At 43.0% G+C, this 62402-nt stretch overlaps 2 protein-coding genes across 2 annotated transcripts; both read left to right on the forward strand.

Annotated features, from left to right (window-relative positions):
- Positions 1-23901: 23901 nt before the first annotated feature.
- Positions 23902-31254, forward strand: LOC134467212 (high affinity choline transporter 1-like). Its single transcript, XM_063221119.1, has 8 exons — positions 23902-24175; positions 26917-27030; positions 27709-27864; positions 28543-28691; positions 28861-29004; positions 29782-29935; positions 30154-30368; positions 30497-31254. Exons 1-8 carry the CDS (start codon positions 23998-24000, stop codon positions 31061-31063), a joined length of 1677 nt encoding a protein of 558 aa, XP_063077189.1. The 5' UTR covers positions 23902-23997; the 3' UTR covers positions 31064-31254.
- Positions 31255-44983: 13729 nt separating this feature from the next.
- LOC134467213 (high affinity choline transporter 1-like) lies at positions 44984-57810 on the forward strand. The gene is made up of 8 exons (XM_063221120.1): positions 44984-45161; positions 47601-47714; positions 48920-49075; positions 53687-53835; positions 55079-55222; positions 55642-55795; positions 56043-56257; positions 56393-57810. Exons 1-8 carry the CDS (start codon positions 44984-44986, stop codon positions 56957-56959), a joined length of 1677 nt encoding a protein of 558 aa, XP_063077190.1. The 3' UTR covers positions 56960-57810.
- The last annotated feature ends 4592 nt before the right edge of the window (positions 57811-62402 follow it).

Raw genomic sequence — 62402 nt, forward strand, 5'->3', positions numbered from 1 at the left:
CTATGTGACATATCATATGTATCCGGGTGAATGCGGATGGAGACGGAACCATTGTGAGTGGTGAAGCGTTCCACCCGGTCCTATTTAAACACCGGACTTCGGGCTTGTTTCGAGCTAGTAGTAGCCAGCTGCATTGGATCTGTTGGGCTCTGAAGAGTTGGCTGTGTCTCTGTGCTATCCGCTTCTGCTCGTTGTGAGCTGCGCTGCGTCGTCGCCTTTACAGTGTTGGGTTGCAGTCGCTTCATGCGGTTATGCCAGATCGGTGCATTGCTTAAAGCAAAACGTCAGAAAGTTTCAAATTTACTATATTTTCCTTGGTACATGTTCCCCAAAATCGATTTCTCACCTTGTGTACATGTGTCAGCCCGAAATAGTAACACACACGAATTTGAAATTCAAGTTACCGCTCTGGCTCTCCCTCCCCGGGCGCCGCCATGTTCACTCAGGCAACAGGGCCATGACGTAAGAAAGAAAACGCGGAAGTGAAGGTTCACTCACTGGTGGTCACATGTTCTATTGCAGCTAGATGGCGCGCGCAGCCAAATGAATGGGTGTCAATGGGGCTGTATTCGCTTTTCACTTCCCCGCATTCTCCCCCCGGTGGGCACCCTTCAGGAACTGCAGAGCTTATTGGCTACAGGGAATGACGCTTCTCATCATGTAATTTCTCTGGTGACCCCCACTTGACCCCATGGATTTGACCGCTCGTGCGGAAGACCCCTTCACTTGACAGCTTGTTTATTTACAGAAATGGAAAGCAGCGACTTTATAGCAAATAGCGAACTTTATTGTTCTGACTCGGACCCGGAGATAGTTGACTGAGGATATGTATTAAACAAGACAGGATCCTCGTACGCTATGGACAGTTTGGACGTTCCCCTTGGATGAGATAAGGTAGGCAACTTTGGTTGTTTACCGTTTACTGTGAAGGAATCAGACTGATCACTGTGACTGTGGACCTTCAAAATAGCACTCGCTGGGAAAACTCTTGTGCCTACGTTACGTTCAAAAATGAAAAATTATCAAACGTATTGTCAGTCTGTAATAATCTGACATATCGTGTGCAGTAGATGGGCTTTGGCTAGCTTGTTAGCGAAACTCCGGTGATGGTTTTGCATGCTCTCAAATAATGACAACGCTTGTGGGGAGCAGGATATTTTTTTTCCTCGAAAGAAAATGTTGCAAACTTGCATGTTGTGATGTGTTGCAAACTTACGATGGCACTGTAACGTGCTCCTGAAATGTCGGTGACTGGCAAATTATAGGCGAGTTGCCTACAGCCAAAACGAAGTCACTGGTCACAGACAAGTATTTTAAAAATACTATTATTAATATTATTTAATTATGATTATTTATTATTATTATTATTATTCATTTATTTATTATTTAATTATTATTAAATTACTATATTATTTGTGAAATTGGGCTCTGGAAGTCGTGTCATTAATTATCTGAGCGTGACACGTTGATGCAATGCCGTCCGTGCATTTAGTCATGAGGACAAAGCATCATCTTACCATCAGAGTTGGCTAACCTAGGCTATGCCATAATTCATAGACTAGCCTAATTATGCTCTAGTAGTTGCTAGAGGATGGGATCGGCGTTAACCACTGGAGAGCATATTTATAATGGTAACTGAACGTTGTTCTTTTCCCTAATAACAACCCTCGTGAAATAGTTCATTTCTTCCCAAAAACCCTCCATTGAAGCTTGCCGACACGGCACGTTTTTGTGTAAGCTTAGTTGTTAGAATTTGTGTACTTTTGGAAACAGTCTTGGATCCGCTCATGAGACCAGAGGTTGCGGTAAATAAATTGGTAACAGAACAAAGTTTGCCTTGTGCTTGTCATGAGCTTTTCGTGTGCGTCTAAAAGAATGAAGTGGGGTAGTTTACGCTTCGTTGGACAACGCAGCATCTGTAAATGATGCGCCACAACGTCCATATTTTCAGACTGTACGAGTACCCAGACTTCTGCAGTGGGTTGCACCAGCTGGTCATAATTTCCAACATGAGCGTAAAGTGTGCCTATGTTAGAGCATACAGACGAGTAAAAAATAGTTGCACTTTGCATATAGTTTTAAAACTGAATGAGATGGCTGTCAGGAAGATTTAAAACATAGGCTATGGGTCATAAAACAGGGATGGTGATGATCCCATCTCGGAATGGCATTGTAAATCGCCCGTATCTTGGTTAGAAAGAGACCGTATATTTTCATTAGCCTACGAAATACAGTATAACCCCCCTTTTTAGCGACAGGATAAGCACAAGGAAACGCGTTGGTAGACTGCTGCAAATCGTGTAATGTAGGCTAGTGTGTTGAGATGTTGCTGGTTAGCCAGCAGACTTGACAGACGGCGTGAAGCCAAATTGTTGGACATGTTTCACAAACATAACTCCAGAATTGTCACGACTGCTTTATTCGGACTGCCGTCCGATTCATCCCTTTGTGTCGCTAAATATTTCACTGCTTACTGCCGTGACAACAAGGCCTACCAGCGTGCAGAAGTTAGGGGGGGAAGTCACAACATTCATAGCATAGCAATTTATTATAAAGTTGATATTAGGATTCATATCAGAGGATACATTATGTTGGACTGTTTCGTTGCCCTCTCATTTGGGTTTTGCTGTGAACAAATGAATGACCGCTGTCCTTGGTGCTAGCGCGTTGTGACAGCGCTGCGTCTTCACCCAAATCATTCCCTCGCCTTCCGCCACTGTTCTAGAACTAAGTAGAATGATCCGCTGCACAAATACAATTTTCTTTCTGACGTAATATTCTGCTGAAAATGGCTGCGCCCATGGCTAGTTGTAAAAAAAATATGGGAGCGCAATGCTAGGGGTTAAAAATGTAAAAAAGATGAGAAATCGATTTTTGGGGACATGTGTCATCAAAAATAGGAAAATTGAAAATTTCCGACGTTTTCCTTTAAGCTCCTTTCAGTCATTCGGAGCGTGGAGGCTGTGCTGTCGCTTCACTGTCGCTTCACTTGCCGTTTTGGCAGTTGTTTACCTCTGCCACCTTACTTTGTGGAAATGCGGAAACGTGTGTGCTTATGCCAGAAACGGAGTAGATAGAGATCCCTGTGATTTTAGTAAATTGTCATTGTCATTGGTACCTGATAAACTATTTAAAAAGAAATTAAATTAAACTTTTCTATTGATCTATTTATGAAATAAATATTGAGAATTGCCTTGTGACTCCATTTTCATAATTGTTGAATTGAGAAGAAAAATAAAGAGACATTGTATTTGTACACTTTTTGTCCTCATTCTTACAAACTTTTGCACATTCGAACCTGTGAAGCCTTTTGGGTCTGTGTTGTTGTCTTGGGGTAGCGCCCCCAAGTGGCGTAGTCGAGAAAAACAAGCAGCTTATCTGCCACTGGTTACATTTGGCGTTTTAGCCGGCAGGATTGTGCAAAATGGAGTTTTCACAAGGCTGTTAGCTTGTTTGCTTGTTGTTTTGTTTTGTTGTTTTGTTGTTGGATTTGTCCTTGCTTGTATTGTCTATTGGTCTGTCTGCTTGCAATTGTTTTGTGTCCCCACCTGTTCATTTACTGGGTTGCTTGCTTCGGTCATTTTTGTATTATATCTGTGCAGCACCTTTGCTCTGTTTTTTTTTTTTTTGCTTTCACTGCAGAGGCAAAACAGCAGTGGTGCAACCGGGTTGGAAAACCTCAGAAGTTGGTCTCAATACAAGTAAGTAGTTTTGACTTCATTTTCTATTGAACATGGCAACAGAGTTACAGGATCTTCAGGAGCAGGTTGGACAATTACAACTGGACAATAACTGTTTGCGTCGGGAACAGGCAGAAGCTCAGGCTGCGTTGTCTAACCCGACAGGTGAATCGGGTGGTAGTGAAGGTAATCCTGCTTCCTCTTCCTCTTCCTCTCAGCCTGCAGCACCATATGATCGTGTGCTTTATTTACCCAGAGAGCAGAAGTGCCCCATGTTCCGTGGCCCTGGTGGCATTGGGGTGGTCGAGTGGATCGAAGAGGTGCGTGCCAGCATACGTGCCAGGCATTTGAAGTCGGTCGACCAAGCCTATTTCATCTACGACCATTTGGAAGGTGAGGCTAAGAACGAGATTAAATATAGGCCTGTTTCTGAGCGTGAAGACCCAGAGAAAATTCTGTCCATTCTGAAAGACCTATATGGTGGTTCCGAGTCTTATGTTTCATTGCAGGAGGCTTTCTTCTCCCGCCGGCAAGGTGAAGGAGAATCCCTGCAGGAATACTCGCACGCTCTATTTCGCCTCATGGATCGAGTCGTAACTAGTGCTCCTGACCGCGTCCCGAACTCGAGTGTCTTGTTAAGGGATCAATTTGTTGAGAATGTGCTTGACCCTTCTCTTCGTAGAACTCTGAAACAAAGCGTCCGCGCTAACCCTGTGATGACTCTTCTGGAGGCTCGCAACGAAGCTCTAACGTGGGAACGAGAAGGTAGAGTGAATGAAGGTAGGCCAAGGAGTTATTCTGTTCCTTCATTGTGTGCTGCCACGGCGTCTAGGGGACCCCCCCTACCTTCACCACTACTGAGACTCGCGAGCAACCGTCTTCAGAGATGTCAGAGATCAAAGAAATACTAAAGCGACAGCAAGAGCAGCTTAATCAACTCTCCCAACAGGTCATGCAGAGCCAGAGTGCCACCCGGCCGCGTTCGCGAAGTCGCAATAACCCTATCATCTGTAGGCGTTGTAAGCAGGCTGGCCATTATGCTAGCCACTGCGATAATGAACGTGTCCCCGACACCTTTCAGGCTCATCCCTCCTTCAGGCCATCCACTGCTAGCCGGCCAGCGGAAAACTAACACCCTCTGGAGTGCAGAGCCACATTTCAGATGGGCTCGAATAACGCTCGTGCTACCCCGTCCACCGTTTCGCAGGTTGTGGGGGCCTGTCCCTATGTCCCAGTGCGCATTGGTGGCGTGGAATTACAGTGCTTGTTGGACACTGGCTCAATGGTTTCTACCATACCAGAGTCCTTTTTCTTTCAAAACTTCAAAGAGTAGCTTCAGAACTGTAACTGGTAGCAGTTGAAGGCGGCTAACGGACTTGACATTCCTTACCTCGGCTATGCTGAATTTGATGTTTCTGTCTTTGGTAAGGTCATTCCCAGACGAGGCATATTGGTGGTGAAGGACAGCCCGACGGCCATTCTGCGTCCCGGTGTGCATGGTGTCTTAGGGATGAACATTATTGCCCAATGCTACGAAGAACTGTTCAAACAACATGGGCCTGCTCTTTTGGACTCTTCTGGAAGTCCACCGGTTGCTGAAGTGTGGCGGCAAGCATTCCAAGCTTGCCATACCTCGCCACCAGAAGAATGCCGAGCAGGTGTAGTGAAGATCAGAGGAAGATATCCTATTTACATACCAGGGGGGACAGTGCGGCTAGTGCCAGCTACCTGTGCCCAGCAGTTTTCTGCTCAACCCTGCACAGTGCTCCTCGAGCCATCCAATAGAGTGGATAGCCAACCAGTCGATGTGGTAGTACCACCCACCATGGTACGGGTCGTCGGCGGTACTGCTTATGTTCCCATTGCCAATGTCGGCACGCAGGCCGTCAAACTGTACCCTAGGTCGGTGTTAGGGTGTCTGAGCACTGCCCAGGTGGTTAGCCTACCTCCTGGAGTTTGTGAAGTGGTAGAACCGGCAGCTGGGCCATCTGCGGTTGTGGCAATGGTTCAGGCCCAGACACCCCAGCCAGATAAAGTGGAAGCTTTGATCCAGGCGTTGGACTTATCAGCCCTCTCGGAGACTGAGCGAGAGAAGGCCCAGGCGTTATTACGGAAACATAAGGCTGTGTTTTCGGCCCATGAGGGGGACTTGGGCTGCACGAATCTGATTCAGCATGAAATTCCACTCCTTGACGATGCACCTATTCGCCAGCGCTATCGGTGGATTCCCCCCTCAGACTATGATGCGGTGAAATCCCATATCCACCAACTTTTGGAGGCTCGGGTGATAAGGGAAAGCTGTAGTCCCTATGCCTCCCCGATAGTGCTGGTAAGGAAGAAGGACGGCAGCCTAAGACTCTGTGTGGACTATCGTCAGCTTAATGACTCGCCGGGATTCTTTTCCGTTGCCTCGCATTGAAGAATCGCTGGACGCACTTAGCGGGGCCCGCTGGTTTTCGACCATGGATTTGGCCAGTGGGTACAATCAGGTGCCTGTGGCCGAGCCTGACCGGATGAAGACAGCGTTTTGCACCCCATTCGGCCTCTTCGAATTCAATCGAATGCCGTTTGGGTTGTGTAACGCCCCAAGCACTTTTCAGCGACTTATGGAGCGCATGTTTGGTGCCCAACACTTTGAGACCCTCCTACTTTACCTTGATGACATCATTGTGTTTTCTGCATCTGTCGACGAACACCTGGAGCGGTTAGATTCTGTGCTCACACGTCTTCACCGAGAAGGCCTCAAGGTGAAACTGGAGAAGTGTTGCTTTTTCCAAGCCGAAGTGCGCTACCTTGGACATGTCATCTCCAAGGAGGGTGTGTCTACTGACCCCGATAAAGTGGCTGCGGTGGCCAATTGGGCGCCTCCTAAAAATGTAGCTGAGTTAAAGGGGCATTCCACTGGTGGAGACATGAATATGTTACTGAAAGTGGGTCATATGTATAGTAGAATAGTAACATACATTTCTAATTTGGTGCCTTCTTGGCCAAGAAAAGGCAGAAAATGACTTTTTAGTGCTTGTGGATTTGTGACAACAATCCCCATAATGCACGGCAATGCTCAAGTTCCACAGGCCACACCCAGTTATTTGGGACTCTATGCATCATCCCTCCCTCAGCTTGCAGGCAGTGTTGCCAGATTGGGCTGTTTCCTGCCCAATTGGGCTGCTTAGGATGGTCGTGTGCGGGTAAAAATGGCATTTAGCAGAAAAACCCGCCCAATTTTAGCCATAGAAATCAATAGAATTGGGTGGGATTTTGAGCTTCTAAGCTGGTTTTGAGCAGTTTTTGGGCTGGAAATCATCAGCCTCATCTGGCAACCCTGCTTGCAGGTGCATCACAGTGGGACAGACATCACTGGAAAGGAGAAGCTGGAGCACACGGCAGCTTAGTTTTCAAGACTTTATTTTGTGCACACACGCGACCAACGTTTCTGTGTTGCTACACCTTCTTCAGAGTCAAATGATAGCAAGAGAGAGACACACATTTCAAGACTTGACATTCACAGGTGATCCTACTTGGTTTGGCTAAATTGGTCTGATCTCATTGCAGATAATTGACCCCACCCCCCAACACAAGGACAAGATTGTAGACAATTAGATAGCTTGCCAACTTCCCAAAGCAAAATAAAAAAGTGAAAAAAACAATAATACACAAAGAACATTGTCAATAAAACCACAGCTACAATTATTAGAAGACCACAGCCGCGATGCTGGAACAATTTGTTACAGAGAGCAAGACATATTGTGTTCCTCATTTATGCCCTGAGGCTCCACTGAATTTAGAGTATGAATCCAAAATGCCTTTCCACAAAGCCTCTCTGTCTAATTGTCTGCAATCTTGTCCTGGTTTTGGGCGGTGGGGTCAATTACCTGCAATGAGATGAGACCAATTTAGCCAAACCAAGTGGGATCACCTGTGAATGTCAAGTCCTGAAATGTGTGTCTCTCTCTTGCTATCATTTGACTCTGAAGAAGGTGTAGCAACACCGAAACGTTGGTCGGGTGTGTGCACAAAATAAAGTCATGAAAACTAAGCTGCAGTGTGCTCCAGCTTCTCCTTTCCAGCTATGCCAGTGACTTACTGGCAGTGTTGCCAGATGAGGCTGATGATTTCCAGCCCAAAAAATGCTCAAAACCCGCCTGGAAGCACTAAATCCCGCCCAATTCTATTGATGTCGATGGGAATTGGGCAAGTTTTCCTGTAAAATGCCATTTTTACCCGCAGACGGCCATCCCAAGCAGCCCAATTGGGTGGGAAACAGCCCAATCTGGCAACACTGCTTACTGGAGCCTCAATGCCAGTGATTTCAAAAGCACTGGGACACTGATCTGTGATAGGTCTGTTAAAGCATTAGGTCCAACCCCCTATGGGCGGGGTTGAAAAGGTGGGAAAAAGGCTTGTAGTCTCAACAGAAATCCACCTCTCTTACACTTCCTATGTCGATGATGCAAAATGACCATTTTTACATCATTGACATAGGAAGTGTTAAGAGATGAATGTGGATTTCTCCAATCTCAGGGGGAATTGAGAGATTTTTGAAAGACCATTCAAAAGTATGACTGGGTGTCTATCAATGGAAAGCCTAATGCAAAATGGGTGGAGTGTCCCTTTAAGGTCGTTCTTAGGCTTTGCCAGTTACTATCGACGCTTTGTAAAGGGGTTTGCCAAGGTGGCCGCCCCCCTTCATCGACTTGTGGCATAAGATGGTAAGGGCAGTCAGGGCTGCCGCACTCCCCTGCAAGGTGCCTGGTCTGAGCAATGTTCTCAAAGCTTCGAGGAACTTAAGCGCTGCCTGGTGAGCGCACCCGTATTGGCGTATGCGGACTTCTCGCGCCCCTTCATCCTTGAAGTGGATGCAAGCCTTAGTGGCTTGGGGGCAGTACTATCCCAAGAGAAGGAGGGTCAGGTGTGACCAATTGCATATGCCAGCCGTGCCCTTAGTCGCTCTGAACGGAAGATGCCAAACTATAGCTCTATGAAGCTAGAATTCCTCGGCCTTAAATGGGCAATGGCAGACAAATTCAGGGAATACCTTTTGGGTCACAAGTGCGTGGTGTGGACCGATAATAACCCCCTCAGTCACCTTTGAACCGCCAAGCTCGGGGCTACGGAACAGCGTTGGGCTGCTCAGTTAGAGGTATTCGATTACTCCATCAAGTATCGGTCCGGACGGATTAACAGGAACTGTGATGCCCTTTCAAGGCAAACCTCCCGGGGCTCTTCTCCGCCTCCTGTACCCAGCGCTGGTACTTCCCTCCCGGTCGCCTTGCAACAGTCCATCAGTATGGTGCGTCCTACACCAGTGTTGCAGAACACTGTCTCCGCCCTGCCAGTTGCCTCTGTTTGCGATGTAGCTGCCTTGCAGAATGCTGACCCGGTCATCGGCACCTTTTCCCCCTTCTGGAGACGTGGGAAACGACCTAGTTGCGAAGAGCGTAGTGCACTGAATAAACCCGTCCTCGAAATGCTGCGTCAGTGGAAGCGGATAGTGGAACGCGATTCTGTTCTTCATCGTCGGGTGCGGCGACCTGACGGGGGCGAGGATATTTTGCAGGTGTCCTTCCAGTCGCGTTGAAGAATGAAGTCTTGCAACAGTTGCACCAAGGTCATGGACACCAGGGGGTGGAAAGAACCTGGGAGCTGGTTCGGGCCCGGTGTTATTGGCCTGGGATGTACGAAGACATCAAAGAGTGGTATTGGCGGTGCGAGCGCTGCATTCTTACCAGGCCTGATCAGTCCGGGAAGGCACCCATGGGTCACTTGGTGGCCGCCAAACCCAATCAGGTCCTGGCCATTGATTTCACCTTGTTGGAGATGGCCCGTGATGGGAAGGAAAACGTGTTGGTCATGACGGACGTGTTCTCAAAGTTCACCCAAGCCGTGCCCACTTCAGACCAGAGAGTCTCCACTGTTGCTGGTATTTTGGTACGGGAGTGGTTTTACAAATTTGGTGTCCCGGCCCGCATACACTCGGACCAGGGCCGGAACTTTGAGAGTGCGCTGGTGCACCAATTGTGTCAACTGTATGGAATAACCAAAACCCGTACCACGCCGTACCACCCCCAAGGGAATGCCCAATGTGAGCGTTTCAATCGAACCTTACATTGCCTTCTCTGTGCACTGCCAGCTTCAAGTAAAGCTGAGTGGCCTCGTTACTTGCCACAAGTCATCTTCTGTTACAACACAACTGTACATCAGACCACCGGAGAGTCCCCGCACTTGCTAATGTTCGGCCAGGAGCCAAATTTGCCGGTCGACTTCCTGTTGGGGAGGGTTCCTCCTCAGACCGAAGGAACAGTTAGCGATTGGGTTCTAGAGCACAGAAACCGCTTGCAGGGGGCCAGAGACCGAATTGAACTGGCCGCACGTCTCCGTAAGGAGAGACATGACCAGAAGATTTCTGATCATCCGCTGGAAGAAGGCCAGGTGGTGTTATTGCGCAACACCAGTGTACGCGGTAGGAATAAAATACAAGACGCTTGGGCCCCCATTAAGTATGTGGTGCTGAAAGCACCGGCCCACGGGGGATGCGTCTACTCCATCGCCCCGCAGGACCAGCCGGATGGTGTTAGGCATGTCCATCGATCCATGCTGAAGGCAGTTCGGCCCTTGGCTGTGATGGAACCGACAGCACCTGCACCACCTATTCCGAACGGTTTGCAAACTGAAGACACCGAGGAGGAGTCTGGACGGTGGGTGGAATTGCAGCCTCCTAGCGAACGTGTTCCATCACATCCGACGGAACTTGCGGTACCACCCGAGCCACTACCACCTGGGGGAGCGGACAGCGAGGAAGCTGCATCACCAGCTGGAAGCCCGGAAGTGATTGTTCCAGATAACTCGGATCAGCCCACCCAGCAGGAACCCTCGGGTGCTGAACAACCACCGGTTGAGGGGGTGCGCCGCAGTAATCGAGGGACAGCCAGGAAGCATACGAATATCCATCACCTTCCCCGGCCTGCGACGCTTCCTGGCCCAAGCCCCTTACCTCCTTGAGCCTTCTTGGGGAGGGGGATACTGTTCTGCATTCCTGTCCTGCATTTCTTCTCCTGGGTTTTCCTTGGGTGCGTCGTCGGGGCGACGACACAGAAGCGGGGGGGGGGCAGATTGTAACCGGGTGAATGCGGATGGAGACGGAACCATTGTGAGTGGTGAAGCGTTCCACCCGGTCCTATTTAAACACCGGACTTCGGGCTTGTTTCGAGCTAGTAGTAGCCAGCTGCGTTGGATCTGTTGGGCTCCGAAGAGTTGGCTGTGCCTCTGTGCTATCCGCTTCTGGTAAGTATCTGAAACTTTGATATGGGGTTTATTGTGTTTGGGCCGTATGTGACCACATTCCCTTCTCCTTGCAGCTCGTTGCGAGCTGCGCTGCGTTGTCGCCTTTACAGTGTTGGACTGCAGTCGCTTCATGCGGTTATGCCAGGTGCGTGTTCTACTTTTCCCTCTTCCACTGCTTCTCTTGGGCATTTCAGTTAATAGTAGTTTCTCATTCGATCTCATTCTCGACAGATCGGTGCATTGCTTAAGCTCCTTTCGGTCATTCGGAGCGTGGAGGCTGTGCTGTCGCTTCACTGTCGCTTCACTTGCCGTTGTTTACCTCTGCCACCTTACTTTGTGGAAACACGGTAAGTTTCCAATGTTTCACGCTTGTCGGCTACGATAGCGCTAGCAGTGAGCCTAATGCCTGTTTGTACCCGTGCAGGAAACGTGTGTGCTTATGCCAGAAACGGACGTAGGCCTACGGTGTATCCAATATATAGTCGGCAAGCAACGCGACCAGCTCCGAACCGGTAAGTTTGTATGCCATGTTCACTATAGCCAAGTATCCCTGTAACACGCTATTAACATGCTGCCTTTGCTTTTAGAGGTCTAACCCCAACCGCTACTGCTGTTTTGCCTGGAGTGGGTGATTGCTGTCGCTGCCCTTTTATTATTTTCCCAATACTGTCGCTGTTTGTATGTCCCAGCTCCCAGTTGGCGTGAGAGGCCTGTATTACTGGAGCTGCCTTAAGTGTGTGTGTTTGTGTGAGCGTGCATGTGGGTGTGACATCATTACTGTGTGTGTGTGGATGTGTTTGTCATTCTGCATTGTGCTGCTTCGCTTTTGCTGCTTTTGTTTGTTTTGTTTGTTTGGTTTTATGTTCTTCCCCAATTGTCCTTGTTGACTTTGGGTTTATTTCAGCAAGCAATCCAGCTCCAGTGATTACCATGTGACGTACCACGTAAGTACCGAAAGGGCGTCAAACTAGTGGGTCCCGACTTCCTATAGTGCGTTGGATTCGGCTTGGCCCTAGGATTCTAGTGATAGTAATATTTTAAAAATCCGGCGTATGGTTGAAAAGCTACAGGCAAAAATGTAGCTAGAATTTTGACCTGTTGGTGGCGCTAGAGAGTTTGAGCTGGGGATCTGGATTTTTTGAGGGAGGTTATTGGATGGACTAGAATGTGTGTAAAAAATCCTAAAAGAATCTGACAAACGGTTGCTGAGATATGACCTCACTTCCTGGTATCTGAGGTATGTAAAATTCTTCAGTCTGAAGATGATGTGTACCTTTTTGCAGGTCATTCTGACAAAAAATGTGGGACAAATTGCATTTTATTGAATTTTACAAAATTCAAAATGTCGGAATTTCTCTTCCTACTTGACATGACGTCATATAGTGCGTTGGATTTGGCTTGGCTCAAGGATTCTAGTGATAGTAATACCATAGCCTTTCTACCTATAGCCGTCCCACATGCTATTCGCCCCATTATACAAAATTTGGCCGCAGTTCAATGGATTTGCATTAGGGGCGCTGTTCAGACAGAGCAGATTGGGGTTCCCCTATTGGGCTGGGGCTAATCGCCCACAATAAGTCCTCCCTAGCAGCTGAAACCTGAACATATTACGGTCGTCTCTGACTGCAAATTAAACATTAAAATTTAAAACACAGTAACCTAGGAGTTATATCCGTCTAGTTTCTTACAGCTTCGACATTTGTGAGTCAGTCTTCACTAGCTTCTAGCTAAGGAAATGACGACATCCAATTGGTGAATGGGGAACTAAACCGGATGCTAACGTCGGCGAGACGTAGCCTAGCCACAAGCTAACTGACAAACGTGAGGCCAACAACTCAGCCGATCGTGATGTACGCCACAAATAGACCAATCGACCTCATATTTAGACACTACAATGTTGATTTCTGCCTTCGATTTTCATCAGTTAAGAAATCTAGCGTCGGATTAACACATGTTTAAGGTAGTAAAGCGAGTTGCCGCCATGTTTGTTTTCCAGAATCACCCGGGTAGAGAGCTCACGTGCAGCATTCTGGGTAATTGAGTTTCACGTTATTCATGCACAAAATGCGTGTTGTTAAAAAATGCAATGAGTTTAAAAAATCAAACCAAATGCCATTTGGAAGGGCAATTTACACTTCCTTTAGGAAAAATAAAATGAAAACCGGTGACCTTCCATATCCGACACATCAGTTGCGTCTATTGTGGAGCTTCATAGGACCCCCATTCATTCTCACGGCTCTCCTCTGCTTGAACATCGCCGCCCCGTGGACAGTACCACCCGGAAGAAGCTGCCAGTTTGGCCTCTCCTCTATAAATCCTCTCTGGTAATATATTTTACATAGAGCAAATGGTTTAAAAGCTACAAGCAAAAATGCAGCTAAAATCTTGACCTGTTGGTGGCGCTACAGAGCTAGAGCTGGGGGTCTGATTTTTGTTGTGGGAGGGCAAGGGATGGACTACTATGTGCAGGGTGCGATTTGTCAAAAAACCAGAGGGGGGGATGTTTTTTTTTCATGAAACGTGACGTCACAAAATGAAGTTAACACGACTAACAGCTCAATATTGGATGATATCAAATGAATAACACTTAATTCAGTCAAAAACAAGGGGGCAGGGTGTTTTTTTCCCAACACGGATACGGACACTAAGACAATGCGTCTTCATTGGGAGGGTTTTTTTGTAATGCAGTTGGACATCTCTTGCGCAAAAATGTTACACTGAAGGGGGAATTCTGTAGCCTACATTTCGTGTGCCAAAGACACTTCAGTCACTCACAATCCTAAGCGCACTAACCCTAGAAATACCCACCGAGTGTAGGCAGAGGGGGCTACTTCAACGTGTCGTCCTCATGCGTTGCAACTTTCTACAAACTTTTAGTCGGGTCATACAAATTCATTGCATGTTCAGGCGCTACTCCACCCATTCCGTCTGCCTTGACAGTAGCCTAGATTTACGATTAAGGCACAACGGTTTCATAGCCTAACGTGCAGACAGAAATACTTAAAGGGCAATTCCGGCCAGTTTGGATTCATATCCCATCTTGGGTGGACCCAGGGAAAAGGATGAAAGGGGAAACCGCGAGAAATTTTCATGCGTGCTGCGCAAAGTTGTTCAATTGCGCTGTTTTCGGTTAAACCCTGGCCCGTCGGGCACGTATTTTACCTGTTTTAAAGCTCCTAGCGTGCATTAAAACCCTTTTGAACACTTTGGCAGTGGTGTGTGGGTCCATACAAGTCGATCTAGTGGTTCACAGTTCCATTAGGTAGCATAGGTGCGATACAACAGGAGTTTTCAAAAGTGGCGCACCTACCTCTTTCAGCTTCCGCCTTCCAACTACGTCCGCAAAATGGTTCGCCAAAGTGATACTTCATAGTAATCCATTTTATTTTTGTCCACCAAAGACGAGCCACAAGAAACATATTCACACGTCTCCATGTCCTGTGTTGTTATTGTCTCGCAGATTCACTTCTCTGTCACTGAACGCAGTTTAGTGACGTCACGGTGTCACATGACTCCTGGAAGGAACGCACATTCGCTCATCCAGTTATTATACAGAAGCGAGAGAGAGAGGCGCTGTCGTAATATACTGTTTGATATTTTGAGATGGATCCTTCGTTGGGGAGTTTGGTTTGGTGGCCATGGTTATCTTTTTCGAACCAGAATATTTGTTACAGATAAAGAATTGTGGCAATGTGGAATTGCACATGAATTGAATTGAATTGAATTGAAGAATTTCACATGTGGCAATAATTATTTATCCACGCCCGAATGTGTGTGCCGATTTACAACATTTTCCTATGTACGGTTCTATGGGCTGCCATAGACTTGCTAAGGAGAGGAAAGAGGTGACAAAATAATAAGAATACCAGCTAATACATTAGGGGCCTTCGCCAGCTTTGCTGCTTGGTCCCTAACAAGTTTGTACAAGATAAAATGCAGTGGCCAGCTACCATTTAATATGTGGACTCTTTACAGCCAAACTTACATGCTAGACACTCCTGCCTACCACACACACGCGCGCGCACGCACGCACGCACGCACGCACGCACGCACGCACACACACACACACACAATTAAATGGGCCTATTTGGAATGAAACATTTAACTTTGTATTCTTTGGAGGTTTGTGTCCCTTCACTGAATTAAAAACAAATAGGCTGTAGGGGGTGTTCCCTGCTCTTTCGCCATTTCCCCCCACGCCTCTAGAGGGCACTGAACCCAAAGAGACTGTTTGCAATGTACTACTGAAGTATGTTGTTTCCTGTTGTTTCCTGTTGTTTTCCTATAAAGAGTTTTGCACAGAGACCTTAAGCTCTCTCTTAAGAAAACCACCGCTGAGGTCAAACCAGGCGCGGAGTGGCCATCGGGAGATCGGTGCCGCGGCTGCGAAATGTATTATAGCGGTCGCATTATGTTCTCAGCCGGCCCCAAATTGTTACAGGTATTATAGCAATGGCTAACTGACTGCGTCACACCTCTAATCATTGCATGGAATTTGACTCACCAGTATGGGGCACCTAGGTCACGCCCTCTACTTCCTGGTTCATGGGGCAGAGGGAGTCAAAAAATAATTTCTGGGCTTGAAAATGAGTGTTTTTTTTTTTACACCAATTCAAACCTTGGACCTCCACCTATGCACCACAAATCCAAAAATCACAAATTTTCAAGCCCAGCAATCATTTTTTGACTCCCTCTGCCCCATGAACCAGGAAGTAGAGGGCGTGACTTAGGTGCCCGATATATATCGTCTACCCGACCGCAATACTTCAGTGACGTGTCAAACAGTCAATTGGCCACACCCCTTCTCTACTGATATTGTTCATACACCGTAGATCGCGGAAGTTTACTAGATCTCTTAGTAACAGTTTCGTTTTCAGTATTTCAAGAACCTGTGATATTTAGATTGGTTACCAAGGCATGGAAATATTAGTAAGTTATGATTTATTTTTCCGATTTCCACATGACTGTTACAGTTTACAGTCTGCCACTCCAGATTCACTTGTTCTGTGGTTATTGACTTGGGTTACGAACAGACTCCACCAAGTGGTAAGGAAGTGAACTGCAGTTAAGCAGGAAAACACGTTGTACATGTTTTGATGGCATTGGTTTGTTAGAACTAGCGGTATATCTCCTTACAGTCGAAATAATGTTATTATCATACATATATTTACATGTGGCACATTTGGGATGTAGTCTATGTAATGTCTGAAGAAATGGAACAAAATAATTAGGCTACCACACAAGATTCTGATGTGAGCAGTGCTTAATTTGAGGGGGAGCAAGGGGGAGCTAGCTCCGGAACCTCAGACGAGAGCTCCGGAACCTTGGATGGAACCTCATGGAAATATATCGCAGATCCCCCTCGGGCGGGGAGCCACCCATCCTCTGCGCTCCAGGACCTCCCACTTGACAAATTAAGCACTGGATGTGAGCAGTGCTGGGTGTGTGTAGCCTAAACTGTGGATTAAAATGTAATTGCAAGAAACAAAGACATTTGCTGCGACGAAGACAGCGCAATGTAGACAGACTTTTTGTAAGCTATAGCCTACTCTTCTAAAAATCCCCACACTCAAAACTTTGTGCCCGTGCTCATCCTGTCTTCCTTAAACGATATTTCAATAGGCCTACAAACTGTCAAAATGACAGTGGAACAGTAGCGTGATGTAGCCTAACCTGCAATGTTCTATGGTGAATGCTTTGGACTGTGATGATGGCTGTGTATTTCATCAAGTGTAGGCTACAATTCTCCACTTCAGGTTGATATTTTGACAACACTAATGTCCACATGTAGTAGGCCTACGACTGCAGAATTCGTGGTTTCTGTCTTTTTGGTTAGGGAACCATGTTGTTCGCGTTGTTTTTTTTTTTTGGTGGTGGTTGGGGGGGGTAAAAAGGGCCGCAAAGGGAAAATTGTCCCGGTGGGAAAAGTCCTTCCACTCCGCCCATGGGTCAAACCTCTCTAAGATTGTACCTATCCCGGATAAGATAAAGATTCAACTGCGCGCACCCAACTTTCCCTCCTAGGACAAAGACTTTCACTCCACGTTTAGTTTGGCCAACTGAAACTCGTGAAAGACCCCCTTAGTCCGCTCACAGCTGTAACTATCCCGCCTTGCAAGCAACACTGTATTAAACAGTGTTTTTCCATGTTCGAGACCTGAGCGCCTCTATCTTGGACATTTTTCCGTCGGACCGAGCCTGCCGGCTCTTGAGGACAAAAGAAGCAGACGACTTCAAGAATCCCCCCTGATCCAACCCAGACAGGAGTCTGTGTTGCAAAAGAAACGAAGTATCCAAGGCACTCTTCCCAAAAAAGTTAAAATAGCTTTATTAAATGGCTAAATCATTGTAGAAAAGTTAAAAACGCCAACATGTTTCGGCCAAGGAGTGGCCTTCATCAGGGCAGAGTCAATACTGAAGCGTCACTGGCGCAGGTAACAAAAGAAAAGTTTGACAGGGGTTTGACGGGTGATTGACAGGTAGGCGGAAATTGGTCATGACGCACCGCCTCCTCGTCGTCCTAAAAACACACACAACTAGGAGAAAAGAAATGAAAGAATGAAAATGAAACAATAATCCATACAGTACTCATGAAGGATAAAAAGGGGGGTTCCCCTATACCTAGTCCAAATTGCAACGCAGTGTACTATAGAAAAGGCATCATCTCAAATGAATCATTCAGTCCAGGAGTTGACGTCGCATTTAATTTATATATCCACCTATTCTCTTTCTGATTCAATATTTTTTGTCTGTCCCCTCTCCTAGGTAGAAGGGACACAGTTTTTCTTTCCAAGTCAAAACCCGTTGACAATATCAAACTTAAACACAACCCATACTGTAATAATGCAATAAAGTGTTTTCCTTAACCAGTATTTCCTAAACCAATATTTGGCAATGCGTAAATGTTGCAAACTCTGGGGTTCTAAACGCCTACAACAGCTCAGCACTGAACATCGCGCGGAAGAAGTAGAGGTTGATATGTGCAGCCAGCAGGACCTAGGATACCCTGTGAGTAAAATTCATTTTAAAAGTACACCTTTTATTTAGTGGATTACCACGAAAGTTATTTGTCATCTTCCAACCTCCATCAATGTAAGGGGCAGCATACGTGAGTCATGCTGATGTGATTATCAAACACTTGGATTTGGTTCTTGTAGTGTTGTTGGCTGTTTGGACATTTACAGTAAAATCATCCTGGCAACGTGATGTATCCGCATTCTCTCTCTCTCTCTCTCTCTCTCTCTCTCTCTCTCTCTCTCTCTCATACACACGTGCGCGCGCCCAGCTTCAATAAAACAAGCAAGCATATTCCGTCCGTCTTTTCAGTGCCTTGTCCGGCGAAAGATACAGCATTAAGCCGGACAAAAATGCACTAAAATGCGGCAAATTGTTTGGGGGGATTGAATGTTTAACTTACTGTTGTCCATTTTAAAACATATCGTAACGGTGCAACCGACTGTATAAGTTTTAAAGGTTATGAGTTGGGCGCCAGGCAGCAATAAGACTGCCGTTGGTTTAGCCTACCTTTCCAAATATGAATAAAAACCACTGACCAACACATAAGAAATAACTTAAGCTGGGCTTACACTGTGCGACTTTTGCCCCGATTTGGCACTCGCACGACCTCTTGGGAGTCGGGCCGATTTCTTGCTCAATCGCAGGTCAATCGTGAGTCTCGCATCGTGCAGTGTACATGGGGTAACGACAAGCGATTTCGCCTCACGATCGTGCAATCGCAGGGTCGCAAGAAAATCAAAACGGTTTGAAATCCTGGTCGTGGCTCGTGCGTAAATCGCACAGTTAAAGCAGTGCTACGACCCGATTTGACACTTCACATGCACAAATTAATAGGGTCGTGCGATTCGCTGGTGAGCGCGACCTCATCTCCACCTCAGGTGCGCATGTTCCCTCCTTTGCAGACCGGGGAAACAACCCTGTCGCGTCGCACAGTGGAAGCATTTGGCTCGCATCCGACTGTCGGCTCGTATAGTGTGAGGACATGAGTCGTGAGATGTGAACTTTTAAATAGTGAAATTCCATCGTGCAGTGTGAGCAGGAGCTTAATACCCACGAGTGAAAATATCGCACAGTGTATGCCCGGCTTTAGATAACTTGGTGCACTTTTGCAAACCCTTGTTTGCAGACTTGCGCGCTCGGTCTCAATTTGGAACAGCGTGTCTGGCTTTAGCGATTCAGAAATGGTGATCTTCTCGGCGTGCACACTTCATGGTTTCTTCTCGCTTGCTCACTCGGCTCGTATCCACATTGCTGTTGCAGATATGATGAACTGAGTTGCATTTTAATTACTGAATTGTAGCCTATATGCATAGCCTATACTAACTGGCTAAGCGTTGCCAACATTGCTTCTACTTAATGTTATGCTTCAAAAGGCAATAAAAGTGTAGGGTTTTCCCATCTTAACAAACAAAAGTTAGTCTTGTGAACAGCATATGCAAAACAGCCCTGAAGCGAATAGAGAGAGAGAGGAGAGATTCAAGCCTTTCGCCCACTTGGAAGTGTTTTGGATTCTCAGTCCGCAACTGTGTTAACGCATTCTGCCTGCTTTCGACCTTCCTCATTCAACTGTGCCTGACCCGTTAGCCACCTACTGTATATTATCAATGGAAAATGCAGCTTAAATATCACAATGAAACAAAAACTAGACTGCCTGTGCAGTCGCCTTCGACTGCTTAAGGTATATCCCCGAAACGCGACGCTTCCAGTCCCCAATCATTCCTACCACTCCCGTCCACCTTTTCATGAACGTTTATGATAAATACAAAATATAAAATAAATATATTTAATATCTATACATAGATCAATGACGTGCATAGGCTTAAAACCAAATGACTATTGTGAAAATGAAGGAAAAAATGGGGCAAATGGTAACACTGTTTTAATGGTTCACTATTACAGTGGATATACCACATTAGGTACAGTGTAATAACCAGTGTAACAATATTTAATACCACGTCATACCAGTGTGACACCATGTACCAATTTTGTACTTATATCATGTAGGCTATTTGTGTGTAAGTGGTATTACATAGTATTGCATATTTGTACACTGGTATTACACTAGTATTACATGGTATTACATATTGTTACACTGGTTATTACACTGTACCTGGTATTGCCTATTTTTACACTGGTATTACACTAGTATTACGTGGCATTAAATATTGTTACACTGGTTATTACACTGTAGGCCTACCTGATATGGTAGATTCACTGAAATGGTGAACCATTAAATTAAGGAGTTACTGGGCAAATCAATCCACCCAGTCAGAAGTTATGGGCCAAATAAAAATTCCACCATTTTGAAAGTGTTGACCTCCAAACTCGAATCAGTTCATGAACCTACCCTGCAGCATTCACACACCAAATCTGGGACAAATCCATCCACCCGGTCAGAAGTAATGGGCCAAACAAAAATTCGGCCATCTTGAATTCGGCCATCTTGAAATTGTTGACCTCCAAACTCGAATCAGTTCATGAACCTACCCTAGAACATTCACACACCAAATCTGGGACAAATCCATCCACCCGGTCAGAAGTAATGGGCCAAACAAAAATTCGGCCATCTTGAAATTGTTGACCTCCAAACTCGAATCAGTTCATGAACCTACCCTAGAACATTCACACACCAAATCTGGGACAAATCCATCCACCCGGTCAGAAGTTAAGGACCAAACAAAAATTCGGCCATCTTGAATTCGGCCATCTTGAAAGTGTTAACCTCCAAACTCTAATCAGTTCATGAACCCACCCTAGAGCATTCACACACCAAATCTGGGACAAATCCATCCACCCGTTCAGAAGTAATGGGCCAAACAAAAATTCGGCCATCTTGAATTCGGCCATCTTGAAATTGTTGACCTCCAAACTCGAATCAGTTCATGAACCTACCCTAGAACACTCACACACCAAATCTGGGACAAATCCATCCACCCGGTCAGAAGTTATGGACCAAACAAAAATTCGGCCATCTTGAATTCGGCCATCTTGAAAGTGTTAACCTCCAAACTCTAATCAGTTCATGAACCCACCCTAGAGCATTCACACACCAAATCTGGGACAAATCCATCCACCCGGTCAGAAGTAATGGGCCAAACAAAAATTCGGCCATCTTGAATTCGGCCATCTTGAAATTGTTGACCTCCAAACTCGAATCAGTTCATGAACCTGCCCTAGAGCATTCACACACCAAATCTGGGACAAATCCAAACATCCGTTCAAAAGTTATCGCGTTAACACGAAAGTCCTTACGCGGCGGCGGACGCGGCGGCGGCGGCGGTGCACGCAGAACCATTACGTCCCCGACGCTCCGCGTTTCGGGGATATAAATCTATAACTTCGGCCACAGGTGAGTGTAGCCTACAGCCTAGACCGATGCTGTAACCTATTTGCCCATTCGTGAATTGAAAAAAAAACAAAAAAACATGCGTGATGGAATCAACTTGTGGATGGCGAAATCCTACACTGTCCTTGTAGGTTACACTATTTTTGTAAGCATAATAGGACCCCTTTAAATACGAAAGACCAAAGAAGAAGAATTATGTTCACTTGTAGACATACAGAGTGAACATAATAACTGTTCAATTTTGACAGAATTATTACTCTGCTGTGTTTGTACCTATTTGTACCTGCTAACAAGAGGCCTCATAATTAATTTGTCTGAATTAGGGCCTTTCCCATTACTAATCTCTACCCCTACCCCTACATCTTGCCCCTCGTGCTTTCACAGGAAGCCGGAAGGTGTAGGGCTTGAAACGCAACCCCTATGGATTGAGATCCCCATCAACAAGCACGGAGTGACACTCACAACTGTCACTAATTCCATCAATTAGGTTGACGTTAATAGCGTTTTTTTTACGTGCGTTTCACTGAGAAAAGGGCCATCACACATTAGGACAATGGAATAATCATTACCACTTTAAAACCGTCAATTGCCGCGAAAATGCAATGCATTCAGGGAAATCTGTCGTATCCCTCCTTCAACGCAGTGGTGTTGGAAAATCTCCGCGCTGAGGGGTGGAAAGCCCTTCGCCGTACCCCTACCCTCTGTCTGAACATGAATCGTGACGGGCAAAACCAAGGCGAAGGGGAAAGGCGCAGGGCTAAGGGGTGTAATGGGATTTACCGTTAGCAGTGTTGGGAGTAACGCGTTACAAAAGTAACTAATTACTGTAACGTAACGGATTACAGAGGAAAAAATCAGTAACATGTCCTTGTTACAATGCATGTAACGCGCAACAACGCATTTTTCACCTAAATTTTGTGTGGGTATTTTGTTTTCGAGATCAACGCAAGATCAGCTATTGCAGCTGCCTACGTCCGCGCAGAGATTTTAAAGTGCCACGCAGAACATTGAACTTCAAATGGCAGGTTGACAGGATGACCGAACCAGATGAAGATTGCACGTTCTCAAGATGGGCATATGCCCACTATTTTCAATTCATTGAAAATAAGGACGCCTAAAGCCAACAAAGCAGCCGAAACTAATGTTTAGAGAGACTCTCCAGCCACGAGATGAATCCTTTGAATATCACGTGGGGGGGTGTGGTATGCAAGTTCAAAGACGAGTGAAGGTCCTCGCAAAAAAACGAGCAGGACGTTTTTTTTTTTTAAAAAGCACTGAGCACGGAATGGACACATTAGACAGTGGGGGAAAAGGTCTTACATGTCGTTTTGCCCGTTTATTTTGTGCTAGAGATTGGACAGATTCATTTGAACATTACAAACTCTTAAGTGGCAAGGCACTAAAGAAGACACAGGGACCACCGCCTCTTGTCGCCTTGAAGCCAGCGTTTATAGGCCTAGCGGACAGTGCAAAAAAAAAAAATATCGAAGAGTCGTTTATAGTAGCTACAAACATCCTACAGTATATTGCGACTTCATAGTGCTAACTCGCACCTCGACAACTTTCATACCACCATCACTCGGCTCATTTTTATTCCGTGCATAGTGTGGAGTGGGTCATTCACGAGAGACGACAACTTCTTACAATAAGAACTCAAACATCAAAACGATCTGCTCGAGGCTATACTCCATCAACAAAACCAGCGTTGCGCGTCATTCAGGAAGACCATGAACAACGAACAGCACCCCAGTTAACAACTTCATAGAAATGCTGCTACAAATGTCCATATAGCTGAAAAGTACATAATAAAGACAAAACGGGAGGTTAAATATTTTATTCTGCCGTCCAGTTGGGCTAAACGTCCTGCTTTCAGCTACCATATCCAGCATCTCCTCTACCACGCACATTTATTTTTCCATATTGGAATATTAATTTCCACATTCGAATTCGTGTTTTCTAGCACTATTCGAACTCGAATTCGAACGTCGAATATTCGTTGACAGCCTTAGTGTAGGCCTATACCAAACGTGAAAATGCAGTAGGCCTAGGCTACAAAGTTGAAGAGGCTGACAGTGAACAGGCGCTGGTGTGCAAAGTAAGGTGTGGTAAGAAGAGTAAGGATTAATATTTGTATTGGGGAATCAATGTTAGGTATTGTATGTGTGTGGGTAAGACACAATTCCTGAAAATGTTGGTTTTCAGTCGGCAAGCTTCCAAAACGAAGGTGAAAGTCATGCCACCTCATAGATTTGCACTGTAGATTGCCAAATCCTTGTTTCCAGTCATTTTGGCTGGAGTAACTAAAAGTAATGCAAAAGTAGTGTAATGCCTTACTTAAAAAAAAAGTAATGTTGTAATGTAACGCATTACTTTAAAACGTCAGTAATATGTAATTAGTAGTGCATTACAGTTTTTGAGTAACTTTCCCAACAGTGACCGTTAGTCGTATCATAATAATATAATTATAACACTTCGCTTTTATGTTTCAGAAGTAGCATAGCACAAAAGCAGATGCGTGCTAGGACACACAAAACAGTAAGACTGTCAACATTAGTCCATGCATCTTCGGGAAGTGCTTGGTAAAGAAAACATCAGTGGAGAGCAGCAGTCTTTGTGGAACTCCACAAGCAGAACTTCTCAGTCAGAATACTCAATTACTTGACGGTCTTGACCATGGGCCTAAACGTACCTGGTTTGATCACTCTTCTGGGCTTCTACGCGGTTGTCCTGGCAACAGGAATATGGGCCTCCAGGAGAGCAAAAGCAAAGGTGACCACAGGGACTGTCACCGAGGTGACGTTGCTGGGGGGACGCACCATCGGTATGGCCGTGGGAATTTTCACCATGACTGGTAAGTAGCCTAGCTCAGAGATGTCAAAAGTAAAAGTAAACTCATGGTGGAAGTACAACACTAGAACATGACATATCCTATGAACTACAGAACTGCAAATGTGGCGCTTATGAGCTGAAGGAACAGACCTTGTGACTACAGATTTGACGCTTTCAATGATGTTATTAATGGTTTTAGAGCTAAGTCTCCCGAAGTACTCGCGACAGGTATAAAGCCTTAAGCCGGGCATACACTGTGCGATATTTTCGCTCGTGGGTATTAAGCTCCTGCTCACACTGCACGATGGAATTTCACTATTTAAAAGTTCACGACTCACGCCCTCACACTATACGAGCCGACAGTCGGATGCGAGCCAAATGCTTCCACTGCGTGACGCGACAGGCATGTTTCCCCCAGAGCCATCTAATAACAGAGTTGCGCAAACCGGGGACCAGGAAGTCGGTTGGTGATGTGATTCGCGTAGATTAAAATGTTTCTTAACAGTAAACTTCTGTTCGTTGGAAACTAACACAGAACCATCACATACCAAACAAAGATTAAGTACAAACAAATTACATTACCTTTACCACATTTTCTGTGTTCTACGGCCACCTCCTGGAACTAAGTAACTTCTAATAGAACTAAAGTCAATGGGGATTTCCATGTTAACGCTCAGTGAGGCTCCATGAGAGCCGCCATTGCTGTGGAAAGATTGGTCCATAGAGGTCTATGGGAGTGGCGTAACTCTGATATTAGATGGCTCTGGTTTCCCCGGTATGCAGAGGAGGGAACATGCGCACCTGAGGTGGAGATGAGGTCGCGCTCAACAGCAAATCGCACGGCCCTATTCATTTGTGCACGTGAAGTGTCAAATCGGGTCGTAGCACTGCTTTAACTGTGCGATTTACGCAGGAGCCACGACCTGGATATCAAACAGTTTTGATTTTCTTGCGACCCCGCGATTGCACGATCGTGAGGCGAAATCGCTTGTCGTTACCCCATGTACACTGCACGATGCGAGACTCACGATTAACCTGCGATTGAGCAAGAAATCGGCCCGACTCCCAAAAAGTCGTGCGAGTGCCAAATCGTTGCAAAATAGGGGCAAAAGTCGCACAGTGTAAGCCCAGCTTTATTCAGACAACCCGCCAGTATTTAGCGACTTTTGTCTCTATAGAACTACTATTGACATCATTCAAAGTACCAGACCGTTTATAGATCCTTCAGCTCACTTGCGACACATTTGCAGTTCTGACCCTGACAGGGCTTGTACTGTATTTTGGAAAGTGTGCCCCCTGCTGTTCATGAGAGAAATAGCAGACTCTATCGCATGATCTCTAGGCGAGTTCTAATAATGGATCACCAAACACAACTCGCTGTAGACTCATTACAATAACACATAGATTTTTGTAGCCAACACCGGCAGATCATTAGGCCTACAAGGTGAGAACATTGTTCTGGCTGCAGTTCTGGCAGAGTTTTACAAATAGATCGCCAAACACAACGTGCTTATAACTAAACATTATTAACTAAATTTAAGGAAGAAGATGAAAAGATTATCCTCAAAATAATACAGGGTTCCTTCTGTAGTCCAGTAGCTGTATCTAGGCTACTCTTGTCTAGGCAAGGCAACCCTATTCATCTCCTACTCTTTCTGCCTACTTCCTGGTCGCTGCTTGTGGACGCGCACCGAGTCAGAAAAAATGTCCTGTACGCGACTTTGCGGCAAACTATGATTTTTTTAGTTTGCGACAGAAGTACAGTATGCATGGATGACAAAAACTGTAAATCTGCCTTAGCAAAGCCTTAATGCATGTTGTGCTGTGTGTGTGTGTGTGTTTGTGTGTGTGCGCTCGCGCGCTCTACTTAACCCTTTGCTAATGTACTTTAAAAAAAAAAAAACAAACACTAATCCCACTTGGCATTTACACCCATTGTTCTGTATATTTCCTGTACACTTTGTATCTGCAAGTGTTATATGCAATGTTTATGTTCTCCGTTTTGGATAAAAGCGTCTGCCAAATGAAATGTAATGTAATTACACCACGGCTGCCCAATATCATTCGAGAATTAAGCTTCTAGGTCTTCCCACCACCGCCATTGTTACATATTGTGAAATACTAAGAGAAGGTCATGCCCAGACAAAATATGAGAACCGCTGTCGGCTACTTGTGCTCTTTTATCATTTATTGTGCATTGGTTGGTTTGGCATTATCACTCAAGGTCTTACAATAGTTTCCTGCCAAAAGTGAATGCCGCATTCTCGTACCAACTGAAAGGAAACATATTTCAGTAGTTTATTTCCAATATTTATGCTGACCATTCACAATGCAGCACAAATGTTATCCGTGTCGTTATTTATATTTATATTCATATCATTATTGCTAATTTGCTAAATGTACACTTTTCAGCATGAATAGGGGGATCTCCTTGTCTGACATTCTGAAAGACCAGTAAGACATCTTTGGCCTTTGCATGCCGTACTTTGATTAGCTGGGGAAGAATCAACTATTTGAACGTACTGCCACAGCTTGTCCACAATCCCCCACTGCTGTGTTAGAAGAAGAAAGGTTCAAATGGGCGGGACAATGAGGTGAATCTAACGTGCGGTTATCTGGCCCTGTCGGCAAGAAACTCTTCAATGTTGACACTCATCACATGCTTTTGTGTCGAATCGTGTAGGCCCCGAAACCTCGTTCTTGAGGCATTTAGTTCCATTAACAGCTAAAAGTATAATTTCCATTCTGTATATATTCTCACAGCTACCTGGATTGGAGGAGGGTTCATTCTTGGGGTTGCAGAAACTGTTTATACTCCAGGAAAAGGTCTTGTTTGGGCAATGCTACCAGTCCAATGTTTCGTCACATTCATAATTGGTAAGTTTGACCAGTAGTCATATTATTGTATACATTATATATATATATATGTATATACAGTATATATACATAGAACACTACAATAGATGTCTTTGTTCAGCCTATTGACATGACCAGCCCTATGCGTCGCCATGTTGGTACAGGGTCCCTTTATTTTCAACACTGTTTGCAAGTGCTTTACGGCCACCTACTGGATAATTTGTAATGACTTGTCAGCTTGATGTTAATACAAGCAACGTCACTCCCAATAAAGATGGCAAACAGAGATTTTTATTCAGATGGATGGACAATGTCAATCAAATTGGGACATTTAGTCCCATACATAGACATAGTCAACACAATATCTAGTGGCCTATAGCTATGACCGTTGTTTAATCTTGCACATGCCAAACTCATTATACAGTATATCAATTCGACCATTCCATTAACGGTCCAACCTTCATACATTTTTCATGAATCTTGTTACATTATTTTATTCCTTTATTCATTTGTCATTGACTAAACGTATGAATCGGCTTAAACCAAAAAAGCTTCCACAGCAAGAAGAGACGTCAAGGTCCAACAACAGTCTTTCAAAGTCAGTGTAGAAAACCTCACAGTTCAGGACTTAATTGAGGCTTTTGTCCTCGAGAAATGACTTTTTTCTTTCCTGTATAATTGTATTTATTTATTTTGCAGCTGGTTCGGTCTTCACTAAACCTATGAGGGAGAGGAGCTATGTGACAGTGATGGATCCTTTTCAGATCAAATATGGCAAAGTGGTGGCTACTTTGATGATCATCCCAAACATCGCTTCGGATATCATTTATTTTGGTTGCGTACTTTTGGCACTGGGTAATAAGAAGGATTAATTTGTTATCATTGTATTTTCTGTAAAGGCATGGGCCTTGTTATAAATGTTCTGAATGGCAATTGCCAGAATGGCAATGGCCAAATCATAATGTATTACTAAAGGCTCTGAGTGTTATAGTAGTGTAGTACTATGGAATACTATTCAATGCACATTACTGCGTTCCACTGGCAGAACAGTGTGCATTGTTAAGCTATGCCAACTGTCCATTGTATGTAAACTGTCCTGAAAATGCTGTACAGCACAATGATTAATAATGACACATGGCAAATACCATATGGCTGAAAACCTAAAGACCTGTATTTTGATTGCACTATGTGCATTTGCGACAGTTAAAGTTGCCTTGTGTTGTGCCAATATAGTATGCCTACTCCACTTGATGTCAAATGTGCAGTATGTGTTTGGTATCTAACCAGCTTCACAACTACCATCTGGAAATACTCCATATGGGTACTGTAGGTTTGTCAAGGAGTGTTTTTTTTAAAATCCTTGCATTGACTGGGGAAACACTTGTCTGACTTATTATGAGATGCTACTTTAACCACTCGTAGATTTGAAATTACAGAGTTCATGTTGACTAGTGAGTCCATGTGAGCGGCCATTGTTGCTGCAACAACTGCGCTTCACTTTTTTTGTTGTATATTGTCTGGATTATTTTCCAGGGGGAACGATAAGCTCCATTCTCAATTTGCCATTTGTCTACTCTGTGGTCATATCTGCAGCAGTATCGATCATATACACTCTCCTTGGAGGTTTCTACTCTGTGGCCTATACTGATGTCATTCAGTTGGTCTTTATTTTTGCTGCATTGGTAAGTACATTTAGCCCATGTTCAATGCGGTGGGAAGGTCTAAAAAATATCTTCTGTCCCCCATTAACCACTTTCTACTTGAAACATAACACAAGGACAATTTGGGCTTCATTTAATTGCAGAATAATGCAAATGAGAAGCATTGACTGTCATGTTTTATGTCCTGCAGTGGCTGCTTGTACCATTTGTCTTTGTGAACCCCACCCCACTTGACATCAGCATCACAGCCTTCAATCACACCTACCAGCCACCTTGGATTGGAGAAATACAGACGCAGGACATTGGAAAATGGCTGGATGAATTTCTAGTGGTGGTACATAGTGTGTTGATTAGAGTTTCCCAAACTGGGGTGCGTGCACCCCTGGGGGTGCGCGGCCTGCCATAAGGGGGTGCGCGAGCTGAATAGAGCAATGGCGGATATGTGAGTTTTTATCTAGCATTAATGAACATTAAGTAGTTTTTAATAGTATGGTACATTATATGCTGGAAGGCTCCATCTGAAGTGTAGTTTAATTCCAAGACTATTGGAAAAGAGGATTCCCCAAAACGACTGAATGTGCAGTGAATGAGCAGTGAATCCATACTTGCGCGGCCATCAGCACACCAAAATATTCGCTCAGGGGGTGCGCAAACCTCATTGAAATGTACAAGGGGGTGCGCAGGGTGAAAAGTTTGGGAATCATTAGAGCATACCTTTTGGCATGAATGAAGTCTAGAAAAACAGGATGTATTGGCTAAAACTGAGTCAGAAATCCAAGGTTCAAATCACAAGCTATGTTCTCTGAGGGACATTAGCAAACTTATCTCACTATGGGAGATGTGCATAGCAACCCTGAGATGTCAAGCAAACCAGAGGTGTGTCGCACGGTCGCACCATGAGTTGGTCGAGCCTGGACACTTTGTCAGAGGTTACCTGGATAGGACGCTGTTCCTTTTTGGACAACACAGTTCTGGGTCCAGTAAGAATTAATTAATAAAATGTCAGAGCATTGCATATTAATTATACAAATAATACATATTTGTTTGTGACAAAGTCCATTTTTATTTCAACAGGTATTACTGTAACAGTGTTTAATATGTTTTTGGTCAGAGCCTTGGAGGACTTGCATCACAGTGCCTTCATCAAAGAATCCTGTCCTCCTCATCAGTGGCGAGAGCACAGGTCACATGCTTTGCTGCAGCTGTGATGAACGTCATCCTGGGAGTTCCGTCTATTCTAATTGGAGCTGTGGCAGCATCCACAGGTGTCCAATGCTCTTCTGTTGGTAGCTAACTACACATGATTCTGAGGCTGCTTTCAAAACGGAAAGGCAGCAGTTTGATGACTCCCTCTCTGAATAGACATTTGTCTAATTAGATATGACTTGGGTCATAAAGGTATCTTCCAAAACCGTCATTATCTGGAGTAATAAAAGTTTACTCTGCAATTTTGACACCTTATTCCTTATTCGCCATCCCCCAGACTGGAATCAAACAGATTATGGTGCCCCTTCTCCATACGATCGTGGAGAAGCCTATGGCATCCTGCCCATCTGTCTGCAGTATCTCACCCCTCAATTCGTCTCCGTCATTGGGATCGCCGCTGTGGCTGCAGCCGTGATGTCCTCAGCAGACTCTTGTCTCATCTCCGCCACGTCAATGTTCAGCTCCAACATCTACAAGAACATCAGAAAACAGGTTTTTTACAGATTACATTACATTACATTACACCTAGCTGACGCTTTTATCCAAAGCGAGTTACAGTTATTTTCTTAAGTATTGGTTACAGGCCATGTGGAACTAAAATACACTCCTATCACTCACAGGCCTCAGACCGAGAGATGCAGTGGGTGATCCGCATCTCTATTGTTGTGGTTGGTGTGGTCGGCACAGCTCTGCCCTTCCTAACCAACAGCATCATAGGGCTTCTCATCCTGTGGGCCGACGTTGGATACTGCGTGATCTTTCCTCATCTGGTCTGTGTCGTCTTTTGCCCCTTCGCCAACGGTTATGGGGGTGCCATGGGGTATTTCCTGGGTATCCTGCTGAGGTGTTTGTGTGGAGAGCCCACCATTGGACTCCCAGCGGCCATCCATTTTCCTGGTGGTGAAACAGTCGATGGTGTTTACATCCAGAGAGCACCTGTCCGGACAGTAGCCATGCTTGTCACGCTGATCTGCGTCCTGTTTTTCTCGTACATCTTTGAGCAACTATTCCACCGTGATGTACTTCCTAAGCGATGGGACATCCTTAAGGTCAGCCATGCGACCACTCCACCACCGAGGCTGGAACAAGCGAGCAGTGACACCAATGGACAAATGGAGACAATGATGTCAGCATCTGACACAGGCCATTTGGAGAGGCCGCAAGTAGAAGAAAGCACAAAGCTGTAGGATACTGACTTGACAATGGAGCAGCATATTGGAGTGCCGACGCCCCCTGGAGTGGACTCTGTGTTTCCCCGTATGATTCCCTCTCTGTATGTGTGTGTGAATGTGTGTATGCAATGTTTGTGAATGTTGTTTCCCATTCCCTCGTGTTTTGATTGGGGGGAGGTGTCGGGGCGGGAAAAAATAATCGATTAGATAATTATTATATAATAATTAAAGAATCCACAAGCAAGAGTTTTTTTGAAAGGTTACTAGATCTGGTCATATTTGTATGTCTCGTCATGGAGAAACTGGATAAAATATGATTGAAGGCGCCAGAACTCAAACTCGCCTAGGGCACCAAATAAGCCAAAACCCGCCCTGCGACCATGGAAGCAGGTTATTTCAACTCCAGGCTACCTGCGCACTTGCTTTCACAATTGGCCCTAAGCCATCTGGGCTGAGCAGTGCCTCACTGTAGAATAGGCACCCTTATTCCACATCTGTTTTCACACTGTTCAGGGTTTGTTCACACAGTGTGTCGGCAGCTTATAAACATTGTATTCTGGCATTTACTACTTACTAATAAATTGAAATATAGGCTTACTGAGCCTTACTAAGGTTATATTAGTAATAAATCCCTTATTGTGCATGAACAAGACATTTGCGAATGCCTAACAAATGTCTGATTTTGCTTAGTACATGCCTTACAAGTTACTTATACAGGCATTAACATTGTATGTGTTAGTGCTTAAAGATGTAACGCTAAAATTAAGTCTTACCAAAGTTTTATTCAATATCTGGAAAAAGCACAAGTCATGCCGAACCATGCTAAAAAAAACTATTAAAAAACTATGTGTAACCAAGTGGAACTTTAGATGTTACTTTTCCTAAAATGGTAATCAAATTGATACTTGTGATTGCACGACTACGCCACTGGGGGACTTCCACCACAGAATGTATTTTGATTTCAAACAGTAAGGCACAACAGGTTCGGATAGATATATGGACAGAGACGCGTTTCCCCAATAGTGGAATAAAAATGTGTTCTTTATTTATACAAACATAAAAAAACATACAACACATGGGAGCCACACCCCTAAATAAAATTAAACAATGAAACCAAGATTGGCTGCCCCAGATATTACACGGCAGCAGGCTTCCAAGGCAGATTAACTGTGTATAAAAGGTACCTACGATCAAATGCACACACACACGCACTCATGTGCGTAGGTACGCCACCACGGCAAGCAAGTGATTCAATGAGTGAGAATATACACATGCAAATCCAGTTCGCATACTAATCACTACACACATGATAATTCATTTGAGTGTAATTCACCACTAGTCTACTATGTGCGCAACGCACAGCTAAAGAATGGGGTGGCTAGATCGAAATAAACAAATCAAACAAACAAACAAACTCAAACAGAAAGGTAAACTAAATTACTAAGGACAAAACAGCGATGGGCCACCTGCCCACAGTGAGCTTTCACCGCCCAAGACCCTCGATGGCACTCTGAGGAGTCAGGCAATGAAACACTTCATTAACAATGGTACATAGTTAGATAGGTACATAATTAGATAGGGCTACTACGCATTACACAATGTTCTTGCATACAGAGTATTTACATACCTCCGCGCCACTGGACAGCGGGTGGAGAGCAACAAGCAGTCGGGTGACAGAGACACTGTCCAACCTGGCGATTGACAAAATATAGTGAACACACAGTCCGAATGGACAGATCTAACGCATACACATCAGAACTACATGCATTACATAGACACATACCCAAACATTGGTAGCTGGGGCGTAGCAAAGTGCGCTGGAACCCAGGACCTCGGCGCACCAACAAGAACACAGGGTAAGCCCTCTGCAGGCACCCGAACACCGGGGAGCTTCACGAGCCAACTATTCCGGGTGTTTTTATAAAAACCATGGCCTATTCGCCACTGACCAATTAGCCATTCAGCGGCTGGCAGAGTCCCATGACGTCAATATTACGGTAAAAACAGAGGGACATACCTTGCCCTGAGCACAAACAGTTCACCCCGTTACATATGGTTTACCATGTACCTTTTCGTAAGGGTTCACACCATCGGCAAATCTGCATAAATATGCAGACGAGCTGTGATAAATACATTAAAGGTGCCCTATTATGCTATTTAGAATAACTTTCATTGTTAATATTTTGCTTTACTGTGGTTAGTGGAGTTAATTTTGAATGATCACTTGTTTTCATGTCCATTATTTTTTATCATTGTGTACATGCACCCTACGCCGCCTGTTTGAAACGCGTGGAAGTGCAGAATGTTAGACCCTTCAACAATCTGAAATCTCGACGCAGCATGGAGCGTTTCATCAAGCATTCTATTACTAATATTACGTCAGCAGCACAGCTGCCTGGAATCCAACCCTGTAGCCTATGTCTAAAGTTGACAGCCAAATAGTTCACCCAATGTCCACAATTAATCTGAAAAGGACGCATCATAAGTCCCACGTTGTTATTTGTGCACCTTGCTGTGTCATTTGCTGAAACCCAGTCCCTATCCAATGCGAGTCTTCCGTGCGTGGGCTTCAGTTTGATTTCAAAATCGCTTGGGACAATTAGGCTGCCATTAATCTGAGAAAGGGTTGAAAGTGCTGGGTACAGGCTATTGCTTCCGATTTGAGGTTTCATGAAATAATACGCATATTGCATATGATGCGTAATAACGCGATTGTGACCATATATTTTTTTAAAAACTAATAGCCATCTGCGCTGTCTTGTTTATTTCTGATATCCTGCGCTGAAGAATCTTTATCTCAAACATTATTAACGCAACAGTAGGGGCCTGATTGGTTAACCCGCTGTCTAGCCTTGCATACTGTAGCCCTAAAGTTGAAGTTATCAGCCAAGTTTACTGCTCGCAAACAGACAAGTGTCGCGCTGGTCTAGGTGGGAGAAGTCTAGATCTGCTGTTGACAGGTGGAAATTTGAAGACACAAAGAATGTTCTGGGATTGAAATCAGATCACATTCCCTTGTTAATGACAAGTTAACCTTCACAAAATAGGCTATCCAATAAGCTAATCATCTGCAATTGCTGTACACAGTTCAAAGGATAGGCCTATTTATTCAGCGAAGTTGTGGACATTTTCTTCGCTCCCGCGGCAGCCCCCATCTGGCTGTCAAAGACGCAGTCCGAAATTGAAAGAGTGCGCCCAGTAAGACAAGGGCACGACTTGTCGGACTCAAACCTATCAATTCAACGTCTGTCAGTGATATCGTGACACCCTATTTGTGATATGAACTCCGTGTTCAAATTCGTCCTGTGGTCTATTTGCAAGCCAGACTGAATAGGCTACTGAGCGCATGCGTTGTTGGCTTTTAAAAATGAGTTCCTGTTTGCTCGTTGTCTGTAGGCCTAATGCACAATGGTGATAGGCTATGCTTCATAAAAATACATTTCAAGGTATTTTCAGGTGCATGGTTTCATTTTAGTAACTGCATTTCTATTTAGTCCCCGGCAGAAATGATGCGCCCACTGGATTGGAAGCGCAATGGGCAGTCCTCGATGGATTGGTTTCATACTGGGTCTTATAATAACGCCTAGGCCTAGTCTCGGTTTCGTGGTTTTTTTGTTCGCATTTATCGACAGGACAGGATTTTTTATATAACAATAGGCCCTATCCGTTTCAGTTTCATTATTTTTGGCATGCCGCCCGACTACTCGACCAGTTTTAAACGACGTCAAGCCAATATCCACGTTGCTCTTGCAGATATGATGAACAAAACTGCGTTGCATTTTAATTACTGAATTGTAGCCTACGCATAGCCTATACTAACTGGCTAATCCTTGCCAACATTGCTGATGCAAACGGCTGCTGGTCATGTCGTGATACCTATTTGGATAACATCAGCGCACGTCTTCTAATTAATGTTATGCTTCAAGCGGCAATACAAGTGTAGGGTTTTCACATCTTACCAAACAAAAGTTAGTCTTGCCAACAGCATATGCAAAACGGCCCTGAAGCGAATAGAGAGAGAAAGGAGAGATTCGAGTCTTTTACCCACTTGGAAGTGTTTTGGATTCTCAGTGCGCAACTGCGTTAACGCGTTCTGCCTGTTTTCGACCTTCCTCATTCAACTGTTTCAGACCCGAGGCTGTAGCCCAGTGTTTCTCAACAGGGGTGCCGGGGCACCCTGGGGTGCCGCGGGCCCCCCTCAGGGGTGCCCCTGAAAAGTGGCTGATAAATTAATTATGTAATATAATACATTTTTTGTCTAAATTGATAAGTTAATGCTAGTCAGTGGAATCTTTTATCTGCCATTTTTGCACAATAAAGTAAATACAGGTCGCCCCAGTCAGCTGCAACTTCGAACGTAGGTCGTGTGACGTCTCCAAATGTACTACTTTTCTAAGCTTTTGTGGTATTGGATGTGATGCCATGTTGCGGCTTGTTGTTTTGGGGTGCCTTGAAATTTTTCATGAATTGAAAGGGTGCCTCGCCTAAAAAAAGGTTGAGAAACACTGCAGTAACCTATTGACGGAGCCGATTTATGAATTGAAAAAAAAAACGTGCGTAATGGAATAAACTTGTGGATGGCGAAATCCTACACTATCCTTGTAGGCTACACTATTGTTGTACACTATTTTGTACACTGAGTGGTGTATTCACAAATAGGATACATCTCATCACAATACTGTCAAATTCAGATAGGCCTAGGCTATGTGGCTGCGATGAACAAATGCGCATTAGGTCTACTGTCTCTGCAATTAATAAATGGTCTGTGACATCGTCAACACTCCATCCCATAAGCAGCAATGTTAGGTACAGCATGACGTAGACCCGTACCGGAAACAAAAGCTATAGAATGTTGAAAACCCAACCACGCGTTCTCTGACAGTTGAGAAATAGCGTTCCTGCGGCAGAGAAATTCTCCCCCAAGAGGCCAATTTGTGAAATGCAGCTTTCACCAAGCTTTTACATACAACAGATGCTGTGTAACCCAATAAATGGGTAGTGGACATGTAAAAGCACAATAGGACCCCTTTAAGCCTGTATGCAGCAGCGGCAGTGTTGCGAAAGAAATAAGACGTTCAAGTCTCCGTTTATCTCTTTTTACGTGCAAACGCAAAACCAGAGTTTTCTTTTCTTTTGTTTTTGTATTTTTCACAGACAGCAATAAACATTAAACATCAACATCTCAATTCAGCCATCTGTGTTTTCCTCTTTTCCAACAGGAACACCTATCACACAACAAACACACCAAAACAAAGACACACAAAAAGAAAAAAAGAAAAACAAAGTGCCTACAAACATCAATAAAAAAGGCAATATTGAGGGTCTTTCCCTTTTTATGTAATAATGTAATGACTGCTGACCTCATGCTAGGTGGCAGTCTACCCCTCTCCAAAGCGTTGCTCTCTAAAGTAGGTAGGTGCTAGGCAATAGGAGCTCAACTGGGGCATGGTCAGTTACCACAATATTCCAAATAGAAGGCCCAATAGTCTGATCCTAGAATATGTGGATGTGAGAAAAATGTATCGTCACGTATCAGTCTCTTCAGCATCTGACGGCACCTGATCATTTTCCTCCTCTATTTCGACTGCCGAGAGTCCACTGATGAATCGTTTTGCTTCTGCTGGACTGGAGAACTTGTATTCTAACATTTTTGCATCGGGAAAAGCCCTCGAGGGTCGTCAGCTTTTCTTGCAAGTGGCGGTTCTGTTTCTCCAAATCAATCCTGATAGCGCTCGCCTTATCCTCTTTGTCCTCCAGGTGGGAAATTCTCGCCTCGGCCATGTCCATCCTACCCCCAAGGGCTGTCACTGTCTCAGTCAGATTCTCAATACCACTTTTCACTACACAGTAATATCGTTAGCTAACTGCTCCAGAATAGATGTTATAGCTGTAAGTTCACCAGCAACATTGTCCTTCGATGGATTTTTAGGTTCAACATGTGGTTTCGCCATCTTCAATGAAGTTTTAGCCGGCGAGGTCTGTGTAGGTTTCCCTCGAGACGATGTTGGCTGATTCCGTGCAAAATAATGACTTTGATGACTTATTGCAGTGTTATAAAGTTACTTAACTCTGTATATTATACAATTCTCGACGTTACATGAATATAATCGATGATTTGAGGGATCCCGAGCTCCGCTCTGCTTTAAGCAGCCTTCCTGGGCGGTTGTACCACGTGACTCCCAGGCCTTCATATTCTAAAGAGGAACCCTTACAAGTTAGCACACTAACATCAGAGTTTTCAAAAATGACCTCGTTGGCCGAAGTTTTTCAGAAAGAACTGTCAGGGAATATATCTATTTGTATGTGAGAGGCGTCTGAAACAATCCATCTACTTGTACTTTATTTACTAACAGAAAGTTGAATTAACACATTTTAGAGTGTATTTGATCCCCCAAGCACACTCTAAATGTTAAATTAACACAACATTGTTTTCCTGTGCAGATCATGGGTCTGATGGCCCAGCCATGGCTGAGTCGGCTGGGCACTGGACTGCTACGCTGGCGACCCATGTTCGATTCCCAACCCTCCCCCGTCTCTCTCTCCCACTCATTTCTTGTCCCACTCTTCACTGTGTGGTCTAAATAAAGTTGAAACCCCCCCAAAAACTATGTGTATATATTTTTAAAAAGAACATGGGTCTGATTTAACAATATATGATGCACAGTTGGAACATACACATAGTTGTCCACTCCTCCTCTGTATGTGCAAGAATTTTTTGTAAAAAAATTCTGCAAACACACGCACACATTGTTCCCATAGGTTTGCTGGTCAAAACTGTCCAGAATAACCTGTACAGCAGGTTAGAGACTTCACAACTTATGTGCTCGAGGCCTGATTGAAGCCCTGATTGAGTCCAAAGCAAAAGCTAATACCACTTCAGGACCACTTTGTTGACCACTGCATTAAGTTGTTACTTTATTGACAGCTGACATACTGGCATAACCTGTTCCTGTTGCTCCTACTACTAACTGGTGCAATTGCACAGGATGGCTTGAGTGACCAAGGTTAACCTGACTACATTCCAGTACAACAGCCACACCAGACAGACCTCAACAAAGGAGCCGTGAGAATAGGATAAAGAGGGGACTCAAGGAAGACAACATCACCAATTCAAAGTTTGAATGTAAGTTTATTGTTGTTATATTAATATATCTTAATTGAGTTTTCAAATGTATGGAAAGCAGTCAACATGAACTAAATCAAAACAATGCAAATAGATTTATGATGCAAGTCTGTTGAGTATGCAATCTTATGCCAGCCCTATCTTTATACTACTCTGGCTATTGGCAGACGACATCAATCACACGTGAGAGTAACCATCAATTCATTTTCTCCTAGGGGAGGTACATAAGTACATTTAACATATACATAAATATTTATACATTCAATATCCTGGCTACTCTCACTGCAAAATTCTGTGAGCATTGATCTGGCAAAGTTGCCATGTACACTGCCTTTTCAGAGGAAATGAACCTGCGCCTGCAATGCCTCTCAATGCTACTGGGTGAAGGTATCAATCAGTCCAGTCTTTCCTCTTACTTTTTTTACAGCAGAAAAATTTAAATGCAGCTTTAACTTTAACTTCAACTTTAATTCATACGGAGGATCAACAATGACAACATTGGATATGATTGTGCATGTTAACACATGTAACAATTAGCATTACACCAAAAAATGGACCAAAGCAAAGAAAAAACATAGGTGCCTATCAGTGATGCGCGGGCTGACCCGAAAGCAGCGGGCACTTGCAGTTAACTGCGGTCGACCGCAGGCACGGGTTATGAAATATTATTTTTAATGAAATTCGGGTCGGGTGCGGTCGGTCAGGACCTTTGAAATTATGCCGAATTTTAAAATAGGCTATAGGCTAGCCAATAGGCTATAGTTTACTTTAGCAGACAGGGACATTTTTTGCGAAATAGATCAAAGTTTATATGGCTGAATAACTACGATGGTGCCACGCGCTCTGCAGGAGACTTAATGAGGCTCCTGCGTCGGCCGAATATCTTCTGGGCGCAACTGGTGCAGCAGGTGCAACCATTGAGTGCATTTTGAAGAACACAGAGGGTGCTCTCTAAACAGTGCAGTGATGGATATAGCCTAGGCCTACATATGTTCTTATACAATTGTAATGGTTTCGCACTCATGTGTTGCTTACAGAGTTTGTTTTCATTTCCTGTGTCGTACCATGACTACGAGGCAATCCACTTGACGGCTGGCTCCGTCTGCTCACCAACCAGATTAATTTTCTCCATGTATCCAAACGACGATGTTACCGAAATAAACAGGTGACAGTCGGCAGTCGTCATTGCATGGCCTCGTTCAAAAATCCAACATGTCCTGTTGAAATGCACAGCTTTCTTGTTCTTGACGCAAATTCCTTTTTTAAGACCTTTATTGACGTGATTGTGCTTTGCCAATGACGCTAGGGTGTTCATAAAGACGCACGGCTACTATTTTCAAAGGCGGGTCGGGAAGCGGGCCGGGTCAATATTTTTCATGAATAATTCTTGCGGGCAGGGCAAGCGGGCGGACTAGGGAAAAAAGCGGTCGGGTGTGTCTTGTTTTTTCGTCGACCCGCGCATCACTGGTGCCTATCACACATACATGTGAACACACAGTAAATGGGAAATGAGTAATTTTTATTTGCCATTGTTTTTATTTACATTTATATTAATTCCATAATTTTGCTTTGTGTTTTGTATGCCATGCATTTCTTTCCAAATTGTTTATGTATTCTTATTGTTATGTAGAGAAACCCGTTACTTTGAGTATGGTGGTGAGGGAGCTTTGAGGCTTTGCGTACATTGAACCATTTTGTTTAGGGTGTCTGACTTGAGACAATGACTGGAAATCTCATGAACCAACTCATCCAATTCTTTGTTTGCACTGGTGTTGCTCAAGTCAGACACCCTGAACATAGTGATTCAGAAAGGAAACTGCTGTTTTTCTCTCTGTAGTCCAGCCCAACACTACTGAGTTACTTCACAGAAATTAGTTAATTATGGGATTAATGTAAGTGTAAATAAATACAACGATAAATAACATTACTTAGCCTATTTCCCATTTATGTTAACATTTATGTGTGAGATTTCATTTTCTCTATTAATTTGATTTCACTCCGTATGATGGCAGGTTGAAATGCAGTTAAATTCTAAATAACATTTTAAAAGCTACTTTAAAAGTACAAATTACTCATGAACTCAGTATAACTTGGGTAAATATAATCAGTTACTTTCTACCTTGGGAAAGATCACAGTGACCCAGGCTGTGTGTGTGTGTGTGTGTGTGTGTGTGTGTGTGTGTGTGTGTGTGTGTGTGTGTGTGTGTGTGTGTGTGTGCGTGCGTGCGTGCGTGCGTGCGTGCGTGCGTGCGTAAATTCCAGCAACAGACGAAGCATGTCTGGCTACTGTGTAGATCTGGTTACTGTGCTACTATAATTTAAGACATCTCATTCAGTAGAGAAGTAAGAAACACCTCCCAGCCTCCCAGTTATGCACATGCAAAGCAAATGGCTTTATACAGGAGAGTATTTATATAACAAAGGAGCTGTGAGAATAGGATAAAGAGGGGACAACATCACCAATTGTAAGTTTGAAAGTAAGTTTATTGTTGTTGATGCATCTTAATTGAGCTTTCAAATGTACTGTATAGAAAGTAGTCAACATGAACTAAATCAAAACAATGCAAATAGATTTATGATGCAAGTCTGTTCAGTATTCAATCTTATGTCAGCCCTATCTGTATACTACCATGGTTATCGCCAGACTATAGCAATCACATGTGAGGCTAACCATCCATTTTAATGTTATAGGAAGTGTGTTTTAAAATAGCATGTAATTGTATATTGTATACTGTATATTGTATAATTGTATAGTCTAGGCGATTTATATATTCTGGAATACTCGGACTTTGGTTGAGTTTATTGTCTTGACTACTTTTTATTTGTCACATGTCTTCTTGTGCTGGCACAATTGGAAACTGCTCTTTTCTGTGTAATAATAACAATAGTAAAAGAATGGAAAATTAAATAAAAGAAACAGGTGGCCTAAGTATTTAAAAAGTCGATGGCTTGAGGGAAGACACTCTTTGTGTCCTACATTGTATATTGAATATAGATGTTCCCCAAAGGACAGCCTTTAATACATTACAGTACATAAGAGTGGCTGGGGTGGATTGTGTTGGTGAGTCTGTGCTATGGGTCTACTGTAAATATGTATGCGTGTTAACCCCTTTAGACACGGCTTTATAAATTTGTTGTTACCAGTATGGCAATGACCAAGTCGGTGCATTACCAAAGGGCCTGTGTTGTGTCATAGTATTGTAGTGCTATGGTTGTTACATTTCAAGGACTATTACAGCGTGCCACTGGAGGTATTAAGGGGCTGCACGTCATTCATAAGTGGGAGTGTTGATGTATTGTGTTTGACTGATGTATTTTGTATGCCTATTCTTTACGGCAGTGTTTCTCAACCTTTTTTTAGGCGAGGCACCCTTTCAATTCATGAAAAATTTAAAGGCACCCCAAACCAACAAGCCGTAACATGGCATCGCATCTGATACCACACAAGCTAGAAAAGTAAGACATTTGGAGACGTCACACAACCTACGTTCAAAGTTGCAGCTGACTGGGTGACCTATATTTACTTTATTGTGCGTAAATGGCAGATGAAATGTTGCACTGACTAGCATTAACATATCAATTTAGACAAATACCGGTATGTGTTATATTACATAATTTATTTATCAGCCACGTTTCCACGGCACCCCTAAGGGTGGCCCGCGGCACCCCTGTTGAGAAACACTGCTTTACGGTACCTGTCAGTTCCACACCACAAGGAGGGGGTGTTGATTTGTACGTCAAGTGACGTCAAGTAAAATATTTTCAATATGGTAGCCATAATAAGTCCTTGAGCACATCACCAGTGCAACAAAGCAGGGTAAATTCCCATCTCCTAAATTTGTGTAACTATTTAAAAATGTTCCCCTTTGAACAACTTTCATCTGAGTCCCTCCGCTAGTCTTCTAAAGTGGTATGGCAGCATATGGATATGCATTTTTGAGCCATAGTGATTCCAGAGGAAACTCCTTATGAATCATCTCCTCCTTATCAAGCGTCTCCTGTCACGTTACATGTGATGCAAGTGAATGCTCTGTGTCATTGTCGCTCTCAGACTCGCTCTCTCCACAATGAGCTCCAGAAGAGCAGTTTGTGTTAAATACGAAAGACCGAAGAAGAATTATGTTCACTTTGTAGACATACAAAGTGAACATAATAAGTATTCACTTTTGTCAGATGGAATTATTGCCCTACTGCAGTGGTCTCCAATTATTTCTCTCCAAGTGCCAAATTATGTAGAGCAAGTGAGGCTGTGGGCCAAACCAACGCCCCAACCCAATGGTTAGATATCTGGACAGACAACAGATTTTCGCTTTTCCGTTTTCCCTTTTTGTCAATGTCTATTATGAGACTGCATAAGCATAGCATAAGATCTAACTCTCTGTGAATGCTTTTGAGACAGGGGCGGAGTGGCCCACCTTTTCCCACCGGGAGAATTTTCCCCTTGGCGGCCCTCTTTAAAAAAAAAACAAAAAAAAAACAAAGCGAACAACATGGTTTCTTAACCAAAAAGACAAAAGCCATGAAATCTGCAGTCGTACTACATGTGGACATTAGTGTTGTCAAAATATGGAGTGAAGTGGAGAATTGTAGCCTAGGCCTACACCTTGATGAAATGCACAGCCAGTGGTGTAGTCTACGTAAAACGCAGGTATACGCACCCATTTCAAAATTTCAGGGATTACAGTATACCCACTTAAAATTGATTGATCCATTATTTACAATAGCACAAATATATACAGTAGACTATACACACATCAAAAAAATGCTCAAATATACAGTATACCCACTTCAAAAAGTAGACTACACCACTGGAGAATTCATCACAGTCCAAAGCATTCATAGGCCTACTAGGTTAGGCTACATCACGCTACTGTTCCATGCAAATGTGCACTCCAATGTCATTTTGACAGTTTGAAATTGAAATATCGTTTAAGGAAGACAGGATGAGCATGGGCACAAAGTTTTGAGTGTGGGGATTTTTAGAAGAGTAGGCTTACAAAATAGGTATAGTATAGTAGCCTATAGCTTACAAAAAGTCTGTCTACATTGTGCAATAAACCCACCATGCAGCAAATAAGCCAAACCTAGCTACTTTAAACCACAACCATAAGTCAACAAAATGTATAACCAAACGGTGTAGGCCTACCTTAAAACGCTGTCTTCGTCGCAGCAAATGTCTTTGTTTCTTGCAATCACTCTACTTTAATCCACAGCTTAGCCTACACACCCAGCACTGGTCACATCAGAATCTTGTGTGGTAATTATTTGGTTTCATTTCTTCAGACATAGGCTACATCCTAAATGTACCACATATAAATATATGTATGATAATAATAATATTTCGACTATAAGGAGATATACTGGTAGGTCTAACAAATCAAAACAAAACCCATTGCTTCTGTTAGGTGCAGTTCTCTTCCTTACCACTTGGTGGAGTCTGTTCGTAACCCAAGTCAATAACCACAGAGCAAGTGAATCTGGACTGGAAAGACTGTAAACTGTAACAGTCGTGTGGAAATCGGAAAATAAATCATAATTTATTAATATTTCCATCCTTTGGTAACCAATATACATATCACAGGTTCTTCAGATACTGAAAACGAAACTGTGTTACTAAGATCTTGTAAACGTCCGCGATCTACAGTGTATGAAAATTATCAGTAGAGAAGGGGTGTGGCCAATTTACTGTTTGACACTGTCAGTGAGGTATTGCCGTCTGGTATACGGTAGAAATACTGGCTAGTCAGCTAATAAAGTACAGTGTAGTGGAAAGTGTGAAGTCAGTGGGAAGTCAGTGCTTATAAATACATTCTCCAAAGTTCAGGGCCGGCTAAGAGCGTAGTATGGCCGCATTATTACATTTCACGGTCGCGGCCCACCGGGACAAGTCCCCGATCTCCCGACGGCCACTCCGCGCCTGTTTTGAGATATACGACCCACTGAAGTTTTAGGGATTTAAAATCACACACATTATATTTTCATTTTTGTTCTGACCTCATGGTGGGCCAAATATTTGCCATGCCCGGGCCGAATTTCTTTGGAGACCAAGGCCCTACTGTGTTTGTACCTATTTGTACCTGCTAATAAGAGGCTTCATAATTAATTTGTCTGACTTAGGGCCTTTCCCATTACTAATCTCTACCCCTACCCCTATGCCTTCATCTTGCCCCTCGTGCTTTCACAGGAAGCCGGAAGGTGTAGGGCTTGAAACACAACCCCTATGGATTGAGATACCCCAACAACAAGCACGGAGTGACACTCACAGCTGTCACTAATTCCATGCATTAGGTTGACGTTAATAGCGTTTTTTTAACGTGCGTTTCACTGAAAAAAGGGCCATCACACAATGTTAAACTTAGTACAATGGAATAATTATTACCACTTTAAAACCGCATTGCATTCGCAATGCATTCAGGGAAATCTGTCGTAGCCCTCCTTCGACAGAGTGTGGTGTCGGAAAATCTTCACACGGAGGGATGGAAAGCCCTTCGCCGTACCCCTACCCCTCTGTCTGAACATGAATTGAGATGCCACTACCCCTACACGTGGATGCGCAAAACGGAGGTGAAGGGGAAAGGCGTAGGGCTAAGGGGTGTAATGGGATTTACCCTTAGTTTGTATCATGATAATATAATGATAACACTTTGCTTGTATATTTCAGAAGTAGCATAGCACAAGAGCAGAAGACTTTCAACATTATTCCATGCATCTGCAGGAAGTGCTTGCTAAAAATACAGTGAGCAGAAGTCTTTGTGGAACTCCACAAGCAGAACTTTTCAGTCAGAGTTCTCAATCACTTGGCGGTCCTGACCATGAGCCTAAATGTACCTGGTTTGATCACTCTTCTGGGCTTCTACGCGGTTGTCCTGGCAACAGGAATATGGGCCTCCAGGAGAGCAAAAGCAAAGGTGACCACAGGGACTGTCACCGAGGTGACGTTGCTGGGGGGACGCACCATCGGTATGGCCGTGGGGGTTTTCACCATGACTGGTAAGTAGCCTAGCTCAGAGATGTCAAAAGTAAACTCATGGTGTAAGTACAACACTAGAACATGACATAGCCTATGAACTACAGAACTGCAAATGTAGCACTTATGAGCTGAAGGAACTATAACCACAGACCTTGTGACTAATGATTTGACGCTTTCAATGATGTCATTAATGGATTTAGAGCTGAGTGTCGCAAAGTACTTGCGGCAGGTATAAAGCCTAATTCAGACTTCCCGCCAGTACTTAGCAACTTTTGTCTCTAGAACCACTACTGACATCATTCAAAGTGCCAGACCATTCATAGATCCTTCAGCTCATTTGACACATTTGCAGTTCTGACCCTGACAAGGCATGTATTTTCGAAAGTGTGCCATCTGCTGTTCTGTGTATGTGTGTGTGTGTGTGTGTTTGTGTGTGTGTGTGTGTGTGTGTGGCGCGCGCACGCTCTACTTAACCCTTTGCTAATGTAATTTTTTTTAAAAAGACCCTAACCACACTTGGCATTTGCACCTATCGTTCTGTATATTTCCTCTGCACTTTGTATCTGCAAGTGTTGTATGCTATGATCACGTTCTCCGTTGCAAGTCGTTTTGGATAAAAGCGTCTGCCAAATGAAATGTAATGTAATTACACCACGGCTGCCCAATATCATCTGAGAATTAAGCTTCTGGGTCTTCCCACCACTGCCATTGTTACATATTGTGAAATACTAAGAGAAGGTCATGCCCAGACAAAATATGAGATATACTGTCGGCTACTTGTGCTCTTTTATCATTTATTGTACATTGGTTGGTTTGGCATTACCACTCAAGGTCTTACAATAGTTTGCTGCCAAAAGTGAATGCTGCATTCTCGTACCAACTGAAAGGAAACATATTTCAGTAGTTTATTTCCAATATGTATGCTGACAATTCACAATGCAGCACAAATGTTATCTGTGTCGTTATTTATATTTATATTAATATTCATTATCATGTTTGCTAAATGTACACTTTCCAGCTCGAATAGGGGGATCTCCTTGTCTGACATTCTGAAAGACCAGTAAGACATCTTTGTCCTTTGCATACCGTACCAGTGTTTCCCATACATTGAAGAAACTATGGCGGCCCGCCATAGTTTAAATTCGGCCGCCATAGTTTACGAAAATGTAAAAAAAAAAAAGAAAAAAAAAATTGTTTTTTTTTTTACTTTTTTTTTTTTTTTTTTTAACGATTTCCGTTTTTGTTAAAAACGATTTGAATTACGATTTCCTTCGCATTTTCCTCCTGGAGTAAATACAGAGAAAACCACAAGTGCTTGAAAGACAGAGGGATCAAAAGCCTTGTCAAGTTGTTGTAGTTAACTTGGGTTTGGGAGCAATATAAAAAAAACTTCAGAGAAGGGACAGTTGGGATGAGTTTACTAACACTCCCCAGGCTTTGTTTTACAGTTGTAATGAGTTAGGTGACAGGCCTTCATTGACACAGCAGAGGAGACATCGGGCTGCATATAGAAATGAATGTGCAATGAATGTGAATATAGACATAAATGTGTAATATGTTGTTCAGCCCTTTTAATGGAAGGAATTTTGAAAAACTGGCCCTGTGACCAGCACCCCTCATGTAGAATGTGTACGCCTATGTGTGTGGGGGAAAAGGCATAGCCTACCCTCTTAGACCCTTTTTGTCTATGCGTTACACACAGTGATCTTAAATTCTTATCTCTGCTCCTATTTTGTTTTATTATTGTTTTCATTATATAGACCCCTGCATGAGGGACGAATGAAACTGTGTTGTAAACAGAAATGATTCACTGTACTGCATTTTTTGACAATGACAATGTACTACTATTATACATGTCATGGGTAAAATGGGTAGCCTTATTTCTCAAAATATAAATGGCTGAAATGTAGGCCCAGGCCTATAGTTTCTCCATGCGCCAATGTCATACTGTACTCATTGTTTTGCCGTTTTTCATTTACGCTGTGTGAATACAACTCCGCCCACTCCACTCCCCCCCCCCCCCCCAAAGGCCCGCGTGACAAGACACACACACCCCCCCCCCCCCCCCCCCCCCCCCCCCGAACAAAAAAATCCCTGCTGCCCCCATAGTTTCCAAAATTTCTGTGGGAAACACTGCGTACTTTGATTAGCTGGGGAAGAATCAACTATTTGAACGTACTGCCACAGCTTGTCCACAATCCCCCAATGCTGTGTTAGAAGAAGAAAGGTTAAAATGGGCGGGACAATGAGGTGAATAGCATGTCTAACGTGCGGTTATCTGGCCCTGCCGGCAAGAAACTCTTCAATGTTGACACTCATCACATGCTTTTGTGTCGAATCGTGTAGGCCCCGAAACCTCGTTCTTGAGGCATTTGAGGCAAGTTCCATTAACAGCTAAAAGTATAATTTCCATTCTGTATTCTGTAAGCATCATTTCCATTCTGTATATATTCTCACAGCTACATGGATTGGAGGAGCGTTCGTTCTTGGGAGTGCAGAAACTGTTTATACTCCAGGAAAAGGTCTTGTTTGGACAATGATGCCACTCCAATATTGCACCACATTGATAATAGGTAAGTTTTACCAGTGATATAGAAAAAAAGAAATGGCAATTCATGTTATCATATTATTATTGCTCATGTTATTGTTTGTGTTCATACATTCAAGTTCAAGACGGTTTTATTGTCAATTTCTTTACATGCGTGGGTCTTACAAAGAATTTGAAATTACGTTTCTTACTTTCCCATGCGGACCTAGACATACACATATTAATATACATATATACAGGGGTTGGACAAAATAATGGAAACACTTGTCATTTCAGTGTGGGAAGTTTCATGGCTCCAGTTGACCAGCCTGTCGACCAATTAAAAGACTGGCTGTCTCGGTCAAAGATGCAACAGTTACACGCGCACCAAGAATTTCTCCTTTTTGAACTCTGACACGTCACCCATAATGTTGTGTGCATTGCAAATTTTTGAGCAACACTGTGCTCTAACCCTACTAATTGAACCTTCACACTCCACCTTACTGGTCCAATGTGCAATGAATGAAGATTGGCCAACAGGCTGGTCCACATGAGCCATGAAACTTCCCACACTAAACTGACAGGTCGTTTCCATTATTTTGTCCAACCTCTGTATATCACGACAGTAGATGTCTTTGTTCAACATGTTGACATCATATGGCAGTCGTTGCGCGTCACCATGCTGGTACAGGGTCCCTTTATTTTCAACACTGTCAGCAAAGATGTTTTACGGCCACCTGCTGGAGGATTTGTAATGACTTGTCAGCAAATGATGTTCATACAAGCAACGTCACTCCCAAATAAAGATGTCAAATAAAGACTTTTATTCCAATGGATGGACAATGTCAATCAAATTGGGACATTTAGTCCCATACATAGACATAGTCAACACAATATCTAGTGGCCTATAGCTATGACCGTTCTTCTAATCTTGCACATGCCAACCTCATTATACAGTATATCAATTCAACCATTCCATTAACGGTCCAACCTTCATACATTTTTTATGAATCTTGTTACATTATTTTATCCCTTTATTTATTTGTCATTGACTAAACGTATAAATCGGCTTAAACCAAAAAGCTTCCACAACATGAAGAGACGTCAAGGTCCAACAACAATCCTTCAAAGTCAGTGTGGAGAACCTCACATTTCAGGACCTAATTGTGACTTTTGTCTTCGACAAATGACTCTTGTCTTTCCTTTATTTGTATTTATTTTTTTGTATAATTGTATGTATTTATTTTGCAGCTGGTTTGGTCTTCGCTAAACCTATGAGGGAGAGGAAGTATGTGACTATGATGGATCCTTTTCAGATCAAATATGGCGAAGTGGTGGCTACTTTGATGATCATCCCAAACATCGCTACGGAAATTATTTATTTTGGTTGCGTACTTTTGGCACTGGGTAATAAGAAGGATTCATTAGTCCTGACTGTATTTTCTGTCAATACATGGCCCTTGTTATAAATGTTCTGTCACCAGAATGGCAATGGCCAAATCACAATGTGTAACTGAAGGCTCTCTGTAATGTAGCAGTGTAGTACTATGGTAGTAAAGTCTTTTCAGCGCACATTACAGCATTCCACTGGCAGAACAGTGTTCATTGTTAAGCTACGCAAAATGTTCATTGTATGTAAACTGTCCTGAAAATGCTGTACAGCACAATGATTAATAATTATTAATAATGACAATAATGACAAAAGGCAAATACCATATTGCTGAAAACCTAAAGGCCTGTATTTTGATTGCACTATGTGCATTTGTGACATTTAAAAGTTGCCTTGTGTTATGTCAATGTACTATGCCTACACCACTTGGGGTAACACTTCCAAATAAGGGGCCATAATTAACAGTAAAGTAGCTACAACCTAATTGAATACCAGCGGTGCTCACGGAATTATGTTGTAGAATACCAGCGTTCTAAGCCCTTTTTTGACGTTTTTTGTAGACTCACAGCGTATTATGTGATAGGGCCACTGAAATATGTTATGACTCGTTTGAAAGTGGAGACGCTGCCCTCTTAGTTGGTGAAAACCGTGTGTCTCTACGAGCTTTTATTGCCGAGCAAACCCACGCTAAACCGAAGCAGGTATCCATGGAATTCAGCTACAATCGGAGGTTTGAGTGAAGGGTGCGTTTCTTCAGAATGTGACGAGTTTGAAAGGGGACGAGTTGGTTTTAATCACAATTTGGTGCAAGGTTAGCTCTGACACGCATCTTCCTGCTCGTCAAGACACACCTCCTGCTCTGTCCCACTACGACATCGGCAATCAATGCCCTTCGAAATCCCCGTTTTTCACACAGACTGAACACAAACTCTTTGCACACATGCAGAGGGTGAGACATTTGCTAAAATAGCTCCCGATGACTCCCGAAATAATAGCCCAACATTGACAACAAATCCAAATGATATGATGCTTAGATGTAGCCCATCCGATCCATATGATATGTAGCCATCTATGCTAGCTTCTGGCTTCTCACATACAGGCAGACACAGAAAGTTCAACATGGGGGCGAATAATCAAATAAACTTATCTGGTTGGCGATCAAACTTCCAAATCGGAGCACATTACTCCAATCACAGCTCGAGTGCCATTTGGATCCAAGGATCTGGTAAAGCTCTAGGTAGCAAGTCCAGAAAGTTCAAGATACTCCAGGCACGATATACAATGGTCTCTGTGTTTACCTATTGTGTGAAGTCAGACACAACACAAACTACAGCGTGGGCACCGACCGTACTAGGGAAACAACAACATAGCACGATTCACCATCCTGCAGGCTACTCACATTGGGTTGCTACAGCCCTTCCTGTAGCTACCATACCACAAGTGAAGGGGTACAGAGAGAGTAAAAGAGCACCATTGCTGGATCATTTAGCGACGAAATCAAATGCAGAGCCGTAGCATCAATGCAGGCAGCGCGATCATTAGGAGCCTATTACAGATAGTCTACGGTAGGCGACATGGGTTGGCATCCAGACATCTTGGTAAGATAAATTAAAATGTCCAAATCATAACACAAACTTTTGACTGCAAATGTTGTCATTTATGTCCATCACAGAGCTCCCAAAATCACATATATTGTCCATTGAAGGGTGTAGATTCAAAATATGATATTTAAATGCAAAAACGTATTTTTACGTTTTGGTATACAGCGCATGGGCGTGAAAAACGTATTATTGCGTCGTCGGTACTCAATGTGTTAAGTAAGGGTTAATAATCATTACTTAATGCCAAATTAGACACATATTAATTGTTATTAAAGCATATGTTGAACATTATTAAGCAGTTACTTAACTCTTAGATAACTATTACCTTGTGTTACAAGTTAATAGCATATTATCATTTAACTAATAGATAAGTAAGGGCACAGTTAATAGTTAAGTAGCTATCAGGTCATACTTAACTAAGGACCAAAATTAACACTTACTTAATACAAAAGTAAGGCATAACTAATGGATAAATAATACATAAATATTGGGGTTTGGGACCCTTATATTAGAGTTGGCTGAGGATAACTAATGGTTAATTAAGTATGGAATAGCGGCCGACGAGGTGTCCCGATATCAAGGGAAATAATGGACGAGGCGGAGCGTTCTAAACAGCCCGACGGCGCAGCCGAAGGGCTGTTCGCTTCGCCAAGTCCATTTTCCCTTGATATCAGGACACCTCGAAGGCTGCTATTCCGCTTATCACCTGGTTACCAGCATTTAAGTATTAATTTATTAATATGTTGATCTAAGGCTTCGTGAGAAAGTAGATTCACCACTGCGCTTGGTACGTTGCTATGGGCACCACTTCCTAATCTCGTGAGACGCACCTCTATCGGAGGAAGCGCACAGAATGTTGGGGTGACTTGACAACCAAATGCGATAGAATTGACGACTGGGTTTTTGACTTGACAACCAGATGCGATAGAATTAGTAACAGGGTCTTGACTAGACAACCAGATGCGATAGAACTAACGACGCGGTCTTGGCAAGACAACCAGATGCGATAGAACTAGTAACGGCACTTCGCCAGAAAGTTAGAAAAGAAGCAACTTGGACGCTCGCACGCCCGCATGACATCATAGGTGTCCTGCTACCGGGGAATAAAGGACACCTGCTCAGCCAATCAGAAGACGTTCCGTCTGCTCACTGGGTGATAATAGATAGATATTGGTGTTTGGGACCCTTATATTAGAGTTGGCTGAGCATTCCTAATAGTTAAGTAATGAATCTACTGTGACATCTAGTTTTCACTCATTCAAATCACTGTAATAGTGGCAACAGGAGCCATTATATAGCAAGGATTGGACGTACACTTCTCAATGATGGTGGGGTGATGAGATGTAAGTTTTTCATATACCACTTATTAGTTTTAATGTTAAAAACCCTACAACAAATGCAGAACATTATGAAGAGAAGTAGTATTTAAGCGAAACTAAACCATTCCTTTGTGATAATTTAGTTAATGTTCGAGAATATTAGCTCCAAGAACTGCAGTGCATGATGGGTACGCAATCTACAGACAACAATTTTTCGGTATTATTTATTCATTAGATATGCCTTGCTAGGTCCTTAATTAAGTATGACCTAATAGCTACTTAACTATTAACTGTACCCTTACTTATCAATTAGTTAAATAATTATATGCTATGAACTTGTGACACATGGTAGTTATCTAATAGTTAAGTAACAGCTTACCAATGTTTAACATATGCATTAATAACAATTAATATATGTCTAATGTGGCGTTAAGTAGTGATTATTAACCCTTACTAAAGTATTAGGTGATAGCTAATTTGCTGTTAATTATGCCCCCTAAATTAACACTTACTTAATACAAAAGCAAGGCATATCTAATGAATAAATAATACTGGAATATTGTTGTCTCTAGATTGCATACCCATCATGCACTGCACTTCTAGGAGCTAATATTCTCAAACATTAACTTAATTATCACAAAGGAATGGTTTAGTTTCGCTTCAAAACTATTACTCTTCATAATGTTCTGCATTTATTGTAGGGTTTTTACCATTAAAACTAATAAGTGGTATATGAAAAAAGTACATCTCATCACACCACCATCATTGAGAAGTGTACGTCCAATCCTTGCTATATAATGGCTCCTGTTGCCACTATTACAGTGATTTGAACGAGTGAAAACTAGATGTCACAGAAGATTCATTACTTAACTGTTAGGTATGCTTAGCCAACTCTATTATAAGGGTCCCAAACACCAATATCTATCGATTAATTAACCATTAGTTATCCGCAGCCAACTCTAATATAAGGGTCCCAAACACCAATATCTATCTATTAATTAACCATTAGATATCCTCAGCCAACTCTATTATAAGGGTCCCAAACCCCCATATTTATGTATTATTTATCCATTAGTTATGCCTTACGTTTGTATTAAGTAAGTGTTAATTTTGGTCCTTAGTTAAGTATGACCTGATGGCTACTTAACTATTAACTGTGCCCTTACTTATCTATTAGTTAAATGATAATATGCTATTAACTTGTAACACAAGGTAATAGTTATCTAAGAGTTAAGTAACTGCTTACTAATGTTCAACATATGCATTAATAACAATTGATATATGTCTAATGTAGCATTAAGTAATGATTATTAACCCTTAATTAAGTATTAGGTTGTAGCTACTTTACTGTTAATTATGGCCCCTTATTTGGAAGTGTTACCCCACTTGATGTCAAATGTGCAGTATGTGTTTGGTATCTAACCAGCTTCTCAACTACCATCTGGAAATACTCCATATGGGTACTGTAGGTTTGGGAGTTGTTGTTTTAAAAAAAAAAAAAAAAATCCTTGCATTGACTGGGGAAATACTTGTCTGACTGATTTTTAATGAGGTGCTACTTTAACCACTCACAGATTCGAAAAAAAATGAATTGCTATTACAGAGTTCATGTCAATGAGTGAGCCCATGTGAAAGGCCATTGTTGCTGCAACAAGTGTAGCGCCTCACTTATTTGTTGAATTATTTTTTTGTCTGGATTATTTTCCAGGGGGAACGATAAGCTCCATTCTCAATTTGCCATTCGTCTACTCTGTGGTCATATCTGCAGCAGTAACGATCATCTACACTCTCCTTGGAGGTTTCTACTCTGTGGCCTACACTGATGTCATTCAGTTGGTCTTTATTTTTGCCGCATTGGTAAGTACATTTAGTGCATGTTCAGTGCAGTGGGGAGGTCAAAAAAAGATCTTCCATCCCTCATTCACCACTTTCTACTTGATACATAACATAATAATAATAATAATAATAATAATAATAATAATAATACATTTTATTTAGCGCCTTTCAAAATACCCAAGGACACTTTACAAACAAAAACAAATACATAACAATAGGGAAAGTATAACAAAGCTTCAGTGAATTAACAATAGGAGAGTAATGAGAGTAATTCAAATGCAAAAATAAAATAAAGAAAAAAAAGTACAATAAAAATAAATGTTTTAAAATAACAAAAATAAGTAGAATGAAAATTGAAAATAAAATAAAAATGAGGGGGGAAAAAAGATAAAATATGTAAAAATAGAAAATAAAGTGATTAAAATGAAGTGGAAGTGCCAATGTGAAATTTAAAAGTAGAAGTGAAAAGGTGTGTCTTCAGCTGAGTTTTGAAAGTGGACAGTGTAGAACACTGTCGAAGTGAGAGTGGGAGAGCATTCCAGAGTTTGGGGCCAACAACACTAAATGCCCTGTCGCCCATGGTGCGCAAGTGTGTGGAGGGAACTGTAAGGAAGAGTGAGTCAGTGGAGCGTAGTGTGCGGGTGGGATTGTATGGGGTGAGGAGACTTGTGATGTAGGAGGGTGCAAGGTTGTGCTGGGCCTTGTATACGAGGAGGAGAATTTTGAAATGGATACGTGAATGGATAGGAAGCCAGTGTAATTGATAGAGGATAGGAGTAATGTGATGCCAGGGTCTGGTGTGTGTAAGTAATCTAGCTGCTGAGTTTTGAATGTATTGAAGACGGTTAATCAATTTAGTAGGGAGACCAGTGAGTAGGGCATTGCAATAATCTAATCTGGAGGTTACGAAAGCGTGAATGAGGGTCTCAGCAGAGGTAGGGGTAAGAGAAGGGCGGAGTCTGGAGATGGTTTTAAGGTGGAAAAACGCAGTTTTGGTGAGGTGTTTGATATGGGATTCAAAGGAGAGAGAAGAGTCGATGATGACGCCCAGATTTTTTACTTCAGAGGAAGTGGAGGTAAAATAATCAGGGATAGAGAACTGAGAAAGGTTTATCTTTTTAAGTGAAGATGGGGTGGCGATGATGATGGCTTCAGTTTTGCTTTGATTAAGTTTAAGAAAATTTTACATAAGGACAATTTGGGCTTCATTGAATTGCAAGAATGAAAATTAGAAGCATTGACTGTCATGTTTTATGTCCTGCAGTGGCTGCTTGTACCATTCATCTTTCTGAACCCCATCCCACTTGACATCAGCGCCACAGCCTTCAATCACACCTACCAGCCACCTTGGATTGGAGAAGTACAGACACAGGACATTGGAAAATGGCTGGATGAATTTCTTGTGGTGGTACATAGAGAGTGTGTTGATTAGAGTATACCTTTTAGAATGAACTAAGTCTAGAAAAACAGGATGTACTGGCTAAAACTGAGTCAGAAATCCAAGGTTCAAATCACAAGCTATGTTCTCTCAGGGTGATTAGCGAAATTATCTCACTATGGGAGATGTACATAGCAACCCTGAGAGGTCAAGCAAACCAGAGGTGTGTCGCACCATGAGTTGGTCGAGCCTGGACACTTTGTCAGATAACCTCGTGGATAGGATGCTGTCCCTGTTTGGACAACACAGTTCTGCAGCCAGTTAGATTAATAAATAAATGTCAGAGCTTTGCATGTTAATTATACAAATAATATATTATTGTTGGTGACATAGTCCATTTTAATTTCAAAGAGTTACTGTAACAGTGTGTTAATATATTTTTTGGTCAGAGCCTTGGAGGACTAGCATCACAGTGCATTCATCAGAGAATCCTGTCCTCCTCATCAGCAGCGAGAGCACAGGTCACATGCTTTGTTGCAGCTGTGATGACTGTCATCCTGGGAGTTCCATCCATTCTAATTGGAGCAGTTGCAGCATCCACAGGTGTCCACTGCTCGTCTGTTGCTAGCTAGCTACACATGATTCTGAGGTTGCATTCAAAGCGGAAGGCAGCAGTTTGATGACTAACTCTCTGAATTGACATTTGTCTAATTTGATATGACTTGGGTCATAAAGGAATCTTCTAAAACATTCATTTCAAATGGCACTAACTTGTGTGCTGCATCATCAAGAGTAATTAAAAGTTTGCTCTTGGATTTTGACACCTAATTATTTGTTTGTTATCCCCCAGACTGGAATCAAACAGACTATGGTGCCCCTTCTCCATACGATCGTGGAGAAGCCTATGGGATCCTGCCCATCTGTCTGCAGTATCTCACCCCTCAATTTGTCTCCGTCATTGGGATCGCCGCTGTGGCTGCAGCAGTGATGTCCTCAGCAGACTCTATGCTCATCTCCGCCACGTCAATGTTCAGCTCCAACATCTACAAGAACATCAGAAAACAGGTTTTGTACAGATTACATTACATTACATTACGCTTAGCTGAAGCTTTTATCGAAAGCAAGTTACAGTTATTTTCTTAAGTACAGCATAATGGTTACAGGCCCTGTGGAACTAAAATACACTCCTATCACTCACAGGCCTCAGACCGAGAGATGCAGTGGGTGATCCGCATCTCTATTGTTGTGGTTGGTGTGGTCGGCACAGCTCTGCCCTTCCTAACCAACAGCATCATAGGGCTTCTCATCCTGGGGTGCGACGTTGGATACTGCGTGATCCTCCCCCATCTGGTCTGTGTCGTCTTTTGCCCCGTCGCCAACGGTTATGGGGGCGCCATGGGGTATTTCCTGGGTATCCTGCTGAGGTGTTTGTGTGGAGAGCCCACCATTGGAGTCCCAGCGGCCATCCATTTTCCGGGTGGTGAAACAGTCGATGGTGTTTACATCCAGAGAGCACCTGTCCGGACAGTAGCCATGCTTGTCACGCTGATCTGCGTCCTGTTTTTCTCGTACATCTTTGAGCAACTATTCCACCGTGATGTACTTCCTAAGCGATGGGACATCCTTAAGGTCAGCCATGCGATCACTCCACCACCGAGGATGGAACAAGCGAGCAGTGACGCCGATGGACAAATGGAGACAATGATGTCAGCATCTGACACAGGCCATTTGGAGTGGCCGCAAGTAGAAGAAAGCACAAAGCTGTAGGATACTGACAATGGAGCAGAATATTGGAGTGCCGACTGTGGACTGTGTGTTTCCCCGTATGATTCCTTCTCTGTATTTGTGCATATGTGTGTGAGCAGGGCCGGATTAACATGGTCTGGGGCCCCTAGGCTACAGGTTGCTGTAGGCCCCCCCTGAAAGCATATTTCCCGACAAATGTACATAGGCTTAATTCCTAGATCATAATTATGACACTGTCTAACATGTCTACCAACTGCACTCAAGACAACAGAAGAATGTTTCAATATTGTATTTTGTCACAATTGAGCAAATTTTCACTTTTATTCGATCCGGGCCCCCTGGCAGGTGGGGACCCCTAGGCTACAGCCATATCTAGCCTGTGTGTTAATCCAGCCCTGTGTGTGAGTGTGTGTATGCATTGTTTGTGAATGTTGTTTCCCACTCCCTCGTGTGTCAATCGTGTTTGGGATGGGTTTTGATTGGGGGGAGGTGTCGGGGCAGGAATAATTAAGGGATTAGATAATTAAAGAATGCTCAAGCAAGAGGGTTTTTTTTTTGATGTTACTAGATCTGGTCATATTTGTATATCTCGTCATGGAGAAACTGGATAAAATATGATTGGGGCGCCAGAACTCAAACTCACCTAGGGCACCAAATAAGCCAGAACCGGCCCTGCGACAATGGAAGCAGGTCATTTCAACCTGGGCACAGGTGCACTTGATTTCACAATTGACCCTAAGCCATCTGGGCTGAGCAGTGCCTCACTGTAGAATAGGCACCCTTATTCCACATCTGTTTTCACACTGTTGAGGGTTTGTTCACACAGTGTGTCGGCAGCTTATAAACATTGTATTCTGGCATTTACTACTTACTAATAAATTGAAATATAGGCTTACTGAGCCTTACTAAGGTTATATTGGTAACACTTTACTTGACGCCGTGTCATAAGCATGTCATTACAGTGTCATAATAGTGTCATGACACAGTCATAGATATGTCATAAACATTATGTCCATGTCATTAACATTTTATGACGGCTGGCCTTAAGTGACATTCGGTTATGGCAAAGACAACCTTGTTGTAACCAAATGTCACTTATGGCCAACAGTCATAAAATGTTTATGACATGGACGTAATGTTTATGACACATGCATAATACTATTATGACACTGTAATGACATGCTGATGACACCGGCGTCAAGTAAAGTGTTACCGTTATATTAGTAATTAATCCCTTTTTGTGCATGAACAAGACATTTGCGAATGCCTAACAAATGTTTGATTTTGCTTAGTACACGCCTTACAAGTTACTTATACAGGCATTAACATTGTATGTGTTAGTGCTTATAGATGTAACGCTAAAATTAAGTGTTAGCAAAGTTTTATTCAATATCTGGCAAAAGCACAAGTCATGCCGAAGCATGCTAAAAAAAAACATGAAAACTATGCTTTGCTATGGTCAATTTTTGTAAGGGTTCAAATCTGCACAAATATGTAGACGAGCTGTGATAAATACATTATGCCTGTGTGCAGCACCAGCAGTGTTGAGGAAAGAAATACAGTAAGACGTTCAAATCTCCGTTTATCTCTTTTTACATACAAACGCAAAACCAGAGTTTTCTTTTTTTTAATTATTTGTATTTTTCACAGACAGCAATAAACATTACACATCTTCATTTAAATCTCAATTCACAATTCAGTATCTGTTGTTTTTGTGACGGTAAAGGGGCGTAGTAGCAGTTGTCTCGGGGGCACTCCAATGTCTGTTCGAGCTGTGACGGTTCGTTCAGCCGTGTGGGCTCAGTGCTTAAAATCCCCGGCCTCACACCGTCTGAAGACGTTTGGGTCTACAATTTAGTGGGGTGTGGGTTTAGAAGGGCGTTGAGATTTTGTAGCGTTTAATTGTTTTGTATTTTATTTTCTTGTTAAAGCGATGGTTCGGAGTAGAATCACCCTAATGCCATTTGAACCGTGACACCCATCCACCTTTACACCCGAAGTGTTTTCTGCCGCAGGCTTACATCAACAGAGTTGCCGTGTTATTCGATGTTTATTCCGGATAGCTTGACTCAAGCGCATATGGATCCTGGGCACCGTCTCCAAACTTTCCCCACAAAAATAACATGTCATGACACCAAACTTCTACAGTATAACAAATGTGGTTTGTACTCACAAAAAGATGAATTTGAAACTTTGTACATAGTCCAGGAGTTTATTAGTAACAACACACGAGACGATTAGCTTTTCTGCTGCTAAACATCCGCCGACGTCACTTCCTCCAGCTGGGACTTTCTTTATTGTAAGGTTTGTGTTTTAGTCCACAGCCAGGATATATGCACGAGTGTGACATCGTCTTCTATTTATTAAACGTGGTAAAATTTAAATCCAAAGTGGTTAATTTCTAGTTGTAGCGCAAGCTGTCTTTTTGAGTTTTCCGCCTTCCGGACTCACGTGTATTTGTTTCCATCAACAACGTCCCAGCTGGAGGAAGTGACGTCGACGGATGTTTAGCAGCAGAAAAGCTAATCGTCTCTTGTGTTGTTACTAATAAACTCCTGGACTATGTACAAAGTTTCAAATTCATCTTTTTGTGAGTACAAACCACATTTGTTATACTGTAGAAGTTTGGTGTCATGACATGTTATTTTTGTGGGGAAAGTTTGGAGACGGTGCCCAGGATCCATATGCGCTTGAGTCAAGCTATCCGGAATAAACATCGAATAACACGGCAACTCTGTTGATGTAAGCCTGCGGCAGAAAACACTTCGGGTGTAAAAGTGGATGGGTGTCACGGTTCAAATGGCATTAGGGTGATTCTACTCCGAACCATCGCTTTAACTTCTTTAGTGCTGCGCAATTTTGTCTGATATACTTTGTGCCATGGCTGCTGATTTTGCACAGGTTCCGCCAACTCTCGCGTCTTTTGGGTGTTACTTGCTGTGGACGGGGATCAGTGAGATGTAATAGACGTCCAAATAAGATACAACAACAAAGAAGAACATTTCAAAATGAATTGTACTGAGGGACAATATGAGTGTCCAGGTATAAAACCATCACAGAGAGGCTGAGTCAAAGATGCAGAGAGGAATAATTACCATAGTTATTACATGCATTTTTGAATTCCCTTTGATTTACCATGATTGAGTGTATATAAGACATATTTTTGTCATTAAAATCATTGTATAGGTTCATGACATCATGAAATATATATCCGCTGTAGTCTCACTCTAGCACTCCAAGAATTACAGCTATTGAAAATTGACCATATTAAGAATGCTTAATGTGTGCAAATGATAGAGGGGTTTAACATTCTCCTATGCACCCGAGCTCACTTGAAATAGACCCAGAAGACATGGGAAACTGTCCTTTACTTACAGAAGTTGCAGAAGTCAATTCTTTTTGAAAGTAATAGAGTCTTGCACATCCTGTGCTACAGTGAAAATGGACCATCCAACTTGTGTTAGCGCTAACTTCAAAAGTCAGCCTCCATGATGGCATGGGGGTGCAGTAGTGCATTGGTTAAGTTGTTCTCACTCATCTGTAGAGTTAAATACAGTGCTGAATTATATATATGGGGTTTAAACAGCATGAGAAGGCACTAAACTAAACTTGCAATCACACTGATACCCCAACCACAGATGGTGCAAAGATGTGCTCTTCTTGCAGACTCCCTACCCCAACTGCAAAATATTCTCATTAACAACTTGGACGCGCATAGAATCTTCAGGTGGAAGGTGTAGGTTTACGCTCGATTGACCACAGCTATCAGTCAATCAGAATCGAGAACCGGACCACACAGTGTTAGATTAAGTGTATATATTTTTTAAAAGAACACGGGTCTGATTTAACAATATAATGCACAGTTGGAACATAGTTGTCCACTCCTCCTCTGTAGATGCAAGAAAAAAAATTTTCAACCTATGGGTCGGGACCCAACTTGTGGGTCGCCAAAGATCCACAGAGGGTCGCGAAGCCCTCTTGATTTTAAGGGGTTTAATTTTAAATACCATATATAGCCCATGTTGAATACATGCAAGTGCTACGATAAACATTGATTCTATATTTGACCAAAGATGAATTGAGGGATAAAATCACTAAAATGAGTTTTCGCAGAAAAGAGCGTATCATGTGAATCCCTCTTGTGCGGGCGCTTGCGCAGTTGGGTCACCAAAGCTTACAGTGGTAAAAACATGGGTCCCTGAAGAAAAAGGTTGGGAACCACTGGACTACACCACTGGCATCGCACACATTGTGCCCATAGGTTTGCTGGTCAAAACTGACCAGAATAACCTGTACAGCAAGAATTGCTGTATTGACAGCTGACATACTGGCATAACCCGTTCCTGTTGCTCCTACTACTAACTGGTGCAATTGCACAGGATGACTTGAGTGACCAAGGTTAACCTGACTACATTCCAGTACAACAGCCACACCAGACAGACCTCAACAAAGGAGCCGTGAGAATAGGATAAAGAGGGGACTCAAGGAAGACAACATCACCAATTCAAAGTTTGAATGTAAGTTTATTGTTGTTATATTAATATATCTTAATTGAGTTTTCAAATGTATGGAAAGCAGTCAACATGAACTAAATCAAAACAATGCAAATAGATGTATGATGCAAGTCTGTTCAGTATTCAATCTTATGTCAGCCCTATCTTTATACTACTCTGGCTATCGGCAGACTACATCGATCACATGTGAGAGTAACCATCAATTAATTTTCTCGTAGGGGAGGTCGATCTTAACTATTGAAAATGCTATCTAATTATTTGAAATGCTATATAAAGCTTGATAGAAGTGTGTGTGTGTGTGTGCGTGTGCGTGTGCTCGTGCATGTGTCAGTGTAGTTGATACACTGTCATTAGAAATGTGCAGTACATTAAGTACATAAATGATATACATTCAATATACTGGCTACTCTCACTGCAAAATTCTGTGAGCATTGATCTGGCAAAGTTGCCATGTACCCTGCCTTTTCAGAGGAAATGAACCTGCGCCTGCAATGCCTCTCAATGCTGGGTGAAGGTATCAATCAGTCCAGTCTTTCCTCTTACTTTTTTACAGCAGAAAAATGTAAATGCAGCTTTAACTTTAACTTTAATTCATTCGGAGGATCAACAATGACAACATTGGAAATGATTGTGCATGTTAACACATGTAACAATTAGCATTACACCAAAAAATGGACCAAAGCAAAGAAAAAACATAGGTGCCTATCACACATACATGTGAACACACAGTAAATGGGAAATGAGTAATTTTTATTTGCCATTGTTTTTATTTACATTTATATTAATTCCATAATTTTGCTTTGTGTTTTGTATGCCATGCTTTTCTTTCCAAATTGTTTATGTATTCTTATTGTTATGTAGAGAACCTCGTTACTTTGATTATGGTGGCGAGGGAGCTTCGAGGCTTTCCCTACATTGAACCATTTTGTTTAGGGTGTCTGACTTGAGAC

The sequence above is a fragment of the Engraulis encrasicolus genome, chromosome 17 (genome assembly GCF_034702125.1).
Source record: "Engraulis encrasicolus isolate BLACKSEA-1 chromosome 17, IST_EnEncr_1.0, whole genome shotgun sequence".
NCBI lineage: Eukaryota > Metazoa > Chordata > Actinopteri > Clupeiformes > Engraulidae > Engraulis > Engraulis encrasicolus.

What these genes read in the sequence shown, in the direction of transcription:
- LOC134467213 (XM_063221120.1), top strand. Translation starts at nt 44,984, where the DNA reads ATGAGCCTAAATGTACCTGGTTTGATCACTCTTCTGGGCTTCTACGCG. An exon ending in TCTTTATTTTTGCCGCATTG is followed by an intron (nt 53,836 to 55,078) that starts GTAAGTACATTT and finishes TATGTCCTGCAG; the next exon opens with TGGCTGCTTGTACCATTCAT. An exon ending in ACAAGAACATCAGAAAACAG is followed by an intron (nt 56,258 to 56,392) that starts GTTTTGTACAGA and finishes TATCACTCACAG; the next exon opens with GCCTCAGACCGAGAGATGCA.
- LOC134467212 (XM_063221119.1), top strand. Translation starts at nt 23,998, where the DNA reads ATGGGCCTAAACGTACCTGGTTTGATCACTCTTCTGGGCTTCTACGCG. An exon ending in GGGAATTTTCACCATGACTG is followed by an intron (nt 24,176 to 26,916) that starts GTAAGTAGCCTA and finishes ATATTCTCACAG; the next exon opens with CTACCTGGATTGGAGGAGGG. An exon ending in AGCTGTGGCAGCATCCACAG is followed by an intron (nt 29,936 to 30,153) that starts GTGTCCAATGCT and finishes GCCATCCCCCAG; the next exon opens with ACTGGAATCAAACAGATTAT.